General features: G+C 41.6%; 3 protein-coding genes across 7 annotated transcripts in view; all 3 read left to right on the top strand.

Moving 5' to 3' along the window:
• Positions 1 to 11,292, top strand: part of LOC106600855 (uncharacterized) — a 19,529-nt gene extending 8,237 nt beyond the window's left edge. The window contains exons 6-9 of one of the 4 annotated variants that reach the window (XM_014192573.2): positions 4,014 to 4,337; positions 4,562 to 4,693; positions 4,964 to 5,141; positions 10,483 to 11,292. In XM_014192573.2, the coding sequence (XP_014048048.1) occupies positions 4,014 to 4,337; positions 4,562 to 4,693; positions 4,964 to 5,141; positions 10,483 to 10,714 (866 nt within the window). In that variant the 3' untranslated portion in view covers positions 10,715 to 11,292. The remainder of the gene's footprint in view (positions 1 to 4,013; positions 4,338 to 4,561; positions 4,694 to 4,963; positions 5,142 to 10,482) is intronic. The other 3 variants (XM_014192574.2, XM_014192575.2, XM_045714992.1) reach the window with 3 other exon arrangements.
• A 22,964-nt stretch (positions 11,293 to 34,256) lies between these two features.
• On the top strand, positions 34,257 to 51,635 carry LOC106600856 (deleted in malignant brain tumors 1 protein). Its single transcript, XM_014192576.2, has 8 exons — positions 34,257 to 34,635; positions 43,416 to 43,445; positions 43,819 to 44,139; positions 44,299 to 44,610; positions 44,902 to 45,198; positions 49,947 to 50,267; positions 50,466 to 50,603; positions 50,789 to 51,635. Exons 1-8 carry the CDS (start codon positions 34,605 to 34,607, stop codon positions 51,037 to 51,039), a joined length of 1,701 nt encoding a protein of 566 aa, XP_014048051.1. The 5' UTR covers positions 34,257 to 34,604; the 3' UTR covers positions 51,040 to 51,635.
• Positions 51,636 to 66,029: 14,394 nt separating this feature from the next.
• Positions 66,030 to 72,089, top strand: part of LOC106600858 (uncharacterized) — an 18,597-nt gene continuing 12,537 nt past the window's right edge. Inside the window, exon 1 of one of the 2 annotated variants that reach the window (XM_045714994.1) lies at positions 66,030 to 66,317. In XM_045714994.1, the coding sequence (XP_045570950.1) occupies positions 66,275 to 66,317 (43 nt within the window). In that variant the 5' untranslated portion in view covers positions 66,030 to 66,274. The remainder of the gene's footprint in view (positions 66,318 to 72,089) is intronic. The other variant, XM_014192577.2, reaches the window with a different exon arrangement.

Consider the following 72,089-nt stretch of genomic DNA (forward strand, 5'->3'; position numbering starts at 1 on the left):
TAAAATGTCAGCAATCTACACAAAATACTCTGTCAAAGTGGAAGAAAAAGTTTATCATTTATAAAAAAAACAATAATGGGAAATAAACACTAATATATCTTGATTAGAAAAGTATTCAAACCCCTGAGTCAATATATGTCAGAATCACCTTTTTACCGAGATCTTAGTTTAACATCTAACTAAGATGTTTGGTGCAGTATTTCTCAAGTGAAAAAATGTGCATGAAAATGATTCATCTCTCGTTGAATGACAACAAACGCTTCATTGAAGAATCCCTACTGCTGACCAATCACAGACGAAGGGGTGTAGGCATCAGCCATCAACTTTCGGCTTGCCTCAGGAAAAGAATGTGTGCACGAACAGCCGAAAAAACAATTGCGAAGACCAAAATGAACCAAAATGTCCACACATTTTTCTGAGCTGTTTCGGATGGGAAGCATGCGGACGCCTTAACTCTCAACAGTAAGTTGAGACCCCGACGGCCTAGGACCCTAATTGACCGCTTATGTCACTCATGCCTGGAGCCGGGCCCTGTTGGTAGGGATAAAGTGTCTAGGCAACAGTATATTTAATAAACAGTAACAGCAGCATAAGTGGGTCAAAAAGGGTCAATGCAGATAGTTAAATAGTTTACCAAAAGCTACCCTGACTAACTATTTAGCAGTCTTATGGCTTGGGGGTAGAAGCTGTTCGGGGTCCTGTTGGTTCCAGACATGGTGCATCGGTACCGCTTGCTGTGCGGTAACACAGAGAACAGTCTATGACTTGGGTGGCTGGAATCTGTTGACAATTTTTAGTGCCTTCCTCTGACACTGCCTGGTATAGAGGTCCTGGATGGCAGGAAGCTTGGAACCAGTGATGTACTAGGCCGTACGCACTACCATTTGTAGCGCCTTGTGGTTGGATGCCAAGCAGTTGCCATACCAAGTTATTAATATGTGACTTGTTATGTGACTTCTTTGGGATAGGGGGAGGTATTTTGACGTCCGGATGAAAAGCGTGCCCAAAATAAATTGCCTGCTACTCAGGCCCAGAAGCTAGGATATGCATATATTTGGTAGATTTGGATAGAAAACAATCTAAAGCTTCTAAAACTGTTAAAATGATGTCTGTGAGTATAACAGAACTTATTTGGCAGGCGAAAACCCGAGGACAAACCATCCAGGAAAAAAGTTTTTGAGTTCACTGTGTTTTCAATTTGTTTTCTATGGGAAACTAGATTTATGAGGCACCTGGTTGCAGTTCCTATGGGTCCACTAGATGTCAACAGTCTTTAGAAATTGGTTGATGTTTTTCCTTTGAGAAATGAATAAGTACGGCTATTCAGAATGAGTGTCAAGCCAAGTGGACTCTTTTGTTTGGGGCACGCAACCTGGAGCTCGCTTCACGTTGATTTTATCCGCTATTGAACACAGTATATTCCGTCTTAAATTTGATTGATTATTTACGTTTTAGGATACCTAAGGTTGGATTAGGAAAGATGTTTGAAATGTTTGGACCAAGTTCACAGGTAACTTATTAGATCATTTGTAATCATGTTGGGCGAGTTGGAACCGGTGTATTTCTGAATGAAACGCGTCAAATAAATGGACATTTTGGGGATATAAACAAGGAATTTATCGAACAAAAGGACCATTTGTGATGTTTCTGGGACATATTGGAGTGCCAACAGAAGAAGAACTTCAAAGGTAAGGCATGAATTATATCGTTATTTCTGACTTTTGTGTCGCCACATGCCTGGTTGAAAATGATTGTTATGCATTTGTATGGTGGGGCACTGTCCTCAGATAATCGCATGGTTTGCTTTCGCCGTAAAGCCTTTTTGAAATCTGACACTGCGGCTGGATTGACAAGAAGTTAAACTTTATTTTGACATATTGCATGTGTACTTTCAAGAATGTTAAATATTTACAATTCTGTAGTTTGAATTTGGCACTCTGCACTTTCACTGGATGTTGGTGAGGTGGGACGCTACCGTCACACCTAGCCTAGAGAGGTTTAAAGCAAATTTGTACTTCTAAACTTATTTAGTGCATTAGTTCCGTTTGCCGTGCGGTAGCAGAGAGAACAGTCTATGGATGGAGTCGCTGACAATTTAGAAAAACATAATGCCACTTTTACATTATGGGGTATAGTCTATATGCCAGTGACACAAAATCTCAATTGAATCAATTTTAAATTCAGGTCGTAACACAACAAAATGTGGAAAAGGTCAAGAGGTGTGAATGCTTTCTGAAGGCACTGTGGGTTAATATTTTACCACATACACAACTGCCATCTCTTGTTTAGTGTTAAGAAGACGTTTTGACATGTTCTTGATAGCTGACATGATTGTTTCCCAGTTCAGGCAGCATTACAGAGGCAAAAAGAGAAAGCCTGAAGCTAACAAAATAAAGTGCAGGTTTGTGCTTTAGACTACATGAAGACTGAGTTTTCAAGTTTTTACAGTCAATCTTTATGCTGGAGCAGCTTAAAATATTACATTTAGTGGTTTTAAGTTTACCAAACTAACATACAGATGCGGTCAAATATATGAAGCAACTTGTTGAATTACTATTTTTACCTATAGGCACCTGCAACTAACCACAGGTGAGATAAATTTCACATTAACGAGAATCATTGCCTCCAACCAAATGAATTAGAATTTTAAATAATTTAATCCAGACCATTTTATTATTTGTATTTTATTGAAACATCACAATTTCAGTTTAGGTCTGTGCAGTTGTAAATCAAACATATACATTGGAAACACCAGCGTTTTTTCCATTTCAACATATTTTTTAAGAAATAGTGACTCGTACAAGGGTGCCAATACATTTGACCGCGTCTGTACATTCATCGCAACCCGTGCTGCTGTTTTTGCATACCTCCACCGCAGCCCCGAACTAATTGTTCTGCTTTCTTTTTTGGAGGGGGGGTGTTAGATATTCTGCTCTGATCCACAGCAAACAATTATTTAACTGGCTTTATTATGGCTATATTACACCTTGATTTCTCTGTGACCAATCAATCAATCAAATTGATTTATAAAGCCCGTTTTTCATCATCAGCCAATGTCACAAAGTGCTATAGAGAAACCCAGCCTAAAACCGCAAACAGCATGCAATGCAGATGTAGAAGCACGGTGGCTAGGAAACTCCCTGGAAAGGCAGGAAGCTTGGAAGAAACCTGGAGAGGAACCAGTCTCTGAAGGTTGGCCGGTCCTCTTCTGACTGTTCCGGGTCGAGATTATAACAGTACATGGCCAAGATGTTCAAACGTTCATAGATGACCAGCAGGGTCAAATAATAATAATAATCAGTGGTTGTAGAGGGTGCAACAAGTCAGCACCTCAGGAGTAAATGTCAGTTGGCTTTTCATAGCCGATCATTCAGAGTTAGAGACAGCAGGTGCGGTAGAGAGAGAGAGAATCGAAATCAGCAGGTCCGGGACAAGGTAGCACGTCTGCTGAACAGGTCAGGGTTCCATAGCCGCAAGCAGAACAGTTGAAACTGGAGCAGCAGCATGACCAGGTGGACTGGGGACAGCAAGTGACCCTCCCAAAGCCCCAAATAAATCTGAGATCTGCCAGAGAGGTTGCCTGGGGAGACGGTGTTGACATCATCTGCTCCGTCACAACACAGCACTTGGGTGGAGCATTCAAATTACAGAAGACTTTAGGCTCGTTCAGAATGGACAAAACCACAAGTAGCAACTCTCAACGTTCCTAAAGTGGTCTTTAGCCATGAGGGGTCATACCGATGTCAGTATGAGACTAGGGTATCCAGTCGAGACTTCAGCTCCCCTCAAAGTGACTCTGTTGAATTCTCTGTTATAGGTGAGCAACTAAACATTAATGGGTGAACACCATCAGCAAGAGGAACACTGGGTTCCGAGATTATACGCTCTTTAATGCAAGAGTTTGGATATCTCTTCATAATGTATTCTAGCATAGTGTTCTCTTGCCGAGAAAGATTACTGTTATGCTGCAGTCACAGTGCACACATTAACAACCTGCTCTTGTCTTTTGCTAGTCGTCTTGTTACAGCCCAACATCTCTCTCAGTGCTCCAAATGGAGGGATGTTCTGGGGACTTCAGGGGCCAGAGGTGACCAGGGGCCACAGCTTCTCCATCACCTGCTCTATTCAGCCACAGTATCCTGGAGGCCTCTTCTATCTGGACTTCTCTGGGTCTAACAGGACTGAAACTAAGCCAGCAGTCAACCACTCTGCCTCCTTTCACTTTCCTGTTGCGGAGTATACAGACCAGGGGAACTACAGTTGTGTTTATGAAGTTAATGTCACCACCCTGCCATTCCATTCTATCAAGACAGAGTTGCTGACAGTCAGCATTCGAGGTAAAATACATTTTAGTTTCATGTTTTCAAGTGCATTACCATGAAGGTCATATTTAAGGATTGTAGAATAGAATAGAATAGAATATAGAATATATTATCAGTCCTATCATTCATGCAATATTTTTTTAAGACCAATGTTTTACATTGCAGAAGAATTTGATAGCTATACGAATTCTGAAATGTGGTCTTCTGAAAGATGTTGAATATGGTGTTTCTCTCCATAGCATCCATAGTCCCCATTATTGCCTCTGGTGCAATAGGTGGGCTACTGCTCCTCCTGCTGCTGCTCATTCCTTGTCTAGTCTGGAGGAAGATAAGCAGCAGAGAGCAGTCTATTATGAGAAACCTGAGAGAAAGTAAGATCTAGCTCCTCTAATCAGGATTCAGGTTAGGGTTGCAAAATACCCAGGTTTTCAAGAACACCCAGTTGGAAGATTCCTGAAAATCAGGAAGAATTCATCGGGAAATATGGAATCCTCGAACCAGGATATCATGAAAACCTGGACATTTTGATTACTGGAATTGTTCAACCCTAATTTTGTTATGATTTTCTACTGTTTATGATATCTATTCCTGCTTATGTCCACTGATGTCATTTATATGAATTAAACTGATCAATCCCTCAGCTGCCAATAACATTAGCACATATGGAAACACTGTGGTTGCAGCGAGTGAGGAAAATGATGAAGAGGACTATGTCAACGTAGAAACCTTTGTCAACAAGAGCAAAGATGAAGACTTGAAAAAAGGATGCCATGCAGAAATGTATGTGAAAAAGGAGTTGATTATGACTAAAAATAATGAGTAAGTTATGTGTTGTCTCTACCTTCTTGCCCTTTGTGCTGTTGTCTGTGCCCGATCATGTTTGTACCCTATTTTGTGCTGCTACCATGTTGTTCTGCTGCCATGTTGTGTTGCTACCATGTTGTTGTCACGTTTTGTTGCTACCATGCTGTGTTGTCATGTGTTGCTGCCATGCTATGTTGTTGCCTTAGGTTTCTCTTTATGTAGTGTTGTGGTGTCTCTCTTGTCGTGATGTGTGTCTGCGAGTGAGGAAAATGATGAAGAGGACTATGTCAACGTTAGGGTGACCATACGTCCTCTTTTTCCCGGACATGTCCTCTTTTTGGACCCAAAAAAATGCGTCCGGGCGGGATTTCTAAATCGCCCAAAATGTCCGGGATTCGGCTTTTGCTTTCTATAGTCGCCATTCATTGTGTGCGTTTTTGGGGTTTTGCATTGCTTTGACCTTTCTCTTTAGGTCCCGCCTTCTCACACGCCACCATTGGTGGGTCATGTAGGCCTACGCAAAGATTGGTCAAACTGCATCTCAATCATTACCCTCACCATGGCAACAGCCAAGAGACAGTCAACAGTGGCTTGTCAACAGGGTCTTCCCTGTGGCTCAGTTGGTAGAGCATGGTGTGTGCAACGCCAGGGTTGTGGGTTCGATTCCCACGGGGGGCCAGTATAAATAAGTGTCTGCTAAATTACTGAAAAAAAAATTAATAAATAAATAAATAAACAGTGGCACATGGCATTTTTACTCTGTTTTGGAGCCCAAACGCAAATGTAAATTCACAGATGATATACAGAGAAAATTCCCGTGTTTTCGTCTTTGTCGGGATCCGTGTGAAGCAGAATGCATGACTTGCAAAGCTGGCACGTACGTGTCAGTGTCAAATAAAGGTGCTAGCGACCTAGAATCCCACATAAGCTCCGCAAAACACAAAATTGCAGCTAAAGGAGAGAGTTCGTCAGGTAAATTAACTGACTATTTTGTGAGAGCAGGTAAAACAGAAGATGCTGTTACTGCTGCGGAGGGAGTTTTTGCATTCCACAACACGAAGCATCACAATAGCTACAGATCAATGGACTGCACGTCTGCCTTGTTAAAAAAGGCTTTCCCTGATTCCGAGACTGCGCAAAAATGTTCAAGCGCTCGTACTAAGACCGAAGCAATTGTTAACGCTGTGATAGCACCACATTCTGTCGACATAGCTCAGAAAGCACTAGAAGACATACCTTACTGTGGTGTTTCTACTGATGGGAGCAATCACGGTGCTGTGAAAATATTTTAACCTATGGCCATGAAAAGAAAGGTGTTAAAAGCTAAACTATATATATTTTTTTGTTTTGTTATTATTCTATTGTTGAGGGCCAATAGTTGAATGGAAAGGATGTATTACTTTATGTATTAAAGTTCATTAACATAGTTGCATGGTTGTGAACGCATTTGTATTTACCGCCCACTGTGTCCGTCTGCCTCCCGCTCCTACTGTCCTCTTTTTTGAAAACTAAAATATGGTCACCCTAGTCAACGTAGAAACCTTTGTCAACAAGAGCAAAGATGAAGACTTGAAAAAAGGATGCCATGCAGGAATGTATGTGAAAAGGGAGTTGCTTACAACCAAAAATAATGATAAAAAAATGTCTGCAGTTATGAAAGGGTAACGTGTGCCAAAATCCTGACTTGAAGTCCAGGGGCCGGATTCACAAAACCTTCTTAAGAAGAAATATCTTCTTAACTGGCATTTTTTCCTTAACTATAGACTTAAGAAGAAAGTTAAGTAAAGTTGCTATTCCTCAGTAAAGTTATTGGAAATGTTCTTAAGGTTTTTCCTAAGTTTCTGCCTAAGAATCGTCCCACCCAATAGCCAGTGAAAAATCAGAGCGCCATATTCAAAACTACAAAATGTCATAATTCAAAGTTCTCAAACATATGACTATTTTACACCATTTGAAAGATAAACCTCTCCTGAATCCAACCACGTTGTCCGATTTCAAAAAGGCTTTACGGCGAAAGCATAAAGTTAGATTATGTTAGGACAGTACATAGACAAGAAATTACACACAGCCATTTTCAATGCAAGGAGAGGCGTCACCAAAAGCAGAAAACCAGCTAAAATTATGCACTAACCTTTGACAATCTTCATCAGATGACACTCCTAGGACATTATGTTAGACAATACATGCATTTTTTGTTCTATCAAGTTCATATTTATATCCAAAAAACCCATTTTACATTGGCGAGTGATGTTCAGAAAATGAATTTCCCCCAAAACTGGCGGTGAAAGGGCACATCAATTTACAAAAATACTCATTATAAACGTTGATAAAATATTAAACCGTCAAAGAATTATAGATTAACATCTCCTGAATGCAACCGCTTTGACAGATTTCAAAATAACTTTACGAGGAAAGCACACTTTGCAATAATCTGAGTACTGCGCTCAGAAAAAAACATCAGGCGATACAGATACCCGCCATTTTGGAGTCATCTAAAATCTTAAATAGCATTAGAAATATTCACTTACCTTTAATAATCTTCATCAAAAGGCACTTCTAGGAATCCCAGATCCACAATAAATGTTGTTTTGTTCGATAAAGTCCATTATTTATGTCGAAATACCCCTTGTTGTTTGCGCGTTCAGTAAGCTACTCCAAGTGTAGGAAGCGCACGGAAAATGTCACTACGAAAAGTAAATTTTTTTTATTTTACGTTCGTTCAAACATGTCAAACGTTGCATAGCATCAATCTTTAGAGCCTTTTTATCTTGGAACTTCAATAATATTCCAACCGGACGATTGCAATCTTTTTAAAAACGTTTCGGAACACAGCTACCTCCTCACGTGAACGAGCATCAGAAACCCATGTCATTTTCTGAGTCATCTACTTCCATGTCCTCTTGTTGGCTCTCTGTTCACCATAGAAGCCTCAAACAACTTTCTAAATACTGTTGACATCTAGTGGAATCCTTAGGAAGTGTACAATGAACCCTAAGTCACTGTGTGTTAGAAAGGCAAGGACTTGAAAAGACTACAGGCATTAGATTTCCATTTCCTGGTTGTATTTTTCTCAGGTTTTTGCCTGCCATATGAGTTCTGTTATACTCACAGACATCATTCAAACAGTTTTAGAAACTTCAGTGTTTTCTATCCAAATCTACTAATACTATGCATATCCTACCTTCTGAGTCTGAGTAGGAGGCCGTTTAATTTGGGTACGTTTTTCATCCGGCCGTGAAAATACTGCCCCCTACCCTAGAGAAGTTAACTTTATGACAGCTAATCCCTTGTCTTGGACGAATGGGTACTTTTGTAACCATGAATGTTTTCTTGCGCCACAAAAACAGTTGGCTACCTGATATTTAAATACAGCAAGAATACAAATGTAACACGTATTATCTAGCTAGCTGGTAATTAACAATATGTTACAAAATTCTAGAAGTGTTAAATAGCTAGCGCTATCTCGTCAATTTGCAAAGAAGAACTTGGCTAACTTAGCTAACGTTAACGTCGTTAGCTATGTTGGATATAATGTCTTTACACGTTAGCTAGCTAATGTAGCTAACTAACTTACCGGTCGGGCAGTGCCTCTACCACCATCTCTATGATGGACGACACCTTCTCCTCCAGCAGGTCCACATGAATGGTCTCTCAGCTCCCTTCTTCTTAGCAGCTTACTTGATGTCGGAGCACTTATTTTTTACGGCGTCACTGTCCCTTGCCATACCCCGGCTGTCAGAGACAGACACGGCCACTCTCGCCCATCCTCTCTTTTTGATCTCTGCAGTAAACCTGCAGTTATCAAGTCTCCACAACAGCAATATTTTCCTGGCTACTATTTCCTCCCCATCACGTCAAGCTCTTGTTTACTGAAGTTATTATTGCGCTTTCCTTGGTTATCCATTTTTGGGTTTGATGTACAGTAGCTAACGTTAGTCTGATGGGTTTAATGTGTGAAAAATAACATTTTTTGATTGTGTGTAAAGGGTTCACGAGACAACTATGCATATTTTTTTCGAGACATAAATCAAAAAAAGAAATGTAATAAAATTGAAATATCAACACTTTATTATAGTGGGCCAAATCCTATCATCCCTGTCACATAGGCTTATTTATTGCTTCCAAGCACGTCACTAATGTCAATGCCACATAAGAAGATATTTACGAAGTTCCAAACAAAACTACGAATTCCTAAGAACATTTTGAGGAATTGCATTTACGAACTATCTTATGAACTTCTTATTTTTTTCTTCGGCAGCTTCTTAATAATTAGGGCTAGCGGGACACCTGTCGCCAACTTCCGATGAAATTGGAGAGCGCGCAAGTCAAATAAATGATCATTAAAATTATGGATATTAAACATCTAGGTACATACAAGTGTCCTATATTGGTTAAAAGCTTAAATTCTTGTTAATCTAACTGCATTGTCCGATTTACAATAGGCTAAACAGCGAAAGCATGTCATGCGATTGTTTGAGGACGGCGCCCCACATCAAAATATTTTTCAACCAGCACAGGCTTCGTAAAATCACAAATAGCGATTAAATATTCACTTACTTTTGAAAGTATTCCTCTGATTCGCAATCCAAAGGGTCCCAGCCATAGCATGTAGTGTCGTTTTGTTAGATAAAGTCCTTCTTTATAGCCCAAAAAGTCAGTTTAGTTGGCGCCATCAATTTGAGTAATCCACTCGTTCAACTTGCAGAGAAAGGAATCCAAAAAGCTACCGCTAAATGTTGTTAAAACAAGTCAAAATACGTTCCTATTCAATCCTCAGGTACCCTAAAATGTAATTAAACTAATATTTCATACGGAAAGAAGTATGTTCAATAGGAAAGTAAAATGACCAGGTGCGTGTCCTCTTCGTTGTGCACGCACAGACTGATTTCCAACACTGACTCCCAGTACCAAAACTCAAAATTCTTCCTTGTTTGGGAAGAAACAAGCCTGAATCCTTGAACAAAGACTGTTGACATCTAGTGTAAGCCATAGGAATTGCAATCTGGGAGTTGGAATTGCATAAAACCCACAGCTTTCCATTGTAAGATCATGGGCTCTCTCAAACAAATATATGTATATTTTTGGTTTTTCTTTGGATTTTCTCCTACCATATCAATTGTGTTATAGTCTCATACATTATTTTACCATTTCTACAAACTTCAAAGTGTTTTCTATCCAATGGTACCAATTATATGCATATCATAACTTCTGGGCCTGAGTGACAGGCAGTTTACTTTGGGCACGTCAGTCAGACAGGAAGTGGAGAAAAATAGACCCTAGCCTACGTTTTTTCATAAGTAATGTTTCGTGAATCTGGCCACAGGCAGGTAACTCAAATGTTTGTATTCATGCTCAGGAATGCTCCAGGAGCCATGAACAAGTTTGGAAACAACCAAGGTGAAGGGCCAGAGGCAAGTGAGGAAGATGAGGCCGACTATGAAAATCAGGATATCTTCACAGAGAGGGCTTTTGCTGAAGATTTCTACGAAGACAGTGAGTCTTTAGACCTGGAGCAGCTCACTTCATATAAAGCTGGAAGGGAGAATGACTATGAAGAAGATGACAACATATACGCAAACTATGAGTGAAGGCCTTGTAATACAGATATGCAGATATATAGATGCCAGGAGAGGCATGAAAGGTTAGCTTTGTGAGTTGAATTATAAGGGCTTAAAACAACCACTTTTTTTATCAAAATGTTCACTTAGTAGATACGAGTAAAGGCTTTGTTTGAATATGAATTAGAATTTCTATGTAAATAGTTTGGGTGTTTGATTTCTAGTTGTATTGTTGCCAGGTAATTGTATGAGTTTTCAGACTTGACTTTGGTATATTTTTTAATAATGACATTAAATTATGACATTATTTATTTCAGTTTAAAAACAGTGATTGTGTTGATGAATTGGCATAATCTATTATTACATTTTATCTAATCTATTATTACATTTTTTAAAGGAAATATATTAATATTTCTCTTCTATAAGGTTCAGTGTGCTGTCAAGGAGTTGTGCTGTCAAAAAATAGTCTGTAGCAATGACTGGTTGTGATGTGCTAAACTTGAGATCTACAGTATGACAAACTGTAAAAAAAACATTTGTTTATTTTTCAGTTTATTTTTGTATCGCATTAAATTTCACAGTCCAATAAATATGTGGCACGAAACCGACGCTGCATTTTGGTCCGATCATTTGAACACCCGTGACACAGGGAAAGTTGGGCAGAGATGGAAAATGTAAACTGAAACCTGGTCTGCTGTCTATATAGATAGACATGTACACATAGAGCCTCAGCCAAAATATACTGCTCCAAAAAATTAAGGGAACACTTAAACAACACAATGTAACTCCAAGTCAATCACACTTCTGTGAAATCAAACTGTCCACTTAGGAAGCAACACTGATTGACAATAAATTTCACATGCTGTTGTGCAAATGGAATAGACAACAGGTGGAAATTATAGGCAATTAGCAAGACACCCCCAATAAAGGAGTGGTTCTGCAGATGGTAACCACAGACCACTTCTCAGTTCCTATGCTTCCTGGCTGATGTTTTGGTCACTTTTGAATGCTGGCGGTGCTTTCACTCTAGTGGTAGCATGAGCCGGAGTCTACAACCCACACAAGTGGCTCAGGTAGTGCAGCTCATCCAGGATGGCACATCAATGCGAGCTGTGGCAAGAAGGTTTGCTGTGTCTGTCCGCGTAGTGTCCAGAGCATGGAGGCGCTACCAGGAGACAGGACAATACATTAGGAGACGTGGAGGAGGCCGTAGGAGGGCAACAACCCAGCAGCAGGACCGCTACCTCCGCCTTTGTGCAAGGAGAAGCACTGCCAGAGCCCTGCAAAATGACCTCCAGCAGGCCACAAATGTGCATGTGTCTGCTCAAACGGTCAGAAACAGACTCCATGAGGGTGGTATGAGGGCCCGTCCACAGGTGGGGGATGTGCTTACAGCCCAACACCGTGCAGGACGTTTGGCATTTCCCAGAGAACACCAAGATTGGCAAATTCGCCACTGGCGCCCTGTGCTCTTCACAGATGAAAGCAGGTTCACACTGAGCACATGTGACAGACGTGACAGTCTGAAGACGCCGTGGAGAACGTTCTGCTGCCTGCAACATCCTCCAGCATGACCGGTTTGGCGGTGGGTCAGTCATGGTGTGGGGTGGCATTTCTTTGGGGGGCCGCACAGCCCTCCATGTGCTCGCCAGAGGTAGCCTGACTGCCATTAGGTACCGAGATGAGATCCTCAGACCCCTTGTGAGACCATATGCTGGTGCGGTTGGCCCTGGGTTCCTCCTAATGCAAGACAATGCTAGACCACATGTGGCTGGAGTGTGTCAGCAGTTCCTGCAAGAGGAAGGCATTGATGCTATGGACTGACCCGTCCGTTCCCCAGACCTGAATCCAATTGAGCACATCTGGGACATCATGTCTCGCTCCATCCACCAACACCACATTGCACCACAGACTGTCCAGGAGTTGGCGGATGCTTTAGTCCAGGTCTGGGAGGAGATCCCTCAGGAGACCATCCGCCACCTCATCAGGAGCATGCCCAGGCATTGTAGGGAGGTCATACAGGCACGTGGAGGCCACACACACTACTGAGCCTCATTTCGACTTGTTTTAAGGACATTACATCAAAGTTGGATCAGCCTGTAGTGTGGTTTTCCACTTTAATTTTGAGTGTGACTCCAAATCCAGACCTCCATGGGTTGATAAATTGGATTTCCATTGATTATTTTTGTGTGATTTTGTTGTCAGCACATTCAACTATGTAAATATAAAAGTATTTAATAAGATTATTTCATTCATTCAGATCTAGGATGTGTTATTTTAGTGTTCCCTTTATTTTTTTGAGCAGTGTATAACAAACTTCACTTCAGAACATCTTTACCTCTCTTAAGGCTTCTGCAAACTGCAGCTGCAAACCCTGTCTGTGTGTGAACACTTAATAGCTGTCATGTCCTTGAATTGGAGAAGAGGATTTAAGGTCCCTCCCCCAGGCCTCCTCCTCCAATGAGCTTTGAGAGGAATTGAGGAGCAAGGGTGGAGGAAGAAAGTAAGAATTTGACAGCTCTTCCCCTCTCTCTTGTTCTGGGTTGGCCTTTAGTTTGGCCTGAAATCAACAGCCTTTCCATTTTCCTCTTTTTTCATTTTTTTCAAAACGCTCCTCTCCCTCCTTCCTTCCCTGCCTTTCACACCCTCTCTTCAGAGGTTGTTTTCAACCCCTTAAAATATATAATTTTCTCGCTGTACTTGTGTGCACTCCTTCTAATGTCATTGAATTATATTGTCGCTAACCTTCCTTTCGTCACGCTTCTATCTATTTTCTCCGTAAGTAAGCAGAGCTACATTAAATAGTGTTTTATCCTCATGCCTCTTTTGTTCTGTTTAATGAGAAAGGTGCAAGTGAGTCTTCTCTCTCTATCCATCTCTCTTCTCCACTCTACTTAATGGATGTCCTCCATAAACACATTTACAATTCTTCTACGTTTTGGAGATTCCTCCTTCTATTTCAGCCATATCAGACATCAAACATGTTGCTCTCTCTTGGAGATCATAGCCTTTGAGAACTGAGTCTTTACTTAGCCTACAATTGGACTCTTTTGGCCTATTTTATGATGGCTGACAGACAGTGTAGCTGAAGGTCGACTTTTTATCATGGCCGTAACTCCATATGTTTCAAATTGGGTCTCAAATGACTGTTGAGAGTAGGAATAGTAGAATATATTAGGTGCAATTTAGAAACTTAGTTGTGCATCAGCAGTTTTCATCGTCTTATACAGTGACTTCAGAAAGTATTCAACCCCCTTGACATTTTAAACTTTTTCCACATTTTACAAGGTGGGATTAAAATTGATTTAATTGTCATTTTTTGTCAATGATTTACACAAAATACTCTGTAATGTCATAGTGATGGAAAAATTAGAACATTTGTAAAAATGAATATGAAAGCTGAAAGACTAATATATATTTTTATTTTATCTATTTAACCTTTTTTTACTGGACAAGTCAATTAAGGGACATGGGCAGCTGTGAGGAGGAGGGACTTGGTGGAGACAATCTAGCACTGAAGGTGTTCCTTGGTAAAGATTGCCACTCCACCAGATTTTGGAAGATCGGTCTTGCTGAAAAAGGTTATAAGCAGAAAGGTTAACATCAGTGTTCAGAACACTCTTTAACCATGTCTCAGTAATGACCAACACATCTGGATTGGAGCTGTGAACCCACACATTCAATTCATACATTTTACGTAATACGATTATAGTGTGCAGAAAACCCAGACTTTTACGAGAGCATGAATCAGCGAAGCAGAAATTAGATCACAAGTCAGAATTGGGGCTAGCAACAGTAAACGGGCCAGGGTATACATGCATATTTCCAGATATCATCAGCAGTAATACAATCAGGGTATGGCAGAAGACAGTAAGAGCTTTGCAATGTTGTTTTTTCATGACATTTGAATGTGCATCAGATGGCAACAAGATCATAATGTACAGCAATTTCATCAGGTAACATGAATACAAAGCCGGTGAGGGTGGGTTATGATGGGACGCAAAGAGTCCGTGTAACTAATACAAAGTCAGAGTCGCTAGTGTGGGAACAAACATGATCTGTCCCACGGTCGGGTGAATGAGCAAGTCATGGAGTCATGGAGCAAATAGCACAAGAAAAAAATTAAATGGCTTGGGGCTAGCCATTGTAAGTTCAAAGAGTCACTCACCCAACAAAATAACGTGAGAGAGCTCTCTATGAGTCCAGTAGGCTATAAAAGTCTAATTTAAATATATAGTAGCCCTATCCTAGTTAATTAAAGTGTTTCTGAGTAAAGCTCACACAATAAGATTCACAGGTTAATTAGCCTACATAAAATTCAGATCAATCCAAAGTCTGTGGTGTGTGTGTGCATGTATGTGTGTGTGTGCTAGAGGCGAGCGAAAGCTCGTGAAAGAGGGGGGAGTGTGGTGGGGGTACCTGTGCCAGACAGGGGAGACAGGCCAGAGCAGACGGGGAGCAGATCGGTGGGTGGGATCCAAGCAGCAGTGCAGCAGGCAATGAAGGAGAAGCTTTTGTCAGGAAGCTGAGTAGGAGAGGAAGCATTGAACCTTACCAGACCGGTGCGTGGTGGGGCAGATAAAAACATCCAAAGTGAAAAGCTTAATGAAAAACATTGGGCATAGACAAAACCAAGACGCGGTAAAAACGCTGAATTCGTAAGCCAGATCAAACAACAATTAAAGTTAAGAGCTAAAAAGTAAATGCTGCATGTGGACATATGGACATATGCAGCGTTACTTTTCCGGGTCACTGTAGTTGTCTGTATCTTGATTACATAAGTATTCCACCCCCTTTTAGAATCACCTTTGGCAGTGATTACAGCTGTGAGTCTTTCTGGGTAAGTCTCTAAGAGCTTTGCACACTTGGATTGTACAATTTTTGCACATTGTTATTTAAAAACATCTTCATACTCTGTCAAGTTGGTTATTGATCATTGCTAGACAGACACTTTTTAAAGTCTTGCCTCAAATTTTCAAGATGATTTAAGTCAAAACTGTAACTATATCATTGTATATTTGGCCTTGTGTTTTAGGTTATTGTTCTGCTGAAAGTTGAATTTATCTCCCAGTGTCTGTTGGAAAGCAGACTGAACCAGATTTTCCTCTAGGATTTCGCCTGTGCTTAGCTGTATTCAATGTATTTTTATCCCCAAAAAACTCCCTAGTCCTTTCAAATGACAAGCAAACCCATAACATGATGCAGTCACCACCATGCTTGAAAATTTGAAGAGTGGTGCTCAGTGTAGTGTTGTGTTGGATTAGCCCCAAACGTGAAGCTTTGTATTCATGACATAAAGTACATTTCTTTGCCACACTTTTTTTAATTTTTTTTTTTTACAGTTTTACTTTAGTGCCTTATTGCAAACAGGATGCATGTTTTGGAATATTTTTTCTTCTTTACAGGCGTCCTTGTAATTCTATCATTTAGGTTAGTATTGTATAATAACTACAATGTTGTTGATCCATCCTCAGTTTCCTCCTATCACAGCCATTAAACTCTGTAACTGTTTTAAAGTGACCATTGGCTTTATGGGTTTCCTTCTTCTCCAGCAACTGAGTTAAGAAGGACGTCTGTTTCTTTTAAGTGACGGGGTGAATTGATACACTATCCAAAATCGAATGAATAACTTCACCATGCTCAAAGGAATATTCAATGTCTACTTTTTTATATATTTTACCCATCCACCAATATGTGGTTTTCTTTGCAAGGCATTGGAAAACCTCCCTGGTCTTTGTGGCTGAATCTCTGTTTGAAATTCACTGCTCGACTGAGGGTCCTTACAGATAATTGTATATGTGGGGTACAGAAATGAGGTAGTCATTCAAAAATCATGTTAAACACTATTATTGTACACAGAGTGAGCCCATGCAACTTATTATTTTAATTTTTAAGCACATTTTTACTCCTGAACTTATTTAGGCTTGCCATAACAAAGGGGTTGAATCACTATTAACATCACGACAGTTCAGCTTTTCTTTTTTCATTAATTTGTAAAAATATCTGAAACATAATTCCACTTTGACATTATGGGGTATTGTGTGTAGACCAGTGACAAAAATACCTGTTTTAAATCAATTTTAAATTCAGGCTGAAACACAACAATATGTGGAAAAAGTAAAGGGGTGCAAATACTTTCTGTAAACATTGTACTGTATGTTGAAAAGGGTTGGGCTTAAGCTGCATCCCTGTCTCACCCCATGGCTCTGAGAAAGTACATCTGTGTGTTTATTGCCAATTTTAACAGCACAATTGTGACCAGATTCAGGAAACTAGGCCTATGTCTAAAGTCACGACTTCACAGGAGAGCCATTTGAACCTACATTTTTTTATCAAAGTGTGTTTTTGGGCAGAAATGCCTTCTCGAACATGTGACCTTTCATCAAATCAAATCAAGTCAAATTTTATTTGTCACATACACATGGATAGCAGATGTTAATGCAAGTGTAGCGAAATGCTTGTGCTTCTAATTCCGACTATGCATTAATATCTAACAAGTAATCTAACCTAACAATTTCAACTACCTTATACATACAAGTGTAAAGGAATGAATAAGAATATGTATATAAAAATATATGAATGAGCGATGGCCGAACGGCATAGGCAAGATGCAGTAGATGATATAGAGTACAGTATATACATATGAGATGAGTAATGTAGGGTATGTAAACATTATATAAAGTGGCATTGTTTAAAGTGGCTAGTGATACATTTATTACATCAATTTTTCATTATTAAAGTGGCTAGGGATGAGTCAGTATGTTTGCAGCAGCCACTCAATGTTAGTGATGGCTGTTTAACAGTCTGATGGCCTTGAGATAGAAGCTGTTTTTCAGTCTCTCTGTCCCCGCTTTGATGCACCTGTACTGACCTCGCCTACTGGATGATGGCGGGGTGAACAGGCAATGGCTCGGGTGGTTGTTGTCCTTGATGATCTTTTTGGCCTTCCTGTGACATCGGGTGGTGTAGGTGTCCTGGAGGGCAGGTAGTTTGCCCCCTGTGATGCGTTGTGCAGACCTCACTACCCTCTGGAGAGCCTTATGTTTGTGGGCGGAGCAGTTGCCATACCAGGCGGTGATACAGCCCGACAGGATGCTCTCGATTGTGCATCTGTAAAAGTTTGTGAGTGTTTTTGGTGACAAGCCGAATTTCTTCAGCCTCCTGAGGTTGAAGAGGCGCTGCTATTCCTTCTTCACCACGCTGTCTGTGTGGGAGGACCATTTCAGTTTGTTTGTGATGTGTACGCTGAGGAACTTAAAACTTTCCACTTTCTCCACTACTGTCCCGTCGATGTGGATAGGGGGCTGCTCCCTCTACTGTTTCCTGAAGTCCACGATCATCTCCTTTGTTTTGTTGACATTGAGTGAGATTATTTTCCTGACACCACACTCCGAGGGCCCTCACCTCCTCCCTGTAGGCCATCTCATCGTTGTTGGTAATCAAGCCTACCACTGTAGAGTCGTCTGCAAACTTGATGATTGAGTTGGAGGCGTGCATGGCCATGCAGTCATGGGTGAACAGGGAGTACAGGAGAGGGCTGAGAACACACCTGTGTGGGGCCCCAGTGTTGAGGATCAGCGGGGTGGAGATGTTGTTACCTACCCTCACCGCCTGGGGGCGGCCCGTCAGGAAGTCCAGGACCCAGTTGCACAGGGCGGCGCTTAATGACGAGTTTGGAGGGTACATGTTGTTAAATGCTGAGCTGTAGTCGATGAACAGCATTCTTACATATGTATTGCTCTTGTCCAGATGGGTTAGGGCAGTGTGAATGCGATTGCGTCGTGTGTGGACCTTTTGGGGCGGTAAGCAAATTGGTCTCAGGTCTCAGGGTGTCAGGTAGGGTGGAGGTGATATGGTCCTTGACTAGTCTCTCAAAGCACTTCATGATGATGGAAGTGAGTGCTACGGGGCGATAGTCATTTAGCTCAGTTACCTTCGCTTTCTTGGGAACAGGAACAATGGTGGCACTCTTGAAGCATGTGGGAACAGCAGACTGGGATAAGGATTGATTGAATATGTCTGTAAACACACCAGCCAGCTGGACTGCGCATGCTCTTAATATACTTGTCTGCTGGTCTCCGCATGTGCCTTAATATCAAACTTGTATGTCATCTGTAAATATGAATAAAATTGTTAAATTACGAGCCTAGTTTGTTTAGCCACAGAAAAAGAGAGCCACCTTCCCTCTAGCCATGATCGGCTGAGATAATGAGTGGGCTGGACATGCCGAGAGATGAGTTTGGATTTGTCTGCACTGTAGCATCTTTTTGTCTATAAAATGAGCTGCTCGTAATGCGTAGATAATCCTTTCTACTGCAGTTTTTTCGAAAGATATAACCTTAGCCATGGAGAACTGCATATATGTTGCTACTGCTCTCAATAACATTGCTGCCCTGAATTTATCAGGCACTATCGAGAAAGGTCAGTGGGAAAAAGTTGTGATGGACTACTTTCTGGAGGACGATCGTGCCATGCTGACTTGCTCTGACTCAGAAAATGAATCAGGAAATCCCTGATTTAGGTAAAAACTTTTTCATTGAAGAAGACATTGTAGAGTCTTGTGATGACAGTGATGGAGAAGAAATGGTGACAATCAGTGTTGTTGTCACGGAAGTAGTTGATCAAGTTTTGAAATCTGTGGAATGTCTGGTAAAAGCAGTGTATGTGTAACGGGTGTCGTATGAAGTAGACCAAGGTGCAGCGGGAAAATGTATACTCATCTTCTTTAATTGTGAAAAGAAGGAAAAACAAACAAAATACGTATACAAAACACAACAAACGACACTAACAGTCCTATCAGGTGCATAGACACCAAACAGGAGACAACTACCCACAATTCCCATTACCAAAACACCCCTATACATAGGACCTTCAATCAGAGGCAACGAGGAACAGCTGCCTCCAATTGAAGGCCAAATCAATAAACTAAACATAGAACTAGAAAGACTAGAAATATATAGAAATATACTAACATAGAACATAAACCAAAACATAAACATAAACCACAACACTCTAATCAAACACCCCTCTACAAAACACATAGCCCAACAAACCCCGAAACACTCTACACAAATACTCCCTGCCACGTCCTGACCAAACTAATATAACAAATAACCCCTTTACTGGTCAGGACGTGACAGTACTCCCCCCCTAAGGTGCAGACCCCGGATGCACCTCACACAAAAAACACAAAAACTCCCCCCCAAAAAAAATAATCTCAACTAAAGGGAGGGAAGGGAGGGTGGCCACCATCACCGACGGTTCTTGTGCTACACCCCCCCCCTCCCCAACCCACCTACTATGGAGGTGGCTCAGGCCTTACTCCCCAACCTAACCTGTCCACCCCCGCTAAATATTTATTAATTGTTACTCTTCCCGAAGTCTCTGGGCTATGGCGCATCGCTGAAGACCTCGGGCTGATGTGCGTTGCTGGAGACCTCAGGCTGATGCGCGACGCTGGAGACCTCGGGCTGAAGGGCGACTCTGGCTGCGACGATTCCGGACTGTAGAGCGACTCTGGCTGCGCTGATTCCGGACTGTAGAGCGACTCTCACTGTGTCGATTCCGGACTCTAGGGCGACTCTCGCTGCGCCGATTCCGGACTGTAGAGCGACTCTCGCTGCGCCGGTTCCTGACTGGGGGCCGTCTCTCTCGGTTCCTGACTGGGGGCCGTCTCTCTCGGTTCCTGACTGTGGGCCGTCTCTCTCGGTTCCTGACTGTGGGCCGTCTCTCTCGGCTCCTGACTGTGGGCCGTCTCTCTCAGCTCCGGACTGTGGGCCGTCTCTCTACGGGGCACTGTCGCCGGAAGCTCTGGACGGGGCACTGTCGCCGGACACTCTGGACGGGGCACTGTCGCCGAACACTCTGGACGGGGCACTGTCGCCGAACACTCTGGACGGGGCACTGTCGCCGAACACTCTGGACGGGGCACTGTCGCCGAACACTCTGGACGGGGCACAGTCGCCGAACACTCTGGACGGGGCACAGTCGCCGAACACTCTGGACGGGGCACTGTCGCCGAACACTCTGGACGGGGCACTGTCGCCGAACACTCTGGACGGGGCACTGTCGCCGGAAGCTCTGGACGAGGCACTGTCGCCGGAAGCTCTGGACGAGGCACTGTCGCCGGAAGCTCTGGACGAGGCACTGTCGCCGGAAGCTCTGGACGAGGCACTGTCGTCGGAAGCTCTGGACGAGGCACTGTCGTCGGAAGCTCTGGACAGGGACTGCGCACTGAAGGCCTGATGCGTGGGGCTGGCTTAGGACGCGCCAGACCAGGGACATGCACCATAGGGCTAGTGCGAGGAGCAGGAGCAGGACGAGCAGGACTGGGCTGACGCACTGGAGGCCTGGTGCGTGGGGCTGGTAGTGGAGGTACCAGACTGGAGACACGCACCCCAAGGCTAGTGCGAGGAGCGGGAACAGGACGTACTAGACTGGGCTGACGCACTGGAGGCCTGGTGTGTAGTGCTGGCTTTGGACACGCCAGACTGGAGACACGCACCTCAGGGCTAGTGCGAGGAGCGGGAACTGGATACACCTGGCCATGAGTGGGCACTGGAGGTCTGGAGCGTACCTCCTGCACAACCCGTCCTGGCTGGATGGTAATAGCAGCTCTGCACGAGCGGAGTGCTGGCACAGGGCGAACTGGGCTGTGCAGAGGCCTGATGGTTGCCGTGCGTAGAGCAGGCGTAGGGTAGCCTGGGCCTAGGAGGCACACCGGTGGCCAGATGCGCTGCGCAGGCTGGGATCGCTCGCACCGGACTGTGCGTGCGCATGGGCGAGATCGAGCGCACTTCCGCATACTCCAGTGCTCTCCACTCCATACACTCCCCATAATAAGCACGCGGAGTTGTCTTAGGTCTACTGCCTGCCCTAGCCAAACTACCTGTGTGCCCCCCCAAATGTTTTTATTGGGGCTGCCTCTCTGGCTTCCTTACCAGCCGTGTTCCCCTGTAGCGTTCCCGGTCTTCTTTAGCCTCTCTTATCTCTGCTCTCCTGGCTGCCTCCACCTGTTCCCATGGAAGGCGATCCCTTCCGGCCAGGATCTCTTCCCAACTGTAGGATCCCTTGCCATCCAGGATGTCCTCCCATGTTCAGTCCTCTTGCTGCTCCTTCCTCCGCTGTTTGGTCCGTTTGTGGTGGGAAGTTCTGTAACGGGTGTCGTATGAAGTAGACCAAGGTGCAGCGGGAAAATGTATACCCATCTTCTTTAATTGTGAAAAGAAGGAAAAACAAACAAAACACTTATACAAAACACAACGATCGACACTAACAGTCCTATCAGGTGCATAGACACTAAACAGGAGACAACTACCCACAATTCCCATTACCAAAACACCCCTATACATAGGACCTTCAATCAGAGGCAACGAGGAACAGCTGCCTCCCATTGAAGGCCAAATCAATAAACTAAACATAGAACTAGAAAGACTAGACTAGAACATAGAAATATACTAACATAGAACATAAACCAAACCCCGGAACACTCTAATCAGACACCCCTCTACAAAACACATAGCCCAACAAACCCCGAAACACTCTAAACAAATACCCCCTGCCACATCCTGACCAAACTAATATAACACATTTTTTTACATTTTACATTTTAGTCGACGATCTTATCCAGAGCGACTTACAGTAGTGAATGCATACATTTCATACATTTTTGTTTTTTTTGTACTGGCACTCCGTGGGAATACGAACCCACAACCCTGGCGTTGCAAACACCATGCTCTACCAACTGAGCCACAGGGAATAACCCCTTTACTGGTCAGGACGTGACAGTATGATAAGAAGATAAATAGAATTCTGGCGTTTGATTGCAAATGCATAGGGCTGTTGTTTAAAACTGTTTTATAAAACTGTTGTATAAAAACTGTTGTATAAAAACTGTTGTATAAAAACTCTGGATTCTTCAAACTAAGGGCAACCATGGCATCGGTGACAGAGAGGGAGAAAGATCTGATGATTCTTATGGCATTGCACTCGGTCAGTGTGAACGATTGGTGTGTATTGCTAGTTAAAGCTTGCTGTTAGCTAGCCAGCTGGAGTTCGATGGCTGGCTTGCTAAAGTTACTCTATAGATTGGGATTTTTGTTAATTTTTTAGCTAGCTAACATTAATGTTACATGACTAAATAAAAGACCCCAAGTTAAAGCTTGTTGTTAGCTAGCTAACGTTAGCGGAAGTTAGATGGCTGGCTTACTAGCTAACATTGAACATATTTTGGTTAACTTTAGCTGGCTATGACAATCGGTTTGTATTACTAGTTAAAGCTTGCTGTTAGCTAGCCGGCTAGACTTCGATGGCTGGTTTGCTAACATTACTCTATGGATTGGGATTTTAGTTCCTTTGTTAGCTAGCTAACGTTAACGTTACATATCTAAACAAAAGACCCCAAGTTAAAGCTTGCTGTTAGCTAGCTAATGTTAGTGGAGGTTAGATGGCTGGCTTGCTAGCTAACATTAACTTACATGTATGAAGTGTTTGTAACATTAGTATCTGGAATTTGTCTTTCAGCATCAGTAGAACACGCCTGACTCACCTCCACCAGTCATACAAAGAGAATGGTCTAATGCATCCCATCAAAAAGAGAGCTGGCCCAAGCAAGCACAGGTTACACCTGAAGCATGAGGATTTGCAGCGAGTGGTGAACTTCATCAACAACTATGCAGAGGCCTCATCAAGTAGCGCTTCAGAAAGTCCAGAGGGAACGCTATGTCTGAGATTGCTGGTGTTGTGAAGGACAGCACTGTGACAGGGGTCAACATCCCACAGCTGGTTAGACTGGAGGATGGTATGGTGCTGGTGGAAAGCTATGGCTGGCAACAACACCTGACTCCGTACTTCAGGCTGCTGCCACAAAACAAGCAGTACCAGCACTTCAGGTGAATATCATTTTCATTGCATTGTATGAGGTTATTCTTATCTAAACTTGGGAGGTGAATTGATGTTGTGCAAGGTTGTAATGTCTTCAAAATGCAACGCTGTCATCCTTCCTCCCATAGATGGTCTGCCTGTACAAGGACCACCTGGACTGGACACAGCTAGACAAACATATCTTTTTGAGAAGATCAAGGTTTTGTGACGAAGAGGCTATGGACATCACATGCCCTGCACTAAAGTCAAGGGCAGGACAGAAACAGGCTCTCTGAATATAGATTCCATTGTTCATGTGTGGTCCGGACGGACCAGTCATCTGCACTATCTGCAGTGCCTCTATTCACATGACTCTCTCTTAACACACACGCCATACGTTGCTGCTACTATAATTTTTTTATACTGCTGCTCAGCCACTTCACCCCTGATTGTGTGCATACAACTACCTCGTTTGTCACTATCGTTATCGAAGTTGTTCGTGTACATACTGTATATGATTTTATTTATATTGACATTATCTATTTCTGATATTGCTACTATGCAAGTAACCATTGGCTGTACAGTTTACACCTTCTGTAGAGACCCATCCACTTAGCAAGACTTAGCAAAATATAGATTTTTATAAATGAATATTGATATGTGTGGTCGTAACATGATTTTGTGACATATCACACCGACTGACTAAACACAAAATGCTTCGTTTGTAAAGTATGTCTGAGTGTTGGAGTGTGCCCCTGGCTATCCGTCAATAAACATTTAAATTGGGCCATCTGGTTTAAGGAATTTGAAATGATTTATACTTTTACTTTTGACACTTAAGTATATTTTATCAATTCCATTTACATTTGATACTTTCGAATTTTTAAAACCAAATACTTTTAGACTTTTACTCAAGTAGTATTTTACTGGGTGAGTTTTACTTTTACTTCAGTCATTTTCTATTAAGGTATCTTTACATCTGGACACTTTCTGTTTTCATGGAATTTTTCCTTATTGTAGGCTACTACCACTTTTAGTCTTAATCTTTACTAAACTGCTCACTGTTTAGCACATGACCTCAAATGTGAATCCTTAATGAGACGTGTGGGGCTGGCATAAGAGGGTGTGAACAATGCTGAATGGGTGTAGACAAAGGAGAGCTCTCGAGTAAGTACCAAAACATTCAAAGGCCCTTTTCTCAAAAGTGAGTTCACAAGTTTATCAACTATCAAAGCAGAATTAAATTCCCATTGTTCCTTTAAAAAATGCAGTGTATTATTTACCATTTTGTATTGTATATATAAATATATATATACTTTGTAAGAAACCCAATTTCCAATTTTGCCAAACCGAATCCAGGTGGTGAGTCACAATTGTTGTTTGTGTACATTCATTTTATAATATCGTATGTTTTCCCCCCAACACCGCTTTCCATAAATTTGGATAGCAGACACTCATGCCAAATTGAATCAAACACTTTTTTTTATCAACAAAGCATGATAACATTTTGCTTTTGTTTTGTTTGTTTCTTTGTCTATTACGGTGTGCATGGTGTATACGTGGTCTGTTATACGATATTTGGGTAATAAGCCAATTTGACATTTGCTCAGGACATTGTTTTCGCTGAGGAAATGTTGGAGTCTGCTGTTGATGATACTAGAGTAGATTTTTCCATCGATTTTTCCAAGATTATACAATAACTATTGGGGTCAAATTTATCTCCACTTTTGTGGATTTGGGTGATATTGGCAAAGATCCCAGAGCTGAGGATAATGTTGAAAAATTGAAGAATATAATATATTTTCATTTAGTATACCATCAACACCACAGGAGTTTTTGGGTTGGAGCCTTTGTATTTTGTCCTGTAGCTCATACAATGTAATTGGAGAATTCAGTGCATTCTGATAGTCTTTAAAAGCTAATTCTAAATTTAGCAAATTATCATGTAAATGTGTTTGCTCTTGGTTTTTTGTTATATGGCCAAAAAAGCTGAAGAAGTGGTTCATCCAAATGTCTCCATTTTATATAGATAGCTCTTCATGTTGTTTTTTGTTTAGTGTGGTCCAATTTTCAGAAGTGATTTGATTCTATGGATTCTTCAGTCACATTGAGCTGTTTTCTGACATGCTGTTCTTTATTTTTTATTAGTGTATTTCTGTACTGTTTCAGTGTTTCCCCATAGGGAAGGCATAGGTTTTGGTTGTCTGGGTGGATAGGTTTCTCAATTTCTTTCTTAGGTTTTTGCATTCTTCATCAAACCATTTCTAATTGTTGTTAGTTTTCTTACGTTTTCTGTTAGAATTGATTTAATTTGATATGTTAGCTGATAGGTCAAATATACTGTTCAGGCTTCCTACTGCTAAGTTTACACCTTCACTATTGCACGGAGACATTTTGCCCAGGTGGGATTGGATTTGTTGTAAGCCAATAGTTTTTTGGTAGGTTTCTACACTACCCTTCTTCCATCTATAGCATTTCTTAATAGCATGCCGTTTGTTTCGCTTCGATACTTCATGTTCATGTTGACTGCGATTTTTCTGTGGTCTAATAGGGGTGTTAGTTGGCTGCACTACACAGCTGATTATAATAATCAACTAATCATCAAGCTGTGATAATTTGAATCAGCTGTAGGGCAAAAACCAAACGTGCAGAGTTACTTTTAACCACTAGGCTACCTGCCACCCAATGGTGGAGTTTGCCAAGCACCTGCCCGGCTTCACCACCCTCACTATGGTGGACCACATCACTCAGCTCAAGTCTGCCTATCTGGACATACTGGTGAGAACACACACATTGGGACACAGACACACAGACACAAACTAAAACATACATACATTTATTATAAACACCAAACCATCTACAGAAAGTGAACAACAATGGAAAATGTATTTGTGCTCCCTGTCCAACCAACTCAGTAGCATTGTGGTTCGTGTCCGTCCTGAGATTACAAGTTTGGGAGTTCAATCCCCGGCCGAGTCATTAAAAAGTCTCAGTGCAACAATCCTGCCATTTACAGTGGCTTGTGAAAGTATTCACCCCCTTGGCATTTGTCCTATTTTGTTGCCTTACAACCTGGAATTAAAATACATTTTTGGGGGGTTTGTATCATTTGATTTACACAACATGCCTACCACTTTGAAGATGCAAAATATTTTTTTATTGTGAAACAAACAAGAAATAACACAAAAAACTGAAAACTTGAGCGTGCATATAACTGTTCACTCCCCCCCAAAGTCAATACTTTGTAGAGCCTCCTTTTGCAGCAATTACAACTGCAAGTCTCTTGGGGTATGTCTCTATAAGCTTGGCACATCTAGCCACTGGGAGTTTTGCCCATTCTTTAAGGCAAAACTGCTCCAGCTTATTCAAGTTGGATGGATTCTGCTGGTGTTCAGCAATCTTTAAGTCATACCACAGATTCTCAATTGGATTGTGCTCTGGGCTTTGACTAGGCCATTCCAAGACATTTCAATTTTTCCCCTTAAACCACTCGAGTGTTGCTTTAGCAGTATGCTTAGGGTCACTGTCCTGCTGGAAGGTGAACCTCCATCCCATTCGCAAATCTCTGGAAGACTGAAACACGTTTCCCTCAAGAACTTCCCTGTATTTAGTGCCATCCATCATTCCTTCAAATTCTGACCATTCCCACTCTCTGCCAATGAAAAACATCCTCACAGCATGATGCTGCCACCACCATGCTTCACTGTGGGGATGATATTCTCGAGGTGATGAGAGGTGTTGGGTTTGTGCCAGACATAGCGTTTTCCTTGATGGCCACTAAGCTACATTTTAGTCTCATCTGACCAGAGTACCTTCTTCCATATGTTTGGGGAGTCTCCCACATGCCTTTTGGCGAAAACCAAATGTATTTGCTTATTTTTTTCTTTAAGCAATGGCTTTTTTCTGGCCACTCTTCCGTGAAGCCCAGTTCTGTGGAGTGTACGGCTTAAAGTGATCCTATGGACAGATACACCAATCTCCGCTGTGGAGCTTTACAGCTCCTTCAGGGTTATCTTTGGTCTCTTTGTTGCCTCGGATTAATGCCCTCCTTGCCTGGTTTGTGAGTTTTGGTGGGCAGCCCTCTATTGGCAGGTTTGTTGTGGTGCCATATTCTTTCCATTTTTTAATCATGGATTTAATGGTGCTCCGTGGGATGTTCAACATTTTGGATATTTTTTTATAACCCAACCCTAATCTGTACTTCTCTACAACTTTGTCCCTGACCTGTTTGGAGAGCTCCTTGGTCTTCATGGTGCCGCTTGCTTGGTGGTGCCCCTTGCTTAGTGGTGTTGCAGATTCTGGGGCCTTTCAGAACAGGTGTATATATACTGAGATCATGTGATACTTAGACAGGTGGACTTTATTTAACTAATTATGTTACTTCTGAAGGTAAATGGTTGCACCAGATCTTATTTAGGGGCTTTGTAGCAAAGGGGGTGAATACATATGCACGCACCACTTTTCCATTTTTTATTTAGCAGAATTTTTTGAAACAAGTAATTTTTTTCATTTCACCAATTTGGATGATTTTGTGTATGTCCATTACATGAAATCCAAGTAAAAATCTATTTAAATTACAGGTTGCAATGCAACAAAATAGGAAAAACGCCAAGGGGGATGAATACTTTTGCAAGACGCAGTACATTTATATCATTCGTCATTTATTTAAAGATTAATATTTAGGGTCTTACATATGACAGAATGTCGTGGAACACATAACACATGACCCTCTTTCTTCTTACCCCTCCCTCTCCTCCTCCAGGAGCGGAGCGAGTGATCACTTTGAAGATGGAGATCCCAGGCTCCATGCCTCCTCTCATCCAGGAGATGCTGGAAAACTCAAGAGGGTCTGGAGGGCCAGGGGGCCAGCAGGGGCCGCTCCAGCAGAGGAAGGGCCCCACCAGGCAGCTGCAGCCCCAGCCTGTCCCCCAGCTCAGCCCACAGCAGCCCCCCTGCACCCTCCCCTTAGACGGGGGTCCACCACCACCCCCCAGGCTGGGACAGCCAGAAGGCATGACTACAGACTCCCATACTGTGACAAACCAGGCCAGAGTGGTGGGGTTAGGAAGAGGGCCAAGCCTGGGCCCAACCAGGACGGACTTTGACACTTTGAGGGCAAACACAGGCCTCAATGGAAAGACAGCCTTCCTCCCACTCCTCCTATCTCAGACCAAACTTGGCACCAAAACGGGGCACAACCCGACCCCATACTTGACTGAACAATAGGGGTGCCACCATCTCACCTGGATGGCACTATCCCCATCACCCCCACCACCACCACCACCATAAACATGCCTCAGAACCAGCACCAGGGATTGGCAGCTGCAACACAAGGAGTTTAACCTCTAGGGGCTAGGGGGCAGTATTTTCACGGCCGGATGAAAAACGTACCCAATTTAAACAGGTTACTACTCTGGTCCAGAAAATAGAATATGCATATTATTAGTAGATTTGAATAGAAAAAGTTTCTAAAACTGTTTGAATGGTGTCTGTGACAACAACAAATTGAATCAGGAAGTGGGAGAATTTAGAAATGTAGTTTTTGTTTTGAATCCCTTGAAAAACTACAGTGGCATAGGATTTACGTTACACCTCCTAACTCTTCCATTGGCTGTCAACAATCTTTATGAACTGGTTTCAACCGTCAGCTGTTACCGGGCAGATAATTTTGGCTCAGTCAATCATTGGCCAGTCTGAGGAGAGGTGTCTTATGATGCGCGTGTATGTGACATCATCGTTTTTATATTTTTCTTCTGGGATGAATAGCTATTGCCCGGTTGTAAAAGTATCGCAATTTTACGTTAAAAAATACCCTAAAGGATTGATTGTAAACATCGTTTGATGTGTTTCTACAAACGGTAATGGAACTTTGAACATTTCGTCTATGGATTTGCGTCCACGCCACATGGCATTGTAAAGTGTTCTGGATGGGTCAACAAAACGGACGTATTTGGACATAAATGATGGACTTTGCAGAACAAATGAACATTTCTTGTGGAAGTGGGTGCCCATCCGAGTGCATTCCGCCGAAGATCAGCAAAGGTAAGTAAATATTTCGAACATATTGTTAGAGATTTGTCGACGCCGTGGTTGTAGGCTAACTGTATAGCTTAGCATTGAAGGCTAAGTTCTGTACTCAGAATATTGAACAATGTGCTTTTTCCGTAACGTTATTTTGAAATCTGACAAAGTGGTTGCATAAAGGAGTAGATTATCTCTAATTCTTTAAATAATTGTTATACTTTTTTCAACGTTTATGAGATCTTCTGTAAATTAAATGTGCCTATTCACCGGGGGTTATGGGGAGAAAACATTTTCTGAACGTCACGCGCCAATGTAAAAATTGGGTTTTTGGATATAAATATAAACTTGATCGAACAAAAAATGCATGTATTGTTTAACATGATGTCCTAGGAGTGTCATCTGATTAAGATTGTCAAAGGTTAGGGATTCATTTTAGCTGTATATCTGGTTTTGTGATGCTATCGTGCTTGGAAAATAGCTTTTTTTTTTTTTTTGCTGAGGTGCTATGCTAAAATAATCAAATGTTTTTCTTTCACCGTAAAGCCTTTTTGAAATCTGACAATGTGATTGGATTAATGAGTAGAGTATCTTTAAAATGCCGTATAATACTTGAATTTTAATTTTGAGATTATTTTGTTTTGAATATCGCGCCGTGCTATCTCACTGGTTGTTGTCCAACGGATTGTATCCTCAAGAGGTTTTAATCTGAGATGTTCTGTTTACTCTCCTCAGTGATGACTCTCTGTTCTTCCTCTCTCCCCCTCAAGACATTGGACAGGAATTCAGGCTCGGTGCCCGTCAGACCTGGGGTAAAGGGGTCGACAAGACGCACGTCTTTCTGCAGGGAACTAGACAGACAGACTGCTGGACACTGGACATTGCGCACGAGTCATCCCTAAATGTTGTCAGGGACAGCAAATGGGGGTGATCGGAGGGGGGGCCTGCCTCTCCTTCTCCTTTACAACTTTGAGAGACACATTTTTTCTTACAGAAGATATATGGAAAAAGTAAGGATTGCAATTTGAATTGTCCAGGTGGATTCATGCATAAAATAAGAGTTGCTATCTTTTTCTCTGTATTTTTCTCACTGTTCTAAGAACTTAGATGTTATTTGTGATTCCCCCCCACCTCCCCAGACCTAGTGTTTTGTTCTCTTCGTTTCACCCAGGAATATCAGCACACTAAGTAGTCACAGTGGAAATGTGTGTTTTTTTCTATCAAATCAAAAGATAAGTAGAACAAAAATGATGACACGATTTCAGATGCAATTCACTTTATGCACCAGACCTCTTGCACTGTCACGTTCACAAGTTGGATCAAATTGATACACAAAACACAAATTGGACCAGGTTGGGTTGGCATCTCTCTGTTTCGTTCCATTTACAGCATTTCGTTTTTTCATGGGAGAAAAAGAAAAGGAAACGTGGTGGTTTTATGATCTAGAGTCAAGTTGTTGTGGAGTTATAAAGATGACCTGTAAGAAAATAGCAGCCATGAAATAATGTACATAAGATGTATTCTTTGTTTTAAAGTACATGGAGTCTAGCCAATTTTCACTTTGTCAAAGCCTTTTATGCAGAGAGCAGCAGTAAATTAACAATGACCAATAAGTCTGTGTTCCCCTTCTCCCCCCTTTCCCCAAGGTGGTCCCTCTCTCATTCCACGTCTGGATAATGTATGTATTACCCCCCAACAGCACTGCCTCTGTACTGTAGCACATTGTCAATATCTATGTGCTCCCATTACCCCCCACCCTCAGTCACAAACTGTACCACGTTACCAGTATGCTCACATTGTAGCACATTGTCAGTAGGATGTATCTATCTATGTCCATGTAAACTCTGTGACACGATATCAGTACGCTCACAACACCACTGCCTCTGTATGTATACATGTTCCCCATTTCTCTACTCCCCCCACAACACAACAGCACTGCCACTGTATGATTGCATGTTCCCCATCTCTCTACTTCCCCCACAACACAACACAACAGCACTGCCACTGTATGTGTTCCATTCAGAGAGTGAATGGGCAGGACAAATGATTTAAGTGTCTTTGAATGGGTTATGGTAGAAGGTGCCAGGCGTGTGTCAAGAACTGCGATGCTGCTGGGTTTTTCACACTCAACAGTTTCCCCTGTGTATCAAGAATGGTCCACCGCCCGAAGGACATCTAGCCAACCTGACACAACTGTTGGGAGCATTCATGGGGGGTGGAACACAATATTAGGAAGGTGTCCTTTACGTTTTGCACGCTCAGTGTGTATCTGCAGTACCAGTCAAAAGTTTAAACACCTACTCATTCCAGGGTTTTTCTCTTTATTTTTAATATTTTCTTCATTGTAGATTAATAGTGAAGACATCAAAATTATGAAATAACACATATGGAATCATGTACTAACCAAAAAAACTGTTAAACAAATCAAAATATATTTTATATTTGAGATTCTTCAAAGTATCCACCGTTTGCTTTAAAAATAGCTTTGCACATTTCTGTCATTCTCTCAACCAGCTTCACGAGGTAGTCACCTAGAATGCATTTCAATTAACAGATATGCCTTGTTGAAAGTTAATTTGTGGTATTTCTTTCCTTCTTAATCCGTTTGAGCCAATCAGTTGTGTTGTGACAAGGTAGGGGTGGTATACAAAAGATAGCCCTATTTGGTAAAAGTCCATATTATGGCAAGAACAGCTCAATTAAGTAAAGAGAAATGACAGTCCATCATTAAGACATGAAGGTGAGTCAATGCGGAACATTTCAAGAACCTTTAAAGTTTCTTCAAGTGCGGTCGCAAAAACCATAAAGCACTATGATGAAACTGGCTCTCATGAGGACCGCCACAAGAAAGGAAGACCCAGAGTTACCTCTGCTGCAGAGGATAAGGTCGTTTGAGTTAACTACACCTCAGATCATATCTGAAATAAATCCTTCACAGGGTTCATGTAACAGACACATCTCTAAATCAACTGTTCAGAAGAGATTGGGTGAATCAGGTCTCCATGGTCAAATTGCTGCAAAGAAACCACTACGGAAGGACATCAATAATAATAAGAGACTTGCTTGGGCCAAGAAATATGAGCAATTGACATTAGACTGGTGGAAATCTGTTCTTTGGTCTCATGAGTCCAAATGTAAGATTTTTTGGTTCCAACTGCCGTGTGAGACGCAGAGTAGGTGCGTGGATTATCTCTGCAGGAGAGGTTCCCACCGTGAAGCATGGATGAGGAGGTGTGATGGTGTGGGAGTGCTTTGCTAATGACACTGTCAGTGATTCATTTAGAATTCAAGGCACACTTAACCAGCATGGCTACCACAGAATTCTGCAGTGATACACCATCCCATCTGGTTTGCGCTTAGTGGGACTATCATTTGTTTTCAACTGGACAATGACCCAACATACCTCCAGGCTGTGTAAGGGCTATTTTACCAAGAAGGAGAGTAATGGAGTGCTGCATCAGATGACCTGGCCTCCACAATCCCCCGACCTCAACCCAATTGAGATGGTTTGGGACGAGTTGGACCTCAGAGTGAAGGAAAAGCAGCCAACAAGTGCTCACCATATGTGGGAACTCCTTCAAGACTGTTGGAAAGGCATTCCAGGTGAAGCTTGTTGAGAGAATGCCAAGAGTGTGCAAAGCTGTCATCAAGGCAAAGGGTGGCTACTTTGAAGAATCTAAAATCTAAAATATATTTTGATTTCCATGTGTTCCATATGTGTTATTTTATAGTTTTGATGTCTTCACTATTATTCTACTATGTAGAAAATAGTACAAATAAAGAAAATCCCTTGAATGAGTAGGTGTGTCCAAACTTTTGACTGGTACTGTATATATATATATATATATATATATATATATATATATATATATATATATATATATATATATATATATAAAAATAATTGTATGTATAGCTCCATCATTGTGTTTTATGGGTCTGATATTCTTGGTTTAAAAAATAAATGAAATGGGGTTTGTGGTGTTGAGCTCAGTGTTGTGTGCCAGCGCAGTTTTGTGAACCGGACCAGAGATTAACCACATAAGCAGTTTGTGGGCTGGGATTTCCTGTTTCATGACAGTGTACTGCTTTTCTCTCTTATGTTAATGCTAATACCAGAAAGTGTGTAGAAGATCACACCTTGATCTTGTAATGCAATCGGACGCACAACCAGCATTTGGGGATAAAATACATAAACAACTGTTTTGATTATGCAAGATCATTGTGTGATCTTCGACATACTTTCCGGCATTAGCATTAACACACATTGTGTGTTTTTAAATGTTGTTTCTTAACTCCGGGGGGGCTCCACCATTTTTTTAAAACCTTTATTTAACTAGTCAAGTCAGTTAAGAACAAATTCTTATTTACAATGATGGCCAAAGAACAGCCTTGTTCAGGGCCAGAATGACAGGTTTTTAACTTGTCAGCTCAGCGATTCAATCTAGTAACCTTTAGGTTACTGGCCCAACGCTCTAACCACTAGGCTACCTGTCCACTTTCAGAGCAGCATTTTAGTGGACCTGGGACTATGGTAGATCACGTTACAAGAACAAACACAAGATTCAGAGAACATTTAAGGGTTATACTACAATTTTTGTTTGGGGGGGGTGACTTACTTTTTAGGTTCTGTGCATTTCTTATTGGCCCCTCAGTTTATTTTTGTGTTTTATGGGTTTCATACTATTTGATTAAAAAATGAAACAAATGGTGTTTGTGGTGTTGAGCTCAGTTTAGTGGAATCGGTGGCCAAACAAGAGACTAAACACAGTAGTGGGCCAGGATTTCCTGTTTTGTGACTGTGTGACTCTGAAAGTGTGTAGAAGATCACACATTGATCTTTTTTACATTGATGTAGCATTGCCAGACCATGGTAATTTAACTCTCAATTTTGGTTCAGCAGAATTTTGGTTGTATTGTTAGTTGAGTCCATTGTATTGTAACTTGAAAATAGTTACATCTGGGGTAAAAATTGCAATTTACTGCCAAGTGTTGGTGAGAATCATACCTGATATTGGAGGACATTACAAGGATCAAGATGGTGACAATTCTACTCTTTATGGCATTAGGTGAGTCTTTGTGTATTACAATAACTAAGTTGTCATAAAGGAAAGTCTTTCAAGTGCCTTACATGAATAAGAATAGAATCTATATATAGATTGGTATCTGTTGTCTCTGTGACCTCTGCGTTATCCAAGTACAGTATTATATTGTTTCTTTCAAGCTTAGCATTGTTTCAATAGGCTTTGATTTATGTAATGGATATACTAATGTCTGCAATTGAATTTTAATGTGCTAATTTGTGGATTTTGATCACCATGAATATTGCTCATGAGCGACTTGGTAGACAGTCACAAAATCAAACTGACCTGTAACAAAGGAGTAATTTCCAGTTCTCATGTCAAAATCAAATCAAATTTGTCTGCTTTCTTGGCTCACACAACTGTGACTTCAAAGTTAAAAATATATGTGCTTTGCGGAACTATACTGGAAAAGTTGAGCAATTTTGCAATTATTAACTTTGATAGAAAATGTAGCAAAATAGGATCTTGAAACTGCGGAGAGGATAACACCGGTCCATCTATGCAAAAATTACACTGATTAATTCTCTAGTGATATCGTAGTTTACATATTTATTCATGGTCTAGAATCCTCTTTCAAGTCACACGAGAAAATGTTTTTTTTTAAATGGCAAAACAAAGTTAAAAGGGTTGGGGTCAATTTCAATTCTTGAATTCACTCATGAAGTGGAGAATTTACATTGTTGATATTTTGAAATTAATTCAATCTTAAAGTTTTGGAATTGAAGTGTTTGGACTGTTTTGAATTGGAATTCAATTAGAAATACATTTTTGTACATTTCCCAGTTAATTGAATGAATGGGAAAGTTTTCAGACCCCTTCCCCTTTTCCACCTTTTGTTACATTACAGGCTTATTCTAAAATGTATTAAATAAAACATTTTCCTCATCAATCTACACAAAATACACTATATTGAAAAAGCGAAAACAGGTTTTTAGAATTTCTGAAAATTTATAAAAAGTAAAAAACATACCTTATTTACATAAGTATTCAGAACCTTTGCTATAAGACTCTAAATTGAGCTCAGGTGCATCCTGTTTCCATTGATCATCCTTGAGATGTATCTAGAACTTGATTTGAGTCCACTTGTGGGAAAGTCAATTGATTGGACATGATTTGGAAAGGCACACCCCTGTCTATATAAGGTCCCACAGTTGACAGTGCATGTCAGAGCAAACACCAAACCATGAGGTAGAAGGAATTGTCCGTACAGCTCCTAGTCATGATTGTGTCGAGGCACAGATCTGGGGAAGGGTACCAAAACATTTCTGCAGCATTGAAGGTCCACAAGAACACAGGGACTCCATAATTCTTAAATGGAAACTCTTCAAAAATACAGGATTGGGGAACAACCCCTCCAAGAACACAACACAGGAAACAATCACCGACAAGACAAACAGGAAATGCAGAGGGTTAAATAATAAACATAATTAGGGAAATCAAAAACAGGTGTACACAATAAAGACAAAACCAAACGAAACTAGCAAGCCGGTGACTTCGACCGCCGAACGCCGCCCGAACAAGGAGAGGGGCCGACTTCGGCGGGAGTCGTGACACAATCTCAAACCAAGAACCCAATGCTAACTCTCACAGAGCTCCAGAGTTCCTCTGTGGTGATGGGAGGACCTTCCAGAAGGACAACCATCTATGCAGCACTCCACCAATCAGGCCTTTATGGTAGAGTGGCCAGAAGGAAGCTACTCTTCAGTAAAAGGTACGTGACGGCCCGCTTGGAGTTTGCCAAAAGGCACCTAAGGGACTCCAAGACTATGAGAAACAAGATTCTCTGGTCTGATAAAACCAAGATTGAACTCTTTGGCCTGAATGCCTATCGTCACGTCTGGAGGAAACCTGGCACCCTCCCTACGGTGAAGCATGGTGATGGCAGCATCATGCTGTGGGGGATGTTTTTCAGCGGCAGGGACTGGGAGACTAGTCAGGATCAACGTAAAGATGAACGGAGCAAAGTACAGAGAGATCCTTGATTGAAAACCTTCTCCAGAGCACTCAGGACCTCAAACTGAGGTGAAGGTTCACCTTCCAACAGGACAATGACCCTAAGCACACAGCCAAGACAATGCAGGTGTGGCTTTGAGAGGAGTCTCTGAATGTTCTTGATTGGCCCAGCCAGAGCACGGACTTGAACCTGATCGAATATCTCTGGAGAAACCTGAAAATAGCTCGGCAGCGACACTCCCCAAACAACCTGGCAGAGATTGAGAGGATCTGCAGAGAAGAATGGGAGAAACTCCTCAAATACACGTGTACCAAGATTCTTGCGTCATACCCAAGAAGACTCGAGACTGTAATCGCTGCCAAAGGTGCTTCAACAAAGTAGTAAGTAAAGGGTCTGAATACTTATGTAAATGTGATATTTCCCATTTCACCAGTTCTTTCCATTAAAGGTGAAGGTCCAGGACCTGTGGTCGGCCTACTAAGGATAAAGGTTTTTCTCTCTCCTCGAGAAAGGTCCAGCTTGAGAGGTCCAGCAGGATAAGAGGCTAAGAACTAAGAGAGTGAGGGGGAGACAGGAAGCACCAGTGACTCTGTCAATAAAGAAGTGGTCAAATGATGCAGATGCTAAGTTACAGGACTGGTTTGCTAGCACAGACTAGAATATGGTCCGGGATTCTTCCGATGGCATTGAGGAGTACACCACATCAGTCACTGGCTTCATCAATAAGTACATTGATTCCGTCATCCCCACAGTGACTGTACGTACATAACCCAACCAGACGCCATGGATTCCAGGCAATATCTAAACTGAGCTAAAGGGTAGAGCTGCCGCTTTCAAGGACTCTAACTCGGAAGCTGATCAGAAATCCTGCTATGCCCTCCGACGAACCATCAAACAGGCAAAGCATCAATACAGCACTAAGATTGAATCATACTAGACCGGCTCAGATGCTCGTCGGATGTGGCAGGGCTTGCAAACTATTGCAGACTACAAAGGGAAGCACAGGCGAGAACTGCCCAGTGACACGAGCCTACCAGGTGAGCTAAATTACTTCTATGCTCGCTTCGAGGCAAGCAACACTGAAGCATGCATGAGAGCGTCAGCTGTTCCGGACGACTGTGTGATTGCACTCTCCGTAGCCGATGTGACTAAACCCTTTAAACAGGTCAACATTCATAAGGCCGAAGGGCCAGATGGATTACCAAGACGTGTACACCGAATATGCGCTGACCAACTGTCAATTGTCTTCACTGACTTTTTCAACCTGTCCCTGACCGAGTCTGTAATACCAACATGTTTCAAGAAGACCACCATAGTCCCTGTGCCCAAGAACACTACGGTAACCTTCCTAAATGACTACCGACCCTTAGCACTCACGTCTATAGCTCTGAAGGGCTTTGAAAGACTGGTCATGGCTCACATCATTCACACCCGTCAGAGGTGCGTGCTCAGTCCCCTCCTGTACTCCCTGTTCACTCAGGACTGTATGGCCAGACACGACTCCAACACCATCATTAAGTTTGCCGACAACATAACACTGGTAGGCCTGATCACCGACAACGATGAGACAGCCTATAGAGAGGAGGTCAGAGACCTGGCCGTGTGGTGCCAGGATAACAACCTCTCCCTCAACGTGATCAAGACAAATGAGATGATTGTGGAATACAGGGAAAGGAGGATCGAGTATGCCCATATTCTCATCGACGGGTCTGTAGTGGAGCAGGTTGAGAGCTTCAAGTTCATTGGTGTCCACATCACCAACAAACTATCATGGTCCAAACACACCAAGACAGTCGTGAAGAGGGCACGACAACGCCTATTCCCCCTCAGGAGACTGAAAAGATTTGGCATGGGTCCTCAGATCCTCAAAAAGTTCTACAGCTGCACCATCAAGAGCATCCTAACTGGTTGCATCACTGCCTGGTATGGCAACTGCTTGGCCTCCGATCGTAAGGCACTACAGAGGGTAGTGCGTACGGCCCAGTACATCACTGGGGCCAAGATTCCTGCTGTCCAGGACCTCTATACAAGGCGGTGTCAGAGGAAAGCCCTAAAAATGTTCAAAGACTCCAGCCAGGAAATAAAGGAAAGCCGCACACTCTAAGAGCTCAGATGCAAAAATGTAATAACCAACGTTTCGACAGCGAAGCTGTCTTCATCAGGGTATCATCACAAACACTGCGAGATGAGTCATTTATATAGTGTCAAGAGACACACAGGTGTTTGTAATCATGGCCAAGTATGGCCTAATATCATTGGTTAGCTCAAATATAAAAAAAAAAAATGGCATACAAAGAACATACAAAAAGACAAACAAATGGATAGCATACGATCATAGCATTTGTAGTCTAAAATGTATCTAACAATTACAATGGCAAAATCACAATTATCACAAGAATGGCTTCAGATCAAAGTCTATGTTGAGACTGAAGGGAGCAAGGGTCTTTAAATTAAAGATCCAGGCAGCCTCTCGTTTTAACAATAAATTATCAAGGTCACCCCCTCTCCTCGGGAGGGTGACATGTTCGATGCCAATATAACGCAGAGACGAAATCGGATGGTTTGCTTCCAAAAAGTGGGCCGCAACTGGGTAAGTTAAGTTTTTGCACCTAATGGTGCTACGGTGCTCTGAGATACGTACTTTTAATTCACGCTTTGTTTTACCCACACCCGCAAGCGGTACCGGAGCGACAAGCCTAGGTCCAAAAGGCTTCTTAACAGCTTCTACCCCCAAGCCGTAAGACTCCTGAACAGCTAATCAGATGGCTGCCCAGACTATTTGCATTACCCCCCCCCTCTTTTACGCTGCTGCTACTCTCTTTTTATTATCTATGCATAGTCATTTTAACTCTACCTACATGTACATATTACCTCAATTACCTCGACTAACCTGTATTGCCCGCACATTGACTCTGTACCGGTACCCCCTGTATATAGCCTCACTACTGTTATTTTACTGCTGTTCTTTAATTATTTGTGACTTTTATTTTCTATTTTTTACCTATCTATTTTTACTTAAAACTTCTTAGGGATCAAATCCCTTTAGCGGGATCAATTTGACAACATCCGGTGAAATGGCAGAGCCGTGTAATCCAGCCACCATGTCAGATTTCAAAAAGGCTTTACGGCGAAAGCAAACCATGCGATTATCTGAGGACAGCACCCCGCTTACAAATGCATGACAAACATATTTCAACCAGGGAGGTGCGACACGAAAGTCAGAAATAACTATATAATTCATGCCTTACCTTTGAAGATATTCTTCTGTTGGCACTCCAATATGTCCCAGAAACATCACAAATGGTCCTTTTGTTCGATAAACTCCTTTATATCCCCAAAATGTCAATTTATTTGGCGCGTTTGATTCAGAAAAACACCGGTTCCAACTCGCCCAACATGACTACAAATGATCTAATAAGTTACCTGTAACCTTGATCCAAACATTTCAAACAATTTTCCTAATCCATCCTTAGGTATCTTAAAACGTAAATTATCTATAAAATTTAAGACGGAATATACTGTGTTCAATAGCGGATAAAATCAACGTGGAGCGAGCTGCAGGTCGCGCGCCCCAAACAAAAGAGTCCACTTGGCTTGACTCTCATTCTGAATAGCTTCTTCATTTCTCAAAGGAAAAACATCCACCAATTTCTAAAGACTGTTGACATCTAGTGGAAGCCATAGGAACTGCAACCAGGTGCCTCATAAATCTAGTTTCCCATAGAAAAATAATTGAAAACACAGTAAACTCAACAACCAAAAAAAATACTGGATGGTTTGTCCTCTGGGTTTCGTCTGCCAAATAAGTTCTGTTATACTCACAGACATTATTTTAACAGCTTTATAAACTTTAGAGTGTTTTCTATCCAAATCTACCAATGATATGGATATCCTAGCTTCTGGGTCTGAGTCGCAGGCAGTTTACTTTGGGCATGCTTTTCATCCGGACGTGAAAATACCGCCCCCTAGCCCAAAGAGGTTTTAACACTTATTTTTCTTAAAACTGCATTGTTGGTTAAGGGCTTGTAAGTAAGCATTTCACTGTAAGGTCTACACCTGTTGTATTCTGCGTATGTGACAAATAAAATGTGATTTGATTTGAGAAAGCAGGGTATCACACCTAGGTGTGAAGGGCCACTTTTTTTTCACTTTGTCTTGGAGAGAGAGAAAAGGGTAACCAGTGAAGAATAAACACCATTGTAATTACAACCCATATTTATGTTTATTTATTTTCCCTTTTGTACTTTAACAAGTTAAACATCGTAAAAACACTTTATATATACATAATATGACATTTGAAATGTCTTTGTTCTTTTGGAACTTTTGTGAGTGAAATGTTTACAGTACCGTTCATTTTTTATTGTTTATTTAACTTTTGTTTATTATCTATTTCACTTGCTTAAATTCACTTATTAAAGAGACAATTAAGAGAGTAAAATCTCAGTAGCTGTAACATAAACTATATGTTAAACACAGTGTTGGGGAGTAGTTCCACTTCATTTAATTCAACTAGTAATTGAACAACAGTGAGGGAAAAAAGTATTTGATCCCCTGCTGATTTTGTACGTTTGCACACTGACAAAGAAATGATCAGTCTGTAATTTTAATGGTAGGTTTATTTGAACAGTGAGAGACAGAATAACAACCAAAAAATCCAGAAAAACGCATGTCAAAAATGTTATAAATTGATTTGCATTGTAATGAGGGAAATAAGTATTTGACCCCTCTGCAAAACATGACTTAGTACTTGGTGGCAAAACCCTTGTTGGCAATCACAGAGGTCAGACGTTTCTTGTAGTTGGCCACCAGGTTTGCACACATCTCAGGAGGGATTTTGTCCCACTCCTCTTTGCAGATCTTCTCCAAGTCATTAAGGTTTCGAGGCTGACGTTTGGCCACTCAAACCTTCAGCTCCCTCCACAGATTTTCTATGGGATTAAGGTCTGGAGACTGGCTAGGCCACTCCAGGACCTTAATGTGCTTCTTCTTGAGCCACTCCTTTGTTGCCTTGGCCGTGTGTTTTGGGTCATTGTCATGCTGGAATACCCATCCACGACCCATTTTCAATGCCCTGGCTGAGGGAAGGAGGTTCTCACCCAAGATTTTGACGGTACATGGCCCCGTCCATCGTCCCTTTGATGCGGTGAAGTTGTCCTGTCCCCTTAGCAGAAAAACACCCCCAAAGCATAATGTTTCCACCTCCACGTTTGACAGTGGAGATGGTGTTCTTGGGGTCATAGGCAGCATTCCTCCTCCTCCAAACACGGCGAGTTGAGTTGATGCCAAAGAGCTCCATTTTGGTCTCATCTGACCACAACAATTTCACCCAGTTGTCCTCTGAATCATTCAGATGTTCATTGACAAACTTCAGACGGGCATGTATATGTGCTTTCTTGAGCAGGGGGACCTTGCGGGTGCTGCAGGATTTCAGTCCTTCACGGCGTAGTGTGTTACCAATTGTTTTCTTGATGACTATGGTCCCAGCTGCCTTGAGATCATTGACAAGATCCTCCCGTGTAGTTCTGGGCTGATTCCTCACCGTTCTCATGATCACTGCAACTCCACGAGGTGAGATCTTGCATGGAGCCCCAGGCCGAGGGAGATTGACAGTTCTTTTGTGTTTCTTCCATTTGCGAATAATCGCACCAACTGTTGTCACCTTCTCACCAAGCTGCTTGGCGATGGTCTTGTAGCCCATTCCAGCCTTGTGTAGGTCTACAATCTTGTCCCTGACATCCTTGGAGAGCTCTTTGATCTTGGCCATGGTGGAGAGTTTGGAATCTGATTGATTGATTGCTTCTGTGGACAGATGTCTCTTATACAGGTAACAACCTGAGATTAGGAGCACTCCCTTTAAGAGTGTGCTCCTAATCTCAGCTCGTTACCTGTATAAAGATACCTGGGAGCCAGAAATCTTTCTGTTTGAGAGGGGGTCAAATACTTATTTCCCTCATTAAAATGCAAATCAATTTATAACATTTTTGACATGCGTTTTCTAGATTTTTTTGTTGTTATTCTGTCTCTCACTGTTCAAATAAACCTACCATTAAAATGAAAGACTGATAATTTCTTTGTCAGTGGGCAAATGTACAAAATCAGCAGGGGATCAAATACTTTTTTCCCTCAGTCTCACTGTACAGTGTAGCTGACCTTTTTACTCTAGTGTGAAGTAACTGGTAGCAAGGTAAACTATATTTTCAGAGTAGCCTCCTCAACACTGCTGACATTTTATATCACGAAATAACATAAGTCAACATCAAGTGGAGAAACTATTTCACAAAATAAAGTGTTGAGAGTCATTAATAGCAGAAAGCAGAAAGCAGGACTAGCTGATTTTTAAACAAAGGAATTGGGCCATTTTGTGTGAAACTGATACATTCTTTTATCTGTATACTAAACAGAAGTCTGTGAGAGTCTGGGAACTGTCAACCACAACAAGTTCACTACTTTACATGAGACACAGGGCAGTTTCAGGGAAGTTTCATAAAGGAAATCCTTAAGCTCGATATATACCTAACTATCTGGCTTTACAGATGGTGTAAATACCACAACAGCATATGCAAATAATGTTTGCTTGCCCGGTTTATGTTTAAAATTGTTTATAAATATGTAAATAACTATCTATATACAGCTTACTAACATTTACAAATGTAGCAATAACAATTCAGAAATGGTGAGCAAAGTTACATATAAAAAATGTAGGATTTTTAAAATGTACATTATTATAAGTTGTTATCCATTTACAAATGGCAACCTCAGTAAATAAGTGTTTAATTGTAATGTTTTGGTTGTATGTGTTTCTCCCCAACAGCTCATCAAATGGTCAAATCTTCATTGGCTGGTAAGTGTTCCTGTGGGGCGGCAGGTAGCTTAGTGGTTAAAGCGTTGGGCCAGTAACCGAAAGGTTGCTAGATCGAATCCCTGAGCGAACAAGGTAAAAATATGTCGTTCTGCTCCTGAACAAGGCAGTTAACCCACTTTTCCTAGGCTGTCATTGTAAATTAGAATTTGTTCTTACCTGAATTGCCTAGTTAAATAAAATATGTGAACACAAGTCTCAAAGGATTTAAAATCCTGTTAAAGTCCAAAAAGGTTCATTAACATCTTTGAAACAACTTTTAATAGAACAGCTTTGACAACTGGCAGTGTTAAATTGCGTATTTGCTTATTAATCATGAATAATTTTTCCTATCATCTCTTTTCCTCTTTGTGAGCTGGTGAAGAGATCAGGCTTGTCAATGGCACTAGTCGCTGCTCTGGGACAGTGGAGATTCTTTACGAGGGCCAGTGGGGAAGAGTGTGTGGCCAGAAGTGGGACGTCGACGATGCCAATGTAGTGTGTGGCCAGCTGGGCTGTGGGAGGGCTGTGAGTGTCCAAGGTAGTGTCCACTTAGGTCAGGGTAGTGGTGGCAGGCCCACTTGGCTGGATGATGTTGGGTGTATTGGCAGTGAGAGCTCCCTCACAGAATGCTCACATGGAGGATTGAAACACCATGACTGTTTACAGTCTCAAGATGCCAGAGTTGTCTGCTCAGGTAAGAAAAGTCCCTCTGTGTTGCTATTGTGGTTAATGTAGTCAAAATACCTTGATTATACTTGTGTCAACTTGGCATTGATTTAGTTGAATATGTAACTGAAATGCATTTATTTTCTCCCACATTGTCAAATGTTTTTAATTTTTCTTTAATTCCTAGTTAAACCTAATATCAGACTGGTCAATGGGAGTGACCTCTGCTCTGGGAGGGTGGAGGTCTATCAAATTGGTCACTGGCGAACCGTGTGTAATGACATGTGGGATTTGAATGTCTCTGCTGTGGCGTGCAGACAGCTTGGCTGTGGGAGAGCTGTTAGTGCCCCAGAGAGGGCTTACTTTGGTCAGGGCAGTGGGCCCATCTGGCAGGATGATGTTGGCTGCTCTGGCAGTGAGTGCTCCATCACACAGTGCCCACACACAGGAGGAACACATAACTGTAATCATGGTAACGACGCAGGTGTTATTTGTTCAGGTAAGGGAGTCTCTTTTCCTTGTCTAGACTTGAGTTTTGGTTTGAATGGTTTGAATTGTGCAAAAATGTCTCATCAGAGAGCAAATTCTAAAAAGCATATTACTGCATTATTATGGCCTGCTCTGCCACCTAGTGGAGACTTGACTGTTGCACAAATAATCTTAACCCAGGCCAGACTTGGTGCTATGTGACCAGATTGGGGCAGCCTAGATCAGAGCAGGTGTGTAATACAGTATGAAGACCAGTTGTGATTACTGTTGCCTAACTAAACTACATGTCTTTGACCAACAGGTGTTGTCTTGCAGAAGCCTTCACTCTCCTCAAACCAATCACATTCTGCCTTCTTAGATGGAGAGGAGGTCCAACTCACCTGCACTCTTCCATCCCGTATCCTCTGTAATGCTGTGGAGTTCATCTTCTATCTGAATGGAGACTCTGTCATGAATGTGACCGTTGGATCCTCACAGCCAAGGGCTACTTTAACAAATTTTAAGATGGATGCTTCACACCAGGGCAGTTACCGCTGTCTCTACAGAACCCTCTCCAACAGCCAAGCCATCAGCTCCCCTTACAGCAACGTTACTAAAGGTGAGGTAGTAGTTGGGAAACAAGAGTTGCTTAATCTACAGTGAGCTCCAAAAGTATTGGGACAGTGACAAATATGTTGTTTTGGCTCTGTACTCCAGCACTTTATATTTGAAATGATACAATGACTGAGGTTAAAGTGCAGACTGTCAGCTTTAATTTGAGGGTATGTTTATTAATATCAGGGAACCGTTTAGAAATTACTGTCACGATCGTCGTTGGAAGCATACTCGGACCAAAGCGCAGCATGATTAAAGTTCCACATATTTATTTAAGCGAAACTTCCAAACAAAAAGAAACAAACAATCAACGAACCGTGACATCAGCGGTGCCACATGCACTAACTCAAAACAAGATCCCACAAAACACAGTGGGGAAATGGCTGCCTAAATATGATCCCCAATCAGAGACATCGAAAAACAGCTGTCTCTGATTGGGAACCATACCAAGCACACCAACATAGACATAGCCATAAACCTAGAACACCCCCTAGTCACGCCCTGACCTACTATACCATAGAGAACCAAGGGCTCTCTATGGTCAGGGTGTGACAATTACAGCACTTTTTGTATCTAGTCCACCCATTTTACGGGACCAAAAGTATTGTGACAAATTCACTTATACAGTAAGTGTATTAAAGTAATCAAAAGTTGAGTATTTGGTCCCATATTCCTAGCATGGAATGACTACATCACGCTTGTGACTCTACAACCTTGTTGGATGCATTTGCTGTTTGTTTTGGTTGTGTTTCAGATTATTTTGTAGGGTATGATACTTGTGTCTAACTTTCTCACTCATCATTATTCACAATTCATTCAAGACTATCCGTAAACATGGTAGAACATTAATGCAGAAGTGTTTAGAAACATATTATTTTCTTATTTAAAATATAGGTAAATCCAAAATGACACAATACACTTACCATTCATTTCTATTGGGCTTATTATTGTGGCCCTGGTGGCACGAAAATCAAAGGTCTGACTGCATGGAGATGCTTGGGATATGGTCACTACAGGGGACCATGTTGTGGGTGTTTCAGGGGAAGGGGGTATATCTGACCTCCATCATCTAGGATGTGACAATGGTTAATCAGATCTCCCCGTTTCTGCCCATTTGTTTTGCGCAGTCTTGCAGGCCTTCTCATACAGCTGCAACTGTATATGCATTTGCAAATCAAGACTTTTCTTGAGTTGGGCTCTGGGACGGTGCAACTGCTGAGAATCTGAGTCTATGGTTGTTGTGGGGGAAAGGGGTTGAGTGTGTGAGTGTGTATCCCACAACTGTTGCGAGGGAGTTAAAGATGTTAGAGACAATACAGGATGATTCACAATAATTGTTTGCTAATATAATAATTGCTTGCCATACTGTAATTTTGGTAATGGTGACTGGTGAGAGGTAAAAATCCTTTGCATAAATTGCCTACATTACTACAAATATTAATAGCTAATTATGGAAAATAAGAAACAGGATTTTAAAATAGATATATAGATTTTTTGATGGCTATATATAATACAAATCGAGGTGAGGGCGATGGAAATGCATTTGGCGGTTGATCTGCTTCTCTTCTGTGGGTGGCACTGTGCTCTTTTCGAAGGATGGGTCCCGGTCTCTCCGGGGCTATTGGGATCCGGGGGGTGGTCTGCCGGGCATCGGGATGACAACCCAACTCTGGATGAGGAGAGGGGTTCTAGCGGGTGGAATAGTGGGGACCAATTGGATGTTTACTTAGTAGCAATTCAAATATCGTGGTACAGCTATATAGACACTCATTCATCATGTTACTTTTTAATGGTATGTTTACGAACATATATTTTGATAAATAGAATTGAAATTTGTGTCTCATTATGGTAAGTGGTGAAATAAGTATAGCCAGTTATAATTGTAATGGCTTAGCAGGTAATAAAAAAAGACGATCAGTATTTACCTGGCTAAAAGAGAAGAAATATAATATCTATTGTTTACAGGAAACTCATTCAACAATTTTAGATGAAGTTTTGTGGAAAAAGGACTGGGGGGCAAAATATATTTCTCCCATAGGCAAAGAAATTCAAAAGGGGTGATGATATTAATTAACAGTTATTTTGATCCAAATGTGCAAATTGTCCAAACAGATCATTAAGGTAGATGGATTATTTTAAATGTTATTGGACAGTAAACAGATTTGGCTTATTAACCTATATGGTCCAAATAATGATGATCCAAGCTTCATTGAAAGTATATATAAGAATTGATCAACTCTATAAGCAACACTAGACTCTATTGTTATGGTGGTGTAACGGCTGTCGTTGAAATGAGACCAAGGTGCAGCGGAGGATGTGTTCATCTTGAAAGGTTTTAATGACCGAATGAACACTATACAAAAAAGAAACCAAAAGAACGACCAGCAACAGTTCTGTCAGGAACAAACTCTAAACAGAAAACATTCACCCACAAACCCCAAAGGAAAAACAGGCTGCCTATGTATGACTCCCAATCAGCAACAACGATCTACACCTGTTCCTGATTGAGAGCCATACACGGCCGAAACAAAGAAAACCACCAACATAGAAAAAGAAACCTAGAACGCCCACCCATGTCACACCCTGGCCTAACCAAAAATAGAGAACAAAAAACCCTCTCTATGGCCAGGGCATTACATGGGGGGGATTTTAATACGGCTTTAAATACCTCTATGGACCGTAAAGGAAATCACCCTACAAACTATCACCCTCAGGCACTTAACGAAATCATGATTGTCATGTTGGAATTAGTGGATATATGGAGGCTTAAATACCCTGACCTAGTGAGATATACATGGCGGAGGCTTAATTAAGCTAGTCGTCTTGATTACTTTCTTATGTCATTCTCTCTGGCACCAAAAGTTTAAAAAAAAGTGTTGATAGGGGACAGAATGCGGTCGGATCATCACATAGTTGGCATATATATTACTCTTACAGAATTTTCACGTGGGCGAGGATATTGGAAATTGAACCAAAGCCTACTGGATGATAACTTGTTTAGAACTAGGACAGAAGAATTTATAACTTACTTTTTCCGACATAACATAGGTACAGCAGATCCCCTTATTGTATGGGACACTTTTAAATGTGCCTTTAGGGGACATGCAATTCAGTACTCATCTATAAAACAAAAGCAATTTAGATCTAACAGTACAGTTAGATGGCAATAAAAACTGTACGATAGAGGCACAGAATAAGTTAGAGGAAAAAGAATTGGAGGAACTTATTCAAGAAAGATCCAGTGTAATATATTATAAAAATAAAGCAAACTGGATGGAATAGGGGGAAAAATGTACCTAATTCTTTTTCAATCTTCAACATAGAAATGCTACCAATTTTTTTTTTTATTGAAACTTGTTACAAATGAAGGAGTCACGCATGATTCACCGAATGATATTTTGAAAGAGGAAGTAAAGTACTTTAAGAATATGTTTTCGTTTCAGTCTCCACTAACCAAAGCTAATTGTATGGATTTTGTTCCTATTAATAATGTAAAATTAACATTTGTACAGAAAGACTCATGTGAAAGCCAAATTACAGAGGAGGAACTTCTTGATGCAGTTAAAGCCTTTAAGGCAAGGAAAACTCCAAACTTTTTTGATATACTCAGAGGACCATTATTAGCATGTTATAACCAGTCCTATATAAACGGTAGATTATCGAACACGCAACAAGAAGGTCTTGCTTCATTATTACTGAAACAGGATCCAAGTGGTGTGTGTGTGTGTGTATCTATCGATCTATCGATCTATCGATATATCGATAGATAGATCGATAGATAGATAGATCCAGACCATTTTAAAAATTGGAGGCCTCTTACACCACAGTGTTGTGCTCCAAAAATTCTAGCTAAATGCTTGGTGCATAGAATTAAAAAGTTATTGTCAGATATTATTCATCCTAATCAGACAGGTTTTTTTCATGGACGATACATTGGAGATAATGTAAGACAAGCACTGGAAACAATAGAATACTATGAAATATCGGGGAAACAAGGCATGGTTTTCATAGCTGATTTTGAAAAGGCTTTTGATAAAGTACGACTGGATTGTATATATAAATGCCTAGAATATTTCAATTTTGGAGAATTGCTTATAAAATGGGTTAAAGTTATGTATACTATCCCTAGGTGTAAAATAGTAAATAATGGCTACATCTCAGAAAGTTTGAAACTGTCAAGAGGAGTAAAACAAGGTTGTCCACTATCAACATGTATTTATTATTGCCATTGAAATGTTAGCTGTTAAAATTGGATCCAACAATAATATTAATGGATTAGAAATCCGTGGCTTAAAAACAAAGGTGTCATTGTACGCTGATGATTCATGTTTTCTTTTAAAACCACAATTAGAATCCCTCCACAGCCTCAAAGGGGATCTAGATACTTTTGCTATCCTCTCTGGATTAAAACCAAATTTTGCTAAGTATTATCAAATATAATATTACGTATTGGATCACAAAAAAACTGCAACTTTTGTATTACCTTGTAGTTTACCAATAAAATGGTCTGACGGGGATGTGGACATACTCTGTATACAATCCCGAAAGAAAAAAATGATCTCACTCCAATACATTTTTATGGAAAGTTAGCAAAAATAGATAAGATCTTGCTACTATGGAAAGGAAAATACCTGTTTATTTGTGGAAAACTCGAGAGACTGATTACCTTGTCCATCACACACATATTTCTCAGTCACAAGGTGTGAATATGGAATCACATGACTTTCAAATTGCTGTTTACTTTCTTCCCAGTGGTCCTGCTACAGCCCAACATCTCTCTCAGTTCTCCAAATGGAGGGATGTTTTGGGAACCTCAGGGGCCAGTGGTGATCAGGGGCCACTGCTTCTCCATCACCTGCTCCATTCAGCCACAGTATCCTGGAGGCCTCTTCTATCTGGACTTCTCTGGGTCCAACAGGACTGAAACTAAGCCAGCAGTCAACCACTCTGCCTCGTTCCACTTCCCTGTTGCAGAGAATACAGACCAGGGGAAATACAGCTGCAGCTATGTAGTCAACGTCTCCACCCGGTCATTCAGGTCGGCTAATAGGGAACTAGCTGTCACCATTAGAGGTAAAGTATTGGTGCATAAAGTAAGGGTGCATGCTTTAAAAAAACGTATTTAAAATTGTGAGAGAAGAATCATAGTATTGTAAGATGATTCATAATCCTTCATGTCACTTTTTTGTGTTTGTTTTTATATCCTATGAATTTGCCGTTACAAGTCTCGATATGTAGGTCTAAATCTTGAAATACCTACATTTTCTTCAGCATTCTTGGTCCCCATCATTGTCTCTGGAGGGACTGGTGGGGTAGCACTGCTGTTTCTACTTCTTCTAGTCATCTGTCTAGTCAGCTGGAGGACAAGGATGAACAGAAAGCCATCTACAGAGACTGACCAGGGAGAATGTAAGTGATATGACTATACTGTAAACTCAAAGGCTGAATATGAACTTGATTTACGCCTTGAGCCTGACAAGTTAAGCAGCATCTCAAATTTGGCCCAAAGACTTTTGAAATCATTTTCTTTGTAAGGCTTTTTTCCCCTTGAGTTTGCTGTAACGAATATTCATGAGCGAACTGTTATGCAACAGGTATTGACAACAGAGGGGAGGACAACGAAGAGGACTATGTGAATGTTGAAAACGTCTGTTACCAGAGAGGTCTGGAGGGAGTGAAGGGTGTAAAGAAGAATGAGAAGGAAAAAGGGCACAGCTATGGAAAATCAGAGGATGTCTATGTCAACGGGGAGGGAAACACTCAAAGAAATGGTGTTTGTGGGGGGTCTCATGAGAAAATGAACAGTGAAGATGATGAAGATGATTATGTTAATGTCTCTGCTTAGGACAATGCTGTAGGCGTGTTAGTTGGGTATAGCTTAAGGCCAAAAATGTAAAAGTAGGCTACAAAAAAAGTTGACTAAAATCATTCAAATCCGCCATTAAAATGCAACAGCTGTTTAGTGTATCTATTGGCTGGCTTTAGGACTGTGCAGCAATTAGCTCGGAGGGAAGCTGCCAACATGTGTGCCTTTCTCTCAGCGTTGAGCAGAGACAGTACCCAACAGCTTGCTTGAGGTCAGCTATTTAGGCAGTTCGCCGATTGCTTTGAATTTGATGTCGGCATTTGAACTCGGCCTTGTAAGTCTCACAGCCAGTTTTATGCACCGGCTACTTATACATTGGTGTCGGCATAGGCAGTGCATCCAATAGGCTAGGGGAAGATAAGCTTCCCCTAATGTAAATAGAATGACATTTCCAAAATTAGCTATTTAATTAATTGTGCCTTAAACAGAAATAAATAACATCATTACAAATACTACACCAGAGAATATGATTTGTGTCACGTTCGCTATCTTCAAACTCCCGATCACAAATAAACCAAGGCGCAGCGTGCATGGAATTCCACATCTTTTAATGAAAATGAAACTCACCAAAACAAGAAAACAGGAGACACCGCATAACACGGTGCCTGACTGGTCACACGCTCCCCACGGTAAGCACAGGGAGTTGGCTCAGGTCTCAACCCTGACGCCGCCAATCTCCCCGTGTGCCCCCCCCCCCCCCATTTTGGGGGGGGAGCTGCCTCTCGGGCTTCCGTCGTTGCCATGACTCCCGATCTCGTCGCTGTTCCTCCCTCACTGCTTCCACCTGTTCCCATGGGAGGCGATCCCTTCCGGCCTGGATCTCTTCCCACGTCCAGGATCCTTTGCCATCCAGGATGTCCTCCCATGTCCAACTCGTCTTCCCCGTAGGCGCACGCTGCTTGGTCTTTTTGTGGTGGGATCTTCTGTCACATTCGCTATCTTCAAACTCCCGATCATAAATACACCAAGGCGCAGTGTGCATGGAATTCCACATCTTTTAATGAAAATGAAACTCACCAAAAGAACAAAACAGGAGAAAAATGAAACGTGACGTTCTGGGGCTGCTCACAGGCAACTACACAAAAACAAGATCCCACAATCACAGGTGGAAAAAGGGCTGCCTAAGTATGATTCCCAATCAGAGACAACGATAGACAACTGCCTCTGATTAGGAACCATACTCGGCCAAAAACAAAGAAATAAACAACATAGAATGCCCACCCCACATCACACCCTGACCTAACCAAATAGAGAAATAAAACTTCTCTCTAAGGTCAGGGCGTGACAATTTGACCATAGAGAATCATAAGCTTCTTTTAAAAATGAGCTGTTTGTTTTAAATGAGTAATTTGGGCAGCAGGTGGCAAATAGCCTACAAAATAGTTGATTGTTGAGTTGCAGCAGTCAGTGAAAGCAGTTTAGTAGGCTTAGGCCGATCTCAATATTTTAAAATACAATCATGGGAAAAACATAGTTTAGAAAGCAAATGGCTATTGCTGAAAAGAGAAGACAAAGGAAAAACTCTAATTTGTCTTCTCAACTCCCATTTGAGTAAACAGTAGCCTCTTATTGGCACCAGAGGAGAGCATCAACCATATCCCCAGCACCATATTCACTGTCTTTATCATTGGATCCCCAAACATTTGTTCTTAGTTCTACATTTTTTGAACGGGGCATGCTAAATTTAGATGGTGAGGAAAGCACTTTTAAAGATAACCAGGCATCCTCTATGAGGTCAATATCCTTCCAGGATACCCGGGCTAGGTTGATTAGAAAGGCCTGCTCACAGAAGTGTTTTAGGGAGCGTTTGACAGTGATGAGGGGTGGTCGTTTGACCGCGGACCTATAGCGGATGCAGGCAATGAGGCAGTGATCGCTGAGATTCTGATTGAAAACAGCAGAGGTGTATTTGGAGGGCAAGTTGGTCAGGATAATATCTATGAGGGTGCCCATGTTTACGGATTTAGGGTTGTACCTGGTGGGTTCCTTGATAATTTATGTGAGATTGAGGGCATCTAGCTTAGATTGTAGGACTGCCGGGGTGTTAAGCATATCCCAGTTTAGGTCACCTCTGCCAATATCCAGCAACTTCGCACATTCACTAAAGAGGAGTGGGACAAAATTCCACGGGCCACAATTAACAGCCTGATCAACTCTACACGAAGGAGATGTGTCGCGCTGCATGAGGCAAGTGGTGGTCACACCAGATACCGACTGGTTTTCTGATCCACGCCCTTTCCTTTTATTAGGTATCTGTGACCAACATATGCCAACATATGCATATTTATATTCCCAGTCATGTGAAATCCATGGATTAGGGCCTAATGAATGTATTTCAATTGACTGATTTCCTTATATAATCTGCAACTCAATAAAATAGTTGAAATTGTTGCATGTTGCTTTTATATTTTCGTTCAGTGTAAATGAACACTTACCTGCCAATGAATACAAAAGTATTTGATAAGCTGTTGGGGCAGGAACTGGAACACGCTGCCATACATGTAGATCCAGGGCATCCCAAACATGCTCAATGGGTGACATGTCTGGTGAGTATGCAGGCCACGGAAGAACTGTGAAATGTTCAGCTTCCAGGAATTGTGTACAGAGCCTTGCGACATGGGGCCGTGCATTATCATGCTGAAAGATGAGTTGATGGCGGCGGATGAATGGCACGACAATGGCCTGAGGATCTTGTCACGGTATCTCTGCTCATTCAAATTGCCATCGATAAAATGCTATTGTGTTTGTTGTCCGTAGCTTATGGCTGCCCATACTATAACCACACCGCCACCATGGGACACTCTGTTCACAATATTGACATCAGCAAACCGCTCGCCCACACACGACGCCGTAAACGCTGACTGTAATCTTCCTGGTACAGTTGAAACCGGGATTCATCCATGAAGAGCACACTTCTCCTGTGTGCCAGTGGCCATGGAAGGTGAGCATTTGCCCACTGAAGGTGGTTACGACGCCGAACTGCAGTCAGGTCAAGACCCTGGTGAGGACGACGAGCACTCAGATAAGCTGCCTTGTGACGGTTTCTGACAGTTTGTGCAGAAATTCTTTGGTTGTGCAAATCCAGTTTCATCAGCTGTCTGATTTGCTGGTCTCAGATGATCCCGCTGGTGAAGAAGCCGGATGTGGAGGTTCTGGGCTGGTGTGCTTACATGTGGTCAGCGGTTGTGAGGCCGGTTGGCCGTATTACAAAATTCTATAAACATGAAGTTGGAGACGGCTTATGGCAGTGAAATTAACATTTAAATCTCTGGCAACAGCTCTGGTGGACATTCCAGCAGTCAGCATTCCAATTGCATGCTCCCTCAAAACTTGGGGCATCTGTGGCATTGTGCTGTGTGACAAAATTGCACATTATAGAGTGGCCTTTTGTCTCCAGCATAAGGTACACCTGTGTAGTGATAATGCTGTTTAATCAGCTTCTTGATATTGTTGGAATCGGATAAACTTTGAACATTCAGATATAAAAAAAATGATAGAGAAGAAGCCTTGAATAGAAAGAGTGAAAGAGACTGGGTTTCATGTCAGAAGTTAATGGTTCTCTGTAGGAAGAACGATAGCTTTGGAATGTGTTGGGTGGAAGGGAGGAGAACAACGGGTTGAGATAGGGGAGACAGTTGGACATCTGTGGACTAGGGGAAGTAGGGGTTGAGGTCAGGAGGTGAGGTCAGTTCCCCTTAAGGGAGTAATCAGGGTTTAGTATCTGGTTACTTTCTTCCTGTTCAACCATAAGATGTAAGGATTGGAGAGAAGGAGGATTGTCTTAAGTGGGATGTATATAACTGTGATAGGGAAAAATGTTTTGCTGTCTGAATACACCTGTGTCAACCCTTTGAGAACAATTAAACTTGGTTAAGCTTCTCTAATGACCATTAGTTATTTACGCTGAAAAATAAGAACCTAATAGTTGGTGTTGTCGGCAGGATTCACCATGATTTTTAATCTAACCAAAGAGTCCAGATTGGTGGAACAGGAGCAGGCACAGCAAATAAGGTAGGAAAGTTCCTACACCTGTTACCACTCATTTTGACATCGTGGGGTAATGAGAATCGTAGGCTGAATAATTATAGGATACGGACCTCGAGAGACTGAGTTAATTTGGCAGGCCCAATGTGTAATGACCGGTCGTAGTTTTGTGGTATATGCTAGTACCATAAAGTAAAGAGTAAGTCCCGAGCAGGATAGATCCTGTGGAGGGTAAGCCTCATAGCGAGTAAGTCCTGAGCAGAATAGATCTGTGCAAGGTAAGTCTCATAAGTCCCGAGCAGGATAGTTACTTTCCTGTGGAGGGTAAACATTTTCAAGAGTAGGTCCCGAGCAGAATAGATCTGTGGAGGGTAAATCTTGTAAAATTTTGAGAGTGAGTCCTGAGCAGAATAGATCTGTGGTCGTTAAATCTCAGGGAGTCCTGAACAGAGTAGTCCTGCATTAGTCTCAGCTACAGGGGCCGGGAAGCGAGATGTGTGAGTGTGTATGAATGTTTGGACGATACTAGTAAGTATTCAGCAGAGAGAGAGTGTCCAAATTATTAAAAAGGCTAGTCTGTTATTATTTAACACCGTTGGGGGGTGACGCCGGGACAATAAAACAAAAAATGGTTTCTAAAGGCCAGGATACTCCCGGGGAGGGAGGAGTAGAAAAGGAAAATGTTACCATAGCCTTAGAGTATGATCAAAACCAAGAACCAAATAAATGGTGGGGAAAATTTGCGAAATTGGACAAAATTGGTACACATTTTCCGGTAGATGGAAAGTTTAAAAATAGTCAAGAATGTATTGATGCAATCGTACTGTGGAACACTGAGATCAGAGAACGGTCGAAACCACAATACGCAGGCATCCTGATCACAGCATTTTATCAGCAGCGGATAAAACTAGAAAAATAAAGATCTGCTAGGTAAATAGGACCAGGCAGTAGACAAGAATGAGGCGACAAATAAAAAAATAGGAATGTCCAAAGGGCATGCACATAGATTAGATGAACAGAAACTGGAATTGGCTAATGAGCTAGAAATGAGTCAAAACCTAAATCAAGAGTTAGAGACAGACCTTGAGGATAGGCAAAACAAAATTAAACAACTCAGGGTTACGCTTCAACAGTATCAGAACACGTGTGGCGGAGTATATGCAATTGCAACTCCTCCGCCGTTCACTCCATGCTATAAGGTGAAACAGGTCACAACTGGGGGAGAACCATTATACCCCTCTCTTAAAGAGGAAAAATAGTGATATGGGTTGCGAGAGGAGGGGTACAGGCACATAACTAGTCCGGACATAATGGTCCCGGACTGGATAGTGGATCAACACGATCCAGGTAATCATAGAGAGGTGAGACCAGTACGAACACACGCAACCCTGGTTACATATTATCTGGGACAAATAGTACCAGGGGAGAACAACACTATTCCAGATGATGCACAGCCCCAAGTACAGATACAAATACAGCATCATCAGCCACTGAGCGTGATCGAAATGCGTAGTATTATGAAAGAAGCACCAGATCCAGTAAGAGAGGGACAGGAATGTATCAGTTTCTTGAGGAGACAAGGTCAAATTTTTGGGCTCCATGCTGGTGATTACGGTCATATTGTACGCTCGCTGTTGCCAAGGGCCATGTTGCCAACACTCGCACAGGGGTATAGAACGTCGGCTTGGTCCTCAGGACGAGAAGCGTGTGACCCAGCGACAGCCAATGATGAAATTGAAGGATTCTTAACTACGGTTGGGAATGTGTTGTTTCTGACCAGATGCTAGTAAAATTAGTAACTGTACTCAGGGTGCAAAAGGAGTACGTGATTATGTGGACCGGATGGATGATGCGTTGCGTACCAACCAAACAATGGGGGATCGATATGATCAAAATGTAGGAATATGTACGTCAGCTTTGATGACAGGTTTGAAACCTGTTACCGAAACGGCTATTGCAGGGGTGGTGGATCAGCATTCTCACTGGGAAGAGATAGTACAAGCAGCGTTGAGAGTAGAATCTAATTCCATTTACTCCGCAGCAGTACGAGTGGTTAATGCTGCCACTGTGAAAGTCACTAACAGTGGTTACAATGGCCCAAATAAGACAAATGGACAGGGAGGGAAACGTGGTGGAACCACGTCAAGGTGTACAGCTGTAGATTCCTGTTTTAGATGTGGTGCCGTTGGTCATTGGAGAAATGAGTGTAGGGAGGTACTGGAACCTGCTACTTTGGGAGGAAATGCCACTGTAAAAGCGTTTGCTTCTTTGTCAAAAGAGCAGCAGCAAACCCTCTTAAAAGCAGTGGGACAGGAACATTTTGCATAGCAGTACATCGTTTGATCAATAGTGGTTCATAGAGATGACGGTTTTATGTGAAAGGAGACGTAGGCGGTCACGTCTCACACAACTTTCTAATAGATACAGGTGATCAGATATCACTGATTCCATACGATGAAAAATTGGCTAAATTTGCGACAGGGAAAAGTATCACGTTCTGCGGGGTAACAGGAGCACAATCTAAGGCGATACAACTATTACCTATGTCATTAAACCTAGGACCAATGACAATACCAGTATCATTTTATATGGCTATGGGTATAAAACCGATTTTGGGGTTGGATAATATTTGCGAGATGCCGGGGGAATGGATTCTGAAAGGTAACAAATTAAAATTGGCAGCAACAACGGCGAAAGCAGAGCAATTGTTGTTTCAGGACCATCCATTATGGGCAAAACATGCATTAGATTGTGGTCTAATCAAAGGTTGCCTGTTGTGGTTGAGGGAGAACCGCCGCCACCAATGAAGCAATACCCTATTAAACCGGAGGCTGAAAAATCGGTGGCGGAGGACCTTCCAATATTACTTGAACGTGGCATGGTGATCCGCGGACCAGCTCGATGCAACATCCCTTTACACCCAATAAAAAAAGGACTAAAATGGCGTATTACTGTGGATTTTCGGGGCATAAACAAACATGCTGTGAAAATCACACCAGTGGTAGCAGATTTGGCAGACCTATTGGCATCTATTCCCTCCGACTCAGAATGGTACAGTGTGTTAGACATGAAAAACGGATTTTGGTCTGTGCCGGTGGCTTAGGAGTCATGACACTGGTTCGGGTTCTGTTGCCAGGGGGAGCAATTTACGTGGGCTAGAGTACCGATGGGATTTACAAATAGTCCCCCTTGGTATCATTCTGCATTGAAACAATCGTTAAAAGGGTGTACATTTGAAGGTTCTGTGTTGGTACAATACGTGGATGATTTGTTATTAGTGTCAAAAGAGTCATATGCGAGACCTCGCCACATTGGTAGACTATTTGGCAGATCAGGGTCATAAGGCATCGTATGAGGAAAGCACAACTAGCAAAGCAAGAAGTAACATATTTGGGGATTGCGATTTCTAAGGGCACGAAACACATTACCCGGGATCGGGTAGAAACCATGTGTTCTTTGGCACGGCCAAACACTCCTCGCACGCTCAGGAAAACTTTAGGAGTTTTCAATTTTGTTAGACATTTTATTCCGTAATTCTCTAAAATTGCTGAGCCACTTACAGAGTTGACGAAAGGGGGGAAGGGTTCCCAATGAGAGGATAGAGTGGAATCAAGAGTGTGAGGAAGCGTTTGTCGAGTTAAAGAAGCAATTGTGTCAAGCGCCAGCATTGTGATTGCCAAACCTAAAATTACCTTTAAAAAATGTTGTTCATGAACATGAAGGACATTGTAGCGCGGTGGTTATGCAAAAACATGGGGGTAGAGAGAGACCACTAATGTACTGGAGTATATCGCTAGACAAGGTGGCAAAAGGAATACCACCGCGCCTTAAGGCGGTACAAGCGACTGAAATGGTAGTGCATAACACGGCTTCCATTACAATGGGTCAAAAAGTAGATTTGTATGTTCCACACGCAGTTGCAACCATAGTGAACAGCACGAAAGCACAACATGTTACTAGTGCAAGATGGACAAAATGGGAGTTAACGTTAAATGAAGGTAAAATAAAAAATTATTTTAAAAAAAGTATGGCCTGGGTTAAAACCTGTTGGGGCTCGGGGGCAGTATTGAGACATTTTGAAAAAAATATGTGCCCATTTTTAACTGCCTCCTACACCAACTCAGAAGCTAGGATATGCATATTATTAACACATTCGGATAGAAAACACTCTGAATTTTCTAAAACAGTTTGAATGGTGTCTGTAAGTATAACAAAACTCATATTGCAGGCAAAAACCTGTGAAAAATAGATCCAAAAAAATGTGAATTTTGTGACTGTACTATTTAGTGTCATTGTTTTATAGATACCATAGTGAGAAAGGATTCATTTCGCAACACCTACGGCTTCCACTAGATGTCAACGATCTTTATAAAGTTGTTTGAAGCGTCTATGATAAACAGAGAGCAAATTAGAATGCAAGGAAGTTGACATGTCATCACTTCATTTTTTTGCGCCTGTGCATAAATCTGAGAAGCGTGAGTTTGTCATCATTGTTTATCTAGACATAGGATAGGTTGTGTGAAAATATTACTGATGTTTAACGTTAAAAATGGACCAAAAGATTAATGCTAAACAACATTTGACATGTTTGAACGAACGTAAATAGATTATTTACTAGGTTTTTTTAGCTTTTCGGCGTGATTTTACACCCCCCCCCACCACGTTTTGTGGGAGCATAATGAACGCTAAGTACTTGGTGTTATTTGGACATAAATTATGAACTTTGTCAAAAGAAACCACATTTGTTCCGGACCTGGGAAATCCTGGCAGTGCCTTCTGATGGAGATAATCAAAGGTAAGGGGATATTTACAATGTTATTATCGATATTAGATGATGCTAACTGTATAGCATAGCTTATTGTTCTTAGCATAGCACCCCGTTTATTGCAAAATATGATTTCCCAGTAAAGTTATTTTGAGATCTGGCCATTCGGTAGCAATTACGAGATGATAATATATTATTCTTTGAATGACAATATTATAATTTACCAATGTTTTCGAATAGTAATTTTGTTATGTTCACCGGAAGCATTTCAGAGAAGAAAAAAATCTGAATTTCACGCTACTGTAAAATGCTGTTTTTGGATATAAATATGAACTTGATGGAACAAAAAATGCATGTATTGTATAACATAATGTCCTAGGAGTGTCATCTGATGGAGATTGACAAAGGTTAGTGCATAATTCTAGCTGGTTTCTGCTTTTGGTGACGCCTGGCCTTGAATTGAAAATGGATGTTTGTACTTTTGTGTCTATGTACTGTCCTAACATAATCTAACTTTATGCTTTTGCCGTAAAGCCTCTTTGAAAATCGAACAATGTGGTTAGATTAAGGAGATGTTTATCTTTTAAATTGTGTAAAATAGTTGATTGTTTGAGAAATTGAAATTATTAGATTTTTGATGTTTTGAATTTCCAGCCTTGTTAGCAATCCCGACTCGGGGTTCATTGCTAACCTGTAGCCCCAACAGGTTAAGATTCTTTGTACAACAGTCAAGTCTCCACTAGATGGTAGAGCAGGCTAAAATACTGAAGTTATATGCTTTTTCGGGTTTTGGCTATGATGAGACCTTTCTGCACATTTCAAACCAAATCCTGATAAAATTGTAGTCTAGACAAGGAAAAGAGACTCCCTTACCTGAACAAATAACACCTTCGTCGTTACCATGATTACAGTTATGTGTTCCTCCTGTGTGTGGGCACTGTGTTATGGAGCACTCACTGCCAGAGCAGCCAACACCTGCCAGATGGGCCCACTGCCCTGACCAAAGTAGGTCCCCTCTGGGGCACTATCAGCTCTCCCACAGCCAATTTATTTTCCTGACACCACACTCCGAGGGCCCTCAACTCCTCCCTGTAGGCCGTCTCGTTGTTGTTGGTAATCAAGCCTACCACTGTAGTGTCGTCTGCAAACTTGATGATTGAGTTGGAGGTGTGCATGGCCACGGAGTCGTGGGTGAACAGGGAGTACAGGAGAGGGCTGAGTACGCACCCTTGTGGGGCCCCAGTGTTGACGATCAGCGGGGTGGAGATGTTGTTACCTACCCTCACCACCTGGGGGCGGCCCGTCAGGAAGTCCAGGACCCAGTTGCACAGGGCGGGGTCGAGACCCAGGGTCTCGAGCTTGATGACGAGTTTGGAGGGTACACTATGGTGTTAAATGCTGAGCTGTAGTCGATGAACAGCATTCTCACATAGGTATTCCTCTTGTCCAGATGGGATAGGGCAGTGTGCAGTGTGATTGCGATTGCGTCGTCTGTGGACCTATTGGGGCGGTAAGCAAATTGGAGTGGGTGTCAGGTAGGGTGTCAGGTAGGGTGTAGGTGATATGGTCCTTGACTAGTCTCTCAAAGCACTTCATGATGACGGAAGTGAGTGCTTCGGGGCAATAGTAATTTAGCTCAGTTATATCAGTTATTTAGCTCACATGTATCCCTCTTGGTGCCACAGGCCTTCCAGTGGTAGGGTTATACCACAACCCTTCAATGTCTACTTGGCACCCCTGTTCTAACCACTCCCACATTTCTTTCCTGTTAGTTTGCTGCTGTAAATCTTTGAGACTCACAATTGCCAGCCTTCCTATTCACAATATTCACATGTGGTTCTCTAACACTTTCTCTCACCAAGGCAGCCGCCTTAGCCATTTCGTCTGCCCTACGATTACCTATGGCGATTTTATCTGTGTGACTAGTATGAGCTTCACATTTCACCACTGCTAATTTACTGGGTAACTGACATGCTTCTAACAATGCCTCTACCTCCAGTCCATTTTTTATTGGTGTTCCTGTCACTGTTAACCTGTTGGGGGTAGGGGGCAGTATTGACACGGCCGGATAAAAAACGTACCCGATTTAATCTGGTTACTACTCCTGCCCAGTAACTAGAATATGCATATAATTATTGTCTTTGGATAGAAAACACCCTAAAGTTTCTAAAACTGTTTGAATGGTGTCTGTGAGTATAACAGAACTCATATGGCATGCAAAAACCTGAGAGGATTCTATATGGGAAGTGGCCTGTCTGACAAGATCTTGTTCTTCTTGTCTCTGTTTATTGAAGACTGAGGATCTTTGCTCTAACGTGACACTTCCTACGGCTCCCATAGGCTCTCAGAGCCCGGGAAAAAGCTGAACGATATCGAGGCAGCCTCTGGCTGAAACACATTATCGCTTCTGGCAAGTGGCCGATCAGAGTACTATGGGCTTAGGCGCGTGCCCGAGTCGACCCCATGCTTTATTTTCTTTCGTCTGTTTACCTAAATGCAGATTCCCGGTGGGAATATTATCGCTTTTTTACGAGAAAAATGTCATAAAAATTGATTTTAAACAGCGGTTGACATGCTTCGAAGTACGGTAATGGAATATTTAGAATTTTTTTGTCACGAAATGCGCCATGCTCGTATCCCTTATTTACCCTTTCGGATAGTGTCTTGAACGCACGAACAAAACGCCGCTATTTGGATATAACTATGGATTATTTGGGACCAAACCAACATTTGTTATTGAAGTAGAAGTCCTGGGAGTGCATTCTGACGAAGAACACCAAAGGTAATAACATTTTTCTTATAGTAAATCTGACTTTGGTGAGTGCTAAACTTGCTGGGTGTCTAAATAGGTAGCCCTGTGATGCCGGGCTATCTACTTAGAATATTGCAAAATGTGCTTTCACCGAAAAGCTATTTTAAAATCGGACATATCGAGTGCATAGAGGAGTTCTGTATCTATAATTCTTAAAATAATTGTTATGCTTTTTGTGAACGTTTATCGTGAGTAATTTAGTAAATTCACCGGAAATTTGCGGGGGGTATGCTAGTTCTGAACGTCATATGCTAATGTAAAAAGCTGTTTTTTGATATAAATATGAACATGATTGAACAAAACATGCATGTATTGTATAACATAATGTCCTAGGTGTGTCATCTGATGAAGATCAAAGGTTAGTGCTGCATTTAGCTGTCTTCTGGGTTTTTGTGACATTATATGCTAGCTTGAAAAATGGGTGTCTGATTATTTCTGGCTGGGTACTCTGCTGACATAATCTAATGTTTTGCTTTCGCTGTAAAGCCTTTTTGAAATCGGACAATGTGGTTAGATTAACGAGAGTCTTGTCTTTAAAATGGTGTAAAATAGTCATATGTTTGAGAAATTGAAGTAATAGTATTTCTAAGGTATTTGAATAACGTGCCACAGGATTCCACTGGCTGTTACGTAGGTGGGACGATTTCGTCCCGCCGGCCCTAGAGAAGTTAACCTAATTAGGCAAGTTAGTTAAGAACAAATTCACTGGATGTTAGCCAGGTGGGACGGTAGCGTCCCACCTACCCCAAAGAGGTTATTAAGATGGATGCTACACACCAGGGCAGTTACCGGTGTCCCTACAGAACCCACTCCAACTGCAAAGCCAACAGCTCCCCTTACATCAACATTACTAAAGGTGAGGTGGTAGTTGGGAAACAAGTGTTGCCTAATCTATATGTTTGCCTAATCTATATGTTTAAGATTCAGAGCCTTGATAGAGACAAGAGAGTGATTACCTTGTCCATCAACACACAGTTCTCAGTTACAAGGTGTGAATATGGAATCACATGACTTTCAAATTGCTGTTTACTTCCTTCCCAGTGGTCCTGCTAGAGCCCAACATCTCTCTCAGTCCTCCAAATGGAGGGATGTTTTGGGAACCTCAATACTAATCTTAGTATTGTAACATTACTTTTCATCCTTCATATCACTTTTTTTTTGCTTTTATATTATATGAATTTGCTATCTACAATTATTGATCTGTAGGTCTCAGCCTTGAAATACTGACCTTTTCCTCAGCATCCATGGTCCCCATCATCGCCTCTGGAAGGACTGGTGGGTTAGCACTCCTGTTTCTGCTTCTGCTTGAAACGTAAACAATATATCACTGTACTGTAAACTCAAAGGCTGAATCTGAACTTGATTTACGCCTTGAGTTTGAAAAGTTAAGTTAAGCAGCATCTCAAAAATCGGCCTAAAGACTTTTGTTGATGCATCATTTTGTTTGGATGTTGTTTTTTTTATTCCCCAGACTTTGCTGTTGCGAATATTCATGAGCACACTGTTATGCAACAGGTATTGACACCAGACACAACAGAGGGGAGGACAACGAAGGGGAAAAGGAGGAGGACTATGTGAACGTTGAAAACGTCTGCTATGAGAGAGGTCTGGAGAGAGTAAAGGGTGAAAAGAAGAATGGGAAGGAAAAAGGGCACATCTATGGGAAATCGGAGGATGTCTATTGTCGTGGACGAATCAGAATTAGTTGGGTAACATAGATAATTAAGATGTTTTATTAGTATAATATGCTTATTTGAGGTACTTGTCATTAGAAAGTGTCCATTGGACTCTGGTGTCTTTTCAGTTGCATGTCTACCTTAGCTGGGGCTCAGACACTTGGGGCCCAAAGAGAGGAGAGGTCAGACTTGTCGTCATGGGAATGTGTCTTTACCTATGCTTAAACCATGTGAAGGGATGGCGTGATTATTGGGGAACCAATGACTTGTCTCCACAATGTCTGTGAGCAAGTCACACCCTCCTTTTCCTTATTGTGGGGAGGTTTATGGCAGTGTCTGGGACCATGGTCTCTTAGATCTCACACTTATCCTGTGATAATATTTGGCCTAGAGGCTCACTCCCTCCAGTGAGCCTGTCCAGGAGTGGGGTCAAGAGGGGGTTTGCTTGAGATGGGAGTATCTAGAGTTGACAATTGATATATGCCATTGGATGAAATAGTTCTGTTCAATACCGTACCAGGGAGGGACAGTTCTAAGGAGACCAGATACTGGGCTATACCATTAATCCTGTTGACATAGCAGTTACTGTCTGATGTGTTTTATGGATATCTGTCATACAAAACGTAACCTTTGTGAACTGTTACTAAGTATCTGTGGTTTGTCAATGTACGTTGAAGGGGCTGTATCGTTGCTATAAAAGATCCCTGAGCCATTCTGTAAGCACCTCATTAAATGATTCATTCGAGAGAATGCATTGGTGGGGTCAAGAACTTTTGCAAAAGTATCTTAAGTATTAAAGATGTAGTTTTAACTCGGACTGGTGTGTTTGTAAATCCTCATTTGGTAATGCGGAAATTAGCCACCACACTATGTCAAAGAGGAGGAGGGTGTAAGGGAGGGAAAGGGTGTTTGTGGTGGGTCTCATGAGAAAATGAATAGTGCAGACAATGATGAAGATTACTTTAATGTCTCTGTCTATGACAATGCTGTACCACATGACATGAATGAAAACATTTATCAAAACTATTAGGAAAAGTAACAGTGTGCAACAGTAGTAACAGTATGCAACCTGTCACTAAAGTGGCGGCAGGTAGCCTAGTGGTTAGAGCGTTGGACTAGTAACTGAAATGTTGCAAGATCGAATCCCTGAGCTGACAAGGTAAAAATCTATCGTTCTGCTCCTGAACAAGGCAGTTAACCCACTGTTCCTAGGCCATCATTGAAAATAAGAATTTGTTCTTAACTGACTTCCCTAGGTAAAAAAAATAAAAGTAACTAATTTGCATCAACACATTGATTTGGTCCTTTGTGACATGTAAATAATGTTAAATAATAATTCAGATGCAATAGTATTAGAACTATAGTTGACACTTAAATTAGACATTATATTGCTTTATTTGATTTAGCTTTTTGTAACCAATCGAAATGTTCAGCATATTTGATCCATTGGGTCGAGGGTGCGGTGTCACTTTGTGTCTTTGATCAGTTCCTGTGTTGTTGAGGAACTAGCATTATGTGTTTAACTGTTGGGTGATTTGCATTAAACTGAACTGGATCCTCATTGCATGTTTTGGAGATTAACTTTTATGTCTCCACTATTTCTTTGAAGGGGAGTAGAAGGTGTTCCACCAAGTGAGACGAGGTCCAACCATAAAAATAATATGAGCACTGGGAAGTAAAAGGTGTGACTCTCGACTCGCTATTTTGGGCCTTTGCCTTCCTAATCTACTTCCTTAGGTCAAGACCATCAAGCTCTCACTTTTGATTCTCCCTGGTTTGTCTATCAATCAAACAGGGTACATGGGCTTTACTGGCAACAAAACTGTTTACCCAAGATACAACAGCACAAATTAGGAAGTAACAGGAGCTGGGCCCAGCAAATTCACCAGACAGTTTCCGACAGAGACTGGCCATCACACATTTTACAAGAAAGCTTGTTCAGTTCTACAAGAGAAAATACCTTTCTTAATTTCTAAAATGAAGATCAAAATATTGAAAAGTCTCCTCTATCTGACAATGGGTGAGTTTAACTTCCAAAACGTTCATATCTGTCAGCAAAGGGAGAACACTGCTTTGCTTGAAATTAATGTTTTTAACAGCTGCTTATTGGATAAAAGTACTCAGCGATAAATCCTACATTCAGTTGAGAAATGTGTTTCAAATGTTCATGTCAATCTAAATCAATGTCAATTGGAGATTTGCTTGAATCTCAAGTAAAGATTTGGATCTCTGTCAGTAAGGGGGAAGAATGAATAGAGTAATCTGTCCAGACTATCATAAATTGCCAGCAAATAGTCAAATGACCTATCAATGTTTAGTAAAGGGGGGGATTTTCTCAATCATATCATTGACCAATAAGGAAAGATTGACATCTGCCAGATAATTGATACATGCAATTAATGTAATATTGGTTGTATATACAAACAGAGATGCCTAGAAGCCTTGGGAATGAGAATTGATCATACAACCTTCCTCCATGGACTGGATACAGGACAAGAGAGATAACAAAGGCATTTAATTACATTTATAACATGTTTAGGTGTAACCTTCTCAACCCAAATCCAACCACCATTGACCAATCAAATGATACCAAGTTTACAGTAACCTAAACACTCCCAGGACCAATCTTCACAGGGTGTCACAGCACAGACAGAATTACTGAGAAGACAATAAACAAGTTCACACCGAGATCTATTCGAAGAACCTCCCTAAAGTCAAGAACCACAGACAGATAGGACAACCGCCAACACAAAACACTTTAAGTTATTTTTAAAGATCCTTACTGTCATTTTATTTTTTGTAATTTCAAATGGATTTCTAAGTCTTTTTGTAAATGATTGTAAAGCCCAATATGGATTATACAAACAGAGATACAAGTTACCAAAGAGATCATCCATCCATATAGATAGCATCAGAGTTATCCTCAGTGAACAAGTTTCAGATAGATAGCAGACATGGATACTATAGTATTATTCTATCCTATTCAATCGTCAGTCCTCTGAATACTGTAACAGAGCGATACATCTTGGCCTCACAGATGGGGAAGGGCTTACCTGTCCTTGGGCATTGTCCTTTGTGCTATCCTTGTGTTCTTGGACCATTTGTCATGCAGCTCCAGTATAACATGAAAGTAGGTCACTTCTGAAGTAGTGGTGGTGGCTGGTTAGAAATACAGCAATAGTTTAAGGCAAAAAAACAACAACCTAAATGTGAGAGAGGTGTAAGATGAAATCCAACCAAGGTCACATAGTGGTCATCACTTTATTCTAGGGTTCAAAATCTAACAAACAAACTAAATGGATATATGAGCCACTTATAAGCAGTTAATAGTTCATCATTATAGCATAGCACATGCTTTAGGTTCAATTGAATTTAGATCATGCTAAATAGACATTCTCACTATCCATCATGCTTCCCCTTTTTAGAAGCAGGGTTTTTTTAAACACGTTCTCTGGGGAGTGGTTGACAGGGTTAACTTGAAAGAGAAACATTGGGTTTGTGAGATATTTTTAAAACAGACATTTCATCTCACATACTGAACATGTTTCTTGAGTCTGAAGTTGAACAGAGAAGTAGGGAGGTGTTAACTAGCCAATGGATGTTGTTGCACTACCTTTGTCTAAGGGACTTGGGTCTGAACCTGAATGAATGTGTGCATTTATGTGAGAAATCAGTTTATGCTCATACAGTTGAAGTCGGACGTTTACATACACCTTAGCCAAATACATTTAAACTCAGTTTTTCACAATTCCTGACATTTAATCCTAGTAAGAATTCCCTGTCTTAGGTCAGTTAGGATCACCACTTTATTTTAAGAATGTGAAATGTCAGAATAATAGTAGAGAGAATGATTTATTTCAACTTTTCTTTCTTTCATCACATTCCCAGTGGGTCAGAAGTTTACATACACTCAATTAGTATTTGGTAGCATTGCCTTTAAATTGTTTAACTTGGGTCAAACATTTTGGGTAGCCTTCCACAAGCTTCCAAAAATAAGTTGGGTGAATTTTGGCCCATTCCTCCTGACAGAGCTGGTGTAACTGAGTCAGGTTTGTAGGCCTCCTTTCTCCCACATGCTTTTTCAGTTCTGCCCACAAATTTTATACAGGATTGAGGTCAGGGCTTTGTGATGGCCAGTCCAATACCTTGACATTGTTGTCCTTAAGCCATTTTACCACATCTTTGGAAGTATGCTTGGGGTCATTGCCCATTTGGAAGAGCCATTTGGGGCTATGCTTTAATTTCCTGACTGGTGTCTTGAGGTGTTGCTTCATACTATCCACATAATTGTCCTTCCATATGATGCCATCTATTTTGTGAAGTGCACCAGTCCCTCCTGCAGCAAAGCACCAACACAACATGATGCTGCCACTCCTGTACTTCACGGTTGGGATGGTATTCTTCGGCTTGCAAGCTTCCCCCTTTTTCCTCCAAACATAATGATGGTCATTATGGCCAAACAGTTCTATTTTTGTTTCACCAGACCAGAGGACATTTCTCCAAAATGTACAATCTTTGTCCCCATGTGCAGTATTTTTATGGCAGTTTTGGAGCAGTGGCTTCTTCCTTGCTGAGCAGCCTTTCAGGTTTTGTCTATATAGGACTCGTTTTACTGCGGATATAGATACTTTTGTACCTGTTTCCTCCAGCATCTTCACAAGGTCCTTTGCTGTTGTTCTTGGATTGATTTGCACTTTTCGCACCAAAGTACGTTCATCTCTAGGAAACAGAACATAGCCTCCTTCCTGAGCGGTATGACGGATGCGTGGTCCCATGGTGTTTATACTTGCGTACTATTGTTTGTATAGATGAACGTGGTACCTTCAGGCGTTTGGAAATTGCTCCCAAGGATGAACCAGACTTGTGAAGGTCTACAATTTTTTTCTGAGGTCTTGGCTGATTTCTTTTAATTTTCCCATGATGTCAAGCAAAGAGGCACTGAGTTTGAAGGTAGGCCTTGAAATACATCCACAGGTACACCTCCAATTGACTCAAATTATGTCAATTAGCCTATCAGAAGCTTCTAAAGCCATGACATCATTTTCTGGAATTTTCCAAACTGTTTAAAGGCACAGCCTACTTAGTGTATGTAAACGTCTGACCCACTGGAATTGTAATACAGTGAATTATAAGTGAAATATGCTGTCCGTAAACAATTGTTGGAAAAATTACTTGTGTCATGCACAAAGGAAATGTCCTAACCAACTTGCCAAAACTATAGTTTGTTAACAAGAAATTTGTGGAGTGTTTGAAAAACAAGTTTAAATCACTCCAACCTAAGTGTATGTAAACTTCCGACTTCAACTGTAGGTCAGAGGCAGGCAACCCTGTTCCTGGAGAGCCGCAGGATTTTGCTTTAACTGACCTTGAAAGCCCAGGTGTGTTGAATTTGTAACCCGTTTCTGGAAACTAATTGTATGTCGCGGGTCACTACTTCACAGGAGAGACGTTTGACCGAAATGCTTTCTTGAACATGTGAAGTTTCATGTGCCTTAATAACAAACGTGTATGCCATCTGTAAATCTGAATAAAATTGTTAAATTATGAGCCTAGTTGGTTTATCCACAGAAAAAGACAGCAACCATCCCACTAGCCATGATTGGCTGAGATAATGAGTGGGCTGGACATGCCAAGAGATGAGTTTGGATTGGTCTGCCATATAGCACTCTGTCTATTTGAGCTGGTTATTATGTCTCGGTAATCCTGTCTAACACTGCTATTTATAAATGTATCGTTTGTAAAACTGCATAAGTGTTGCTCTCCACTCTGGAGGACCGAGTTTTGATATCAGTGGAATTCGAGCATGATAGCTAAGGAGATAGAGAAAACATCTGTCTCTTGATTACATCTTTAAACTAAGGGCAACCATGGCATCTGACAGGAGACGTGTCCATCCATGAATGATGTATACGGGTAAAATAGTCTAGCTAGCTAAATTTTCAGATATTACACGTTTCTAATTCTGACAGAAAGTGGTTTAATTTCAAGTTAAAGTGTACCGTTAGCGAGCCAGCCAGCTAACATTAGCTAGCTATCTAACATTACATGTATGATCTTATTATTTGCATCACAGAGCCTTTTGCTTGGCTAGCTATAGCCTAATGTTAGCTAGCTATCATTGAACCTAATTGGTTAGCTACCTGTAGATTCATGCAGGGTAGTAACATCATGAGTTGGGATTATGGTTCATTGTTTACCTAGCTAACTAGCTAACATTAGCTGGCTGGCTCACTAGCTAACATTACGTGTATGATCTTATTATTCATATCTCAGAGCCATTTGCTTGGCTAGCTATAGCCTAATGTTAGCTAGCTGTCATTGAACCTGGTTGGTTAACTACCTGCAGATTCATGCAGAGTAGTAACATCATGAGTTGGGATTATGGTTCATTGTTTACCTAGCTATCTAGCTACATGTCTTAACAAAACATGTCTATGCAAGTAACCATTTTGGGTGTGTTCGTAAATTCAGTCTGGCCATCTACTCCGATTTCAGAGCACTCTCGTCTGAGTGTGCCAGAGCGCAGAATAACTAACACCGTTAAATATGGCCGGTGTCAGTAAACATTGGCAAAAAAAAGGAATTAAATTGTTGCCAGCAGCACAGTTAAACTATGGATAACATGAAAACAGCCTAACCAGCTCTGCTAGGGTGAGTAAATTGGTCAGAGTGGGGTGTTCTCTCATTTGTAGCTAGCAAGCTAGCCAATGTTAGCCAGTTGTTGTGAGATCAGAACGTTCGGATCAAACCTACTCATCTGCCAGAGCGTCTAGTGTGCGCTCTGAACGCTCCGAGAGCGAAACGCTCTAAATTTATGAACGGACAATCGGACAGCACAGTTGCAGTCACCAACGCTCTGGATAACATAACAGCCTAACCAGCTCTCCTCGGGCGAGTAATGTTCAGTGAGCTGGAAGTAGCTAGCAAGTTAGCTTGGTTGCTTGACTGCTGCTGTTAGTACAGAACGCTCAGGATCAACACTTAATGAGATGGGTGGGGCTAAAACTTAAGAGGGTGTGAACGATGCTGAATGGGTGTAGACAATGGGCTCTCCAGTAGTAGTACAAAAAATATTCAAAGGACATTTTCTCAAAAGTGAGTTTACAAGTTTATTAACTATCAGAGAAGAATTGCTTTCCTATTGTTCCTCAACTGTAGTGTATGATATATATACTTGTGTAGCTCTGAGTCTCTACTTGTATCCAATGTAAAAATAAAAAAAAACACAATTTCAAATTTTACTACATTAGACTGATTTGAGTTGGTCGGTCGCATTTAGTCAATCACTGAACTGACCAACTGAGCTAATTGATCAGTTCAGTTATTGACTAAATTCAACAAACCTGGTCTTCCAGGCCAGTTAACTCCAAATCCTGTGTACCCCTGGCCTAGGTGTTGAATGTACATGTGCCCAGAGAGACAGCAACATTACCTTCGTCCAGGGCCAGCTCTGTCTCTCTTGACCTTTTATTCATTCCTGGGGGAGCTGTGTGTCCGCGCATGCTCGCATTTTAAAAGGGAACATTGCTCATGGCCACCAAACAAAACCAGCCACCTCACAGCTTGCAAGCTGAGAATTACCTTAATGTGATGTGCTTATCAACCAGGATCAGCACCTGGGGGAATGTAGTGTGCAGTCTAAACTACCTAACCTATTCCCTAACAGGAAGTCACACCTCTGACTGAGGTCAGAACAACCTGAATCCTGGCTTAGGAAGGCCACCAAAAATCCTGAAATTTCCATCCCTAACTATAACATTTTCTGACAAGATAGATCTGCCAAAGGGGGCGG

The sequence above is a fragment of the Salmo salar genome, chromosome ssa03 (assembly GCF_905237065.1).
Source record: "Salmo salar chromosome ssa03, Ssal_v3.1, whole genome shotgun sequence".
NCBI lineage: Eukaryota > Metazoa > Chordata > Actinopteri > Salmoniformes > Salmonidae > Salmo > Salmo salar.

What these genes read in the sequence shown, in the direction of transcription:
- LOC106600856 (XM_014192576.2), top strand. Translation starts at nt 34,605, where the DNA reads ATGGTGACAATTCTACTCTTTATGGCATTAG. An exon ending in TTACAGCAACGTTACTAAAG is followed by an intron (nt 45,199 to 49,946) that starts GTGAGGTAGTAG and finishes CTTTCTTCCCAG; the next exon opens with TGGTCCTGCTACAGCCCAAC. An exon ending in AGAGACTGACCAGGGAGAAT is followed by an intron (nt 50,604 to 50,788) that starts GTAAGTGATATG and finishes GTTATGCAACAG; the next exon opens with GTATTGACAACAGAGGGGAG.